General features: G+C 47.2%; 2 protein-coding genes and 1 pseudogene across 2 annotated transcripts; 1 reads left to right on the top strand and 2 right to left on the bottom strand.

Moving 5' to 3' along the window:
- Nucleotides 1-45,951: 45,951 nt before the first annotated feature.
- LOC125629481 (uncharacterized) lies at nt 45,952-47,699 on the bottom strand. Its single transcript, XM_048834880.2, has 2 exons — nt 47,100-47,699; nt 45,952-46,510 (listed from the first exon to the last, which is right to left on the bottom strand). Exons 1-2 carry the CDS (start codon nt 47,680-47,682, stop codon nt 45,969-45,971), a joined length of 1,125 nt encoding a protein of 374 aa, XP_048690837.2. The 5' UTR covers nt 47,683-47,699; the 3' UTR covers nt 45,952-45,968.
- A 1,011-nt stretch (nt 47,700-48,710) lies between these two features.
- On the top strand, nt 48,711-49,679 carry LOC125629474 (olfactory receptor 5AP2-like). Its single transcript, XM_048834874.1, has 2 exons — nt 48,711-48,998; nt 49,278-49,679. The coding sequence occupies exons 1-2, from the start codon at nt 48,711-48,713 to the stop codon at nt 49,677-49,679; spliced, it is 690 nt and encodes a 229-aa protein (XP_048690831.1).
- Nucleotides 49,680-55,799: 6,120 nt separating this feature from the next.
- On the bottom strand, nt 55,800-59,136 carry LOC125629473 (olfactory receptor 5BS1-like; annotated as a pseudogene).
- Between the last annotated feature and the right edge of the window lie 12,642 nt (nt 59,137-71,778).

Below are 71,778 nucleotides of genomic sequence, written 5' to 3'. Positions count from 1 at the left end.
CAGACTTTATATATACACAGAGAATATGAAACAATACCTCCTCCCACTGCACTGTCCTGCTGGTAATAGCTTATCAGGACAGTGGGGTGGGAGGAGGTATTGTTTCATATTCTCTGTGTATATATAAAGTCTGCTGCAGTTTCCACGGTATGCATCCGATGAAGTGAGCTGTAGCTCACGAAAGCTCATGCTCAAATAAATTGGTTAGTCTCTAAGGTGCCACAAGTACTCCTTTTCTTTTTTCATGGGAGAGTGCATCAGCCACTTTGTTAGAAGTTCCTGAGATTTGTTGGATGTCGAAATCAAAATCTTGGAGAGCTAAAACTCCACCGAAGAAGTTTTTTGTTATTTCCCATGGCGGTATGAAGCCACTGTAGCGCAGCATGGTCGGTTTGCAGGTGGAAACGCCGTCCCCAAACATATGGGCGTAGCTTTTCCAGAGCATAGACAACGGTGTAACATTCTTTTTCACTGACTGAGCAGTTGCTTTCCCTCTCAGACAGTTTTTTGCTGAGAAACACTACAGGGTAGAATTCTTGATCAGGTCCTTTCTGAATTAAAACTGCTCCCACACCACGCTCGGGTGCATCTGTGGTTACTAGGAGCGGTTTGTCAAAGTCTGGGGCCCTTAGTACAGGGTCAGACATGAGTGTCGCTTTAAGCTGGTTAAAGGCCTTCTGACACTCTTCGGTCCACTGAATGGCATTTGGCTGGTTCTTTTTGGTTAGGTTTGTCAGTGGGGCGGCGATTTGGCTGTATTGCAGTACAAATCGTCTGTAATAATCGGCCAAGCCGAAGAAGGATTGAACCTGTTTCTTTGACTTTGGGACAGGCCACTTTTGGATAGCATCCACTTTGGCCTGTAGGGGGCTGTTAGTTCCTTGACCCACCTGGTGTCCAAGGTAAGTCACTCTGTTGAGGCCTATTTGACACTTCTTAGCCTTAACAGTTAGTCCTGCCTCCCTTACGCGCTCAAGGACTTTTTGTAGATGTTCCAGGTGTTCTGCCCAGGAATCCGAAAATATAGCCACATCATCAAGGTAGGCGACTGCATATTCTCCTAATCCCGCTAGGAGACCATCTACCAATCTTTGGAAGGTGGCGGGTGCATTACGCAGCCTGAATGGGAGTACGTTAAATTCATACAGCCTGAGATGTGTGGTGAAGGCTGACCTTTCCTTGGCGGATTCATCTAGCGGTACCTGCCAGTACCCCTTGGTTAAGTCCAAGGTAGAGATGAACTGGGCCTGTCCCAGTTTCTCTAATAGTTCATCTGTGCGTGGCATGGGATAGTTGTCTGGGCGAGTTACAGCATTTAGCTTATGGTAGTCCACGCAAAAACGTATCTCCCCATCTGGTTTGGGAACTAGAACCACTGGAGATACCCATGCACTTCCAGAGGGGCGGATTACCCCCATCTGTAACATATCCTGGATCTCCCAGTCTATAGCAGTTTTAGCTTGAGGATACACCCAGTAAGGTTGGACTTTAATTGGGTGAGCATTACCTGTGTCAATGGAGTGGTATGCCCGTTCAGTCAGTCCTGGGGTGGCTGAGAACGTTGGCGCGTAGCTAGTGCACAGCTCCTTGATCTGCTGTCGCTGCATACGCCCAAGGGTCATGGAGAGGTTCACCTCTTCCACACCACCAGCACTTTTCCCTTCGTAGTAGACACCTTCAGGCCACTCAGCATCGTCTCCTCCCTGGGCTGTAAACTGACAAACCTTTAATTCTCTGGAATAAAAGGGCTTTAGAGAATTAATATGGTACACCTTAGTCTTTCGGTTGGAGGTGGGGATTGCTAGGAGATAATTAACAGCTCCCAGGCGCTCCTGGACTGTGAATGGCCACCATGCCATTTGTTTGATGGTGGTAAGGAGTGGCAACTAAGTGATTTACCCCATGAGCTTCCCAGAGGTTTTCCATACTTCCTGCCAGGAAATTAGTCCCTGCATCTGTGAGGATGTCGGAGGGCCAACCTACTCTGGCAAAAATGTCTGCTAGTGCTTGGCACACACTTTTATCCCTGGTGTTGCTTAGAGCTATTGCTTCCGGCCATTGGGTGGCAAAATCCATGAAAGTCAGTATGTACTGTTTTCCTCTGGGTGTCTTTTTCGGAAAAGGACCCAGAATATCCACAGCTACTCGCTGAAATGGAACTTCAATGATGGGGAGTGGCTGGAGAGGGGCTTTGACCTGGTCTTGGGGTTTTCCCACTCTTTGGCATACTTCACAAGACCGGACATAGGTAGAAACATCCTTGCCCATTCCCTCCCAGTTGAATGACCCCCCCAAATGGTCTTTGGTCCTGTTCAACCCAGCGTGACCACTAGGATGATCGTGGGCTAAGCTCAAGAGCTTGGTCTGGTATTTAGTTGGAACTACCAACTGTCTCTGAGGATGCCAGTCTTCCTGGTCTCCACCAGAAAGAGTTTCCTTGTATAAAAGTCCTTTTTCTACAACCAACCTGGATCGATTAGAAGAGCTGAGAGGCGGTGGGTTGCTCCGTGCCACCGTCCAAGCTCTCTGGAGGCTTTCATCTGCTTCCTGTTTGGTCTGGAACTGTTCCCTTGATGCTGGAGGCATCAGTTCCTCATTGGATTGTGGACCTATGCTTGGTCCCTCTGGAAGCGATGTAGGGGATGGGGCTGTTTCCGTTGACTGTGAACCGCTCTCCGCTGGGACACTATGTTGGGGTTCATGCTCCGGCTGAGCCTCTTGTGTAGGGTTATCGGCTGCTGCCGGTTCAGGTTCGGTGGGGCCCTCTGGTGTTGAGGTTGCAAGTACTGGATTCAGTGCTGGCAATTGGTCTGGTACTGGTTGTTTCGCTGGTTCTGGTTCTGGGACTGGTTCCGTCTGGGTCTCTGGGAGTGGATCCACTACTGCTGTTGCAGATATTGGGCTGGGGTTCGGGTCCATCACCTCTGACTGGGTCCTGATAGAAGTTTCCGGAACAGAGCTAGGCGTCACGGCTTGTTTAGCCTTGGCTGTGGGTGACCATTCCCACCCTCTTGGCCCGCTTCACATGATTGGCCAAGTCTTCCCCCAACAGCATGGGGATGGGATAATCATCATAGACTGCAAAAGTCCACGTTCCTGACCAGCCCTGGTACTGGACAGGCAACTTGGCTGTAGGCAAATTGAAGGAGTTGGACTTGAAGGGTTGAATCGTCACTTGGATCTCTGGGTTGATTAAATTGGGGTCCACTAAGGAAGCATGGATAGCTGACACTTGTGCTTCGGTGTCTCTCCACGTGGTGACCTTCTTCCCCCCCACACTCACAGTTACCCTCCGCTCCAAGGGTATCTGGGAGGTATCTGGGCCTGCGGATCTCTGGTGTGATTCCGGTGCAATGAACTGTAATCTGTTGGGGTTCTTGGGGCAGTTGGCCTTTACATGCCCCAGCTCGTTACATTGAAAACATCGTCCAGCTGACGGGTCACTGGGGCGAGGCGGGTTGCTGGAGAATGGGGTGGTGGGATGATAAGGGGTCTGGAGGGTTCTTTGGGAGGTAGGTGAGGCCTTGGGTGGCCCCCGGTAATAGGGCGTGGTCTGGGGTTGTCCCTTCTGCTCTCCACTCCAACTGCGACCAGTTTTCTTCTTCTCTGCCACCTCTACCCATCTGGCTCCAATCTCTCCTGCTTCGATTACAGTTTTGGGCTTCCCATCTAGGATGTATCTTTTTATTTCCTCAGGAACAGCCTCTAAGAATTGTTCCATTTGCATTAGGAAGGGCAAATTTACTGGAGATTCAACACTTGCTCCTGATATCCAGGCATCCCAATGTTTCACAAGGTGGTAGGCAAGGTCAGGTAAATGGCACATCTGGTTTCCACCTTAGGGCTCTGAACCTCCGACAAGACTGCTCAGGTGTTATCCCCATTCTGACTCTCGCCTTGGATTTAAACAGTTCATACTTGTTCATGTGTTCTTTAGGCATTTCAGCCTCCACCTCAGCTAAGGGTCCACTGAGCTGCGGCCTCAGCTCTACCTCAGCTCTATGTATTGGTTGGTAGAGATGCTGTACCCAAGGCAGGCCCTTTTGAAGTTTTCTATGAAGGCCTCAGGATCATCTCCTGCCTTGTAGGTGAGGAACTTTCTGGGATGGGAAGTGGTACCTGGAGAAGGATTGCTAGGGTTTGTTGGTATATTCTGCTGAGCCTTTACCTTCTCCATCTCCAGTTCATGCTGCCTCTCTTTTTCCTTCTCTTCCTCCACGCTTCCTCTCTTTTTTCTTCTCCTCCTCCACATGCTTCCTTGCCTCCATTTCTCTCCTGTGGGCAGCCTCCTGTACCTCCTTCTCCAGCCGCATGAGTTCTATCTGTCTTTCATGTTCCTTTTGTTTTTCAGCAGCCTCAAATCTGGCTAATTCCAGCTTTTGTTGAGCCGTGGAGTCTGTTATCCTAACCTCTCTGTTTTTAACTAACTTTACACCCGAGGTTTAGAAATAAAACAAACAAAACTTGGCTTGTAAAATTTTGCTGTGCTGGAATAGGATACCTATTCTCTGATAGTGATTGTCAGCCTATAGAAAAAGACAATTCCCTTTGTCTCTCTGGCCCCAAAGAAAGCAAAAAAAAAAAAAAAATCACCATCCAACTATTGCCAGTTGGAGACACAAAGCAGCACAAAGATTTATGAATCTAGGTTTAATTGGTCCTGCCTAAGCACAACGGGTGGACTTGATCTCTTGAGGTCCCTTCCTGCCCAACATTTGTATGAATCTATGAAAAGGCTAGTAGGAACCACTGTGATCTCGTCTGACCTCCTGTGTCACACATTCCACAGGGCTTTCCTGAATTCATGTCTATAAAACAGCATATTTTTAAGATAGATGTCCAATCTTGTTTTAAAAAAATGTCCAGTGATGGAGAATCCACCACGACCCTTGATAAAGTGTTCCAATGGTTAATTACCTTCTCTGATAAAAATGTATTCCTTTAGTCTGTCACTGTAAGGCAGGTTTTCCAATCCCTTAAACATTCTTGTGGTGCTTCTCTGAACACTCTCCAATTTATTAACATCCTTCTTGAATTGTCGCCAACAGAATGAGACAAGTTATTCCAGTAGTGGTTACACCAGTGACAAATACAGAGGCAGTATATCCTACTTACTCTTACTCGAGATTCCCCTGTTTATACAGCCAAGGATCATATTATCCTTTTGGTCCCAGCACCACGCTGGGAGCTCATGTTTAGCTAATCCTCCAAGTCTTTTTCTGAGTCACTGCTTCCCAGGATGAAATCCCTCATGCTGTAAGTATGGCCTATGTTTTTGCTCCTAGATGTACCACTTTACATTTGACCTTATTTAAATGTATTTTTTAAAATTGTGCCTAGTTTACCAAGAGATACCAATTTCTCTGCATAGGTGATCTGTCCTTTTCATTATTTACCCACTCACCCAACCTTTGAGTTATCTGAAAACTTTACCAGTGAAGATTTTATGGGTTTTTCAAAAAAGGTTAAGGCTTGCAGGGCACCACTAGAAACACATGCACTAAGTGATGATTTCCCATTTACAATTACATTTTGAGACTTGTCAGTTAGCCAGTTTTTAATCCATTTAATGTGTGCCAGGTTAATTTTGTATCAGTCTCGGTTTTTAATTAAAACTGAGCTGCGAAGATATTATTTACAGGGGATCCTGCTCATTTATATGGCTCTTCTGCCAAGACTGGGAAAAGACAGATCAAAAGGACAGAAACAGTTTAAAAAAAAAAAGAGAGAGAGTTGTCAGGGGCCCTTTGCAGGGAAACAGACTGACACATAGGGCTTGTCTATACTTATGGATAAATCAGCACTGTTGCGATCGATGCAGTAGTGTCGATTTAGTGGGTCTGGTGAAGACAAGCTAAGTTGATGGCAGAGTGCTCTCCTGTGGATGTCTTTACTCCACCTCCCAGAGAGTTGGAAGGTAAGTGAGCAGGAGAGTGTCTCCCATCAACACAGTGTGGTGTAGTCATCGCTTTAAGTCGACCTAAGTTACGTCAACATCAGTTACATAATTTACATAACTGAGGTAGCGTAACTTAGGCCAATTTACAGCTTTAGTGTAGAACAGCCCATAGACAGGCCATTACAGATGGGGCTGTGTCATATATATAAAGGGAAGGGTAAACCCCTTTAAAATCCCTCCTGGCCAGAGGAAAAATCCTCTCATCTGTAAAGGGTTAAGAAGCTAGGATAACCTCACTGGCACCTGACCAAAATGACCAATGAGGAGACAAGATACTTTCAAAAGCTGGGAGGAGGGAGAAAAACAAAGGGCCTGTGTCTGTCTGTATGCTGCTTTTGCCGGGGATAGAACAGCAGTGGAGTCTTAGAACTTAGTAAGTAATCTAGCTAGGTATGTGTTAGATTATGGTTTCTTTAAATGGCTGAGAAAATAGCTGCGCTGAATAGAATGAATATTCCTGTTTGTGTGTCTTTTTTGTAACTTAAGGTTTTGCCTAGAGGGATTCTCTATGTTTTGAATCTAATTACCCTGTAATTATCTACCATCCTGATTTTACAGAGGTGATTCCTTTTCTACTTCTATTAAAAAAGTCTTCTTGTAAGAAAACTGAATGCTTTTTCATTGTTCTAAGATCCAAGGGTTTGGGTCTGTGGTCACCTATGCAAATTGGTGAGGATTTTTACCTAACCTTCCCCAGGAAGTGGGGTGCAAGGGTTCGGAGGATTTTGGGGGGAAAGACGTGTCCAAACTCCATTTTTTCAGGAACCCAGATAAAGTTTGGGGGTGGCAGTGGAAGTCCAAGGGCAAAGGGTAAAACAGTCTGTACCCTGGGGCAGTTTTAACCTAAGCTGGTAAAAGTAAGCTTAGGAGGTTTTTATGCAGGTCCCCACATATGTACCCTACAGTTCAGAGTGGGGAAGGAACCTTGACATGGTGGCAGAGTGGTGGGATTAACGTGAAATCCTTTTGAGATCAATTTGACATTTTTTGAACCAGAAAAACAGATTTTAAAAAGGAATTTTTTTTTTCCTTTGGAGCTGCTGGAAAGGAGGTCCAACCGAAAGCAGCTAGTTTTTTCTCTGCTTTGGGGCCAGAGCACAGACAAAAGGGGATTATCTTTGTGAGTTGCAGGTTTTCTTTGCCTGGAGGCAGAGTAGTTAACCTCCTGCAGGGAAATTCAGTCTTCACAAACCTGAGGTTTTTTTCCCCTAAAAGTAAATAGGAGAGTGTTCTACCCATTTGCCTGGAGACAAAAGTGGTAGGGTTTTTTTTTTTAGGAGAAGGAGGTACAGGAGGCTGCCCACAGGAGGGAGAAGGAGGTACAGGAGGCTGCCCACAGGAGGGAAATGGAGGCAAGGAAGCATGTGGAGGAGGAGAAGGAAAAAGAGAGGAAGCATGAACTGGAGATGGAGAAGGTAAAGGCTCAGCAGAATATACCAACAAACCCTAGCAATCCTTCTCCAGGTACCACTTCCCATCCCAGAAAGTTCCCCACCTACAAGGCAGGAGATGATACTGAGGCCTTCTTAGAAAACTTCAAAAGGGCCTGCCTTGGGTACAGCATCTCTACCAACCAATACATGGTAGAGCTGAGGCCGCAGCTCAGTGGACCCTTAGCTGAGGTGGAGGCTGAAATGCCTAAAGAACACATGAACAAGTATGAACTGTTTAAATCCAAGGTGAGAGTCAGAATGGGGATAACACCTGAGCAGTCTCGTCGGAGGTTCAGAGCCCTAAGGAGGAAACCAGACATGTCATTTACCTGACCTTGCCTACCACCTTGTGAAACATTGGGATGCCTGGATATCAGGAGCAAGTGTTGAATCTCCAGTAAATTTCCCTTCCTAATGCAAATGGAACAATTCTTAGAGGCTGTTCCTGAAGAAATAGAAAGATACATCCTAGATGGGAAGCCCAAAACTGTAATCGAAGCAGGAGAGATTGGAGCCAGATGGGTAGAGGTGGCAGAGAAGAAGAAAACTGGTCGCAGTTGGAGTGGAGAGCAGAAGGGACAACCCCAGACCACGCCCTATTACCGGGGGCCACCCAAGGCCTCACCTACCTCCCAAAAAATCCTCCAGACCCCTTATCATCCCACCACCCCGTTCTCCAGCAACCCGCCTCGCCCCAGTGACCCGTCAGCTGGACGATGTTTTCAATATAATGAGCTGGGGCATGTAAAGGCCAACTGCCCCAAGAACCCCAACAGATTACAGTTCATTGCACCGGAATCACACCAGAGATCCGCAGGCCCAGATACCTCCCAGATACCCTTGGAGCGGAGGGTAACTGTGAGTGTGGGGGGGAAGAAGGTCACCACGTGGAGGGACACCGAAGCACAAGTGTCAGCTATCCATGCTTCCTTAGTGGACCCCAATTTAATCAACCCAGAGATCCAAGTGACGATTCAACCCTTCAAGTCCAACTCCTTCAATTTGCCTACAGCCAAGTTGCCTGTCCAGTACCAGGGCTGGTCAGGAACGTGGACTTTTGCAGTCTATGATGATTATCCCATCCCCATGCTGTTGGGGGAAGACTTGGCCAATCATGTGAAGCGGGCCAAGAGGGTGGGAATGGTCACCCACAGCCGGGCTAAACAAGCCGTGACACCTAGCTCTGTTCCGGAGACTTCTATCAGGACCCAGTCAGAGGTGATGGACCAGGACCCCAGCCCAATGTCTGCAACAGCAGTAGTGGATCCAGTCCCAGAGACCCAGACGGAATCAGTCCCAGAACTGGAACCAGCGGAACAACCAGCACCAGACCCATTGCCAGCACTGAATCCAGTACTTGCAACCTCAACACCAGAGGGCCCCACCGAACCTGAACCGGCAGCAGCCGATAACCCTACACAAGAGGCTCAGCCGGAGCCTGAACCCCAACATAGTGTTCCAGTGGAGAGCGGTTCACAGTCAACGGAAACAGCCCCATCCCCTACATCGCTTCCAGAGGGACCAAGCATAGGTCCACAATCCAATGAGGAACTGATGCCTCCAGCATCAAGGGAACAGTTCCAGACCAAACAGGAAGCAGATGAAAGCCTCCAGAGAGCTTGGATGGTGGCACGGAGCAACCCACCGCCTCTCAGCTCTTCTAATCGATCCAGGTTGGTTGTAGAAAAAGGACTTTTATACAAGGAAACTCTTTCTGGTGGAGACCAGGAAGACTGGCATCCTCAGAGACAGTTGGTAGTTCCAACTAAATACCAGGCCAAGCTCTTGAGCTTAGCCCACGATCATCCTAGTGGCCATGCTGGGTTGAACAGGACCAAAGACCATTTAGGGGGGTCATTCAACTGGGAGGGAATGGGCAAGGATGTTTCTACCTATGTCCGGTCTTGTGAAGTATGCCAAAGAGTGGGAAAACCCCAAGACCAGGTCAAAGCCCCTCTCCAGCCACTCCCCATCATTGAAGTTCCATTTCAGCGAGTAGCTGTGGATATTCTGGGTCCTTTTCCGAAAAAGACACCCAGAGGAAAGCAGTACATACTGACTTTCATGGATTTTGCCGCCCAATGGCCGGAAGCAGTAGCTCTAAACAACACTAGGGCTAAAAGTGTGTGCCAGGCACTAGCAGACATTTTTTGCCAGGGTAGGTTGGCCCTCCGACATCCTCACAGATGCAGGGACTAATTTCCTGGCAGGAAGTATGGAAAACCTCTGGGAAGCTCATGGGGTAAATCACTTGGTTGCCACTCCTTACCACCATCAAACAAATGGCCTGGTGGAGAAGTTTAATGGAACTTTGGTGGCCATGATAAGTAAATTCGTAAATGAGCACTCCAATGATTGGGACCTAGTGTTGCAGCAGTTGCTCTTTGCCTACAGAGCTGTACCACATCCCAGTTTAGGGTTTTCCCCTTTTGAACTTGTACATGGCCGTGAGGTTAAGGGGCTATTACAGTTGGTGAAGCAGCAATGGGAGGGATTTACACCTTCTCCAGGAACTAACCTTCTGGACTTTGTAACCAACCTACAAAACACCCTCCGAACCTCTTTAGCCCTTGCTAAAGAAAACTTACAGGATGCTCAAAAAGAGCCAAGATGTAGGATAAACATGCCAGAGAGCGTTCCTTCAAAGTAGGGGACCAGGTCATGGTCTTAAAGGCGCTCCAGGCCCATAAAATGGAAGCCTCGTGGGAAGGGCCATTCACGGTCCAGGAGCACCTGGGAGCTGTTAATTATCTCCTAGCATTCCCCACCTCCAACCGAAAGCCTAAGGTGTACCATATTAATTCTCTAAAGCTCTTTTATTCCAGAGAATTAAAGGTTTGTCAGTTTACAGCCCAGGGAGGAGACGACGCTGAGTGGCCTGAAGGTGTCTACTACAAAGGGAAAAGTGCTGGTGGTGTGGAAGAGGTGAACCTCTCCATGACCCTTGGGCGTATGCAGTGACAGCAGATCAAGGAGCTGTGCACTAGCTATGCGCCGACGTTCTCAGCCACCCCAGGGCTGACTGAATGGGCATACCACTCCATTGACACAGGTAATGCTCACCCAATTAAAGTCCAACCTTACTGGGTGTCTCCTCAAGCTAAAACTGCTATAGGCCGGAAGATCCAGGATATGTTACAGATGGGTGTAATCCGCCCCTCTGGCAGTGCATGGTTATCTCCAGTGGTTCTAGTTCCCAAACCAGATGGGGAGATACGTTTTTGCGTGGACTACCGTAAGGTAAATGCTGTAACTCGCCCAGACAACTATCCAATGCCACGCACAGATGAACTATTAGAGAAACTGGGACGGGCCCAGTTCATCTCTACCTTGGACTTAACCAAGGGGTAGTGGCAGGTTGTAGCCAGACAGCCAGCCCCCCCCCCCCCCCTCAGACCAGCATTGCTGGAAACACAGGAGGAAGCCGGAACAGGGCACTTAACATATATTCCAGCACAGCCTTTGAAGCTGTGAAAAGCACAGGTGTGCTGCTACAATGTGCCTCTGGGAACAGATACAATGATTAAGCTCACAGCAGGCAGAGGCCCTGTGACAGACATGGCTATAAAGCCCCTACTAAATAGCGTGATGCACACACACCAACATCCTAGGTGGGAAAATATTTACCCTGATAAAAGAAATGTCCAGTAGTCGACACTTATTGTTTCTCTCCCTTGCAAGTGTAAACTACTCTTGCGAAAGCTGGCGTCACCCAGACAGACCAGCCTCCATTTGGCAGAAGAAAGGAGAAAGAGAATAAAGGAGTACAGAGGTATAAGTAGGGGACCTACAGCACCATGATTTTTGAGTGCTTTTCACTATCTATCTGCTGGTCAGATAAGTGACAGCCTCCCAAGGCTTCTGCAGCTAAGAGGGTCCCTACGCCTTGTCCCTTATTCGTCTTTCCGCGGAATTGAGTGACCGATTCTGGCTTGGCACCGCTGGAATCGAGAGATGCAAGGAGGGTAAGAAGCACCCACACCTGATCTCCTACCTTTAGTGTACACATATTTTGAAATAGAGCTTTATACTTTGTTTTCTTTCTTTGGGATTGTGGCTTCAGTTTTGTAACTTGTTTGTGTGTGTAACATCTCTACATTTAAATAAGTAGGCACTAGCAATTTGGTAACCACATGATTAGAATCTAGCTTAATACATTTTGGTAACCATTTGTGCATAAGCCTGACTTGTTTTCTCTGGTTTACTGTAAAGCAGCCAACACAATTAAAGAACCTCAGCTGTTTTGGCTCTAAAGCCTGGCCATTAGGTGAGAGTACTAAGAGCCTAGCGTTGAGTTGTGCCGCCTCCACGGGCAAACTCTTGGGGCACCTGTCCGTCAATCCTGGCTGCCCGCTGCGAAGGAGCTCTGAGCTCTAGCAGTTAAAGTCACGGGTGTGGAGAGGCTCTTAGTGCTGCCATTGGGGCACCTGTCAGTCAGTATTGACTGCCCGCTGCGAAGGAGCTCTGAGCTCTAGCAGTTAAAGTCACGGGTGGTTAGGACCTTGGGGCATCCGTCAGCCTAGCCCGGGCTGCCCGCTGCGAAGGGACAGTGCGTCCTAGCGGTTAAAGTCACGGATGGTATAAACGGGCATAGCTGGCACCTCACCAAACATCCTTGGCCGTCGGCTAACAGAAATTGGCGTCACGAACAGGATTGTGATATAGGCTGCACTACAGTAACACAATGAAACCAGTCATGATAAACACCACAGAATTCCCTGAGCTAGAGAAAAGTTTGACCCAAGAGGGATGGGGAAATCCTCTGTGGAGCAAAGAAGTGCTGGAGAAATATTGGGGAAAACCAGCAGAGATCTGGCAGCATTTCTGTAACTGGAGAACTGCCTGCAAGATGAAGAAAGGGAAAGGGAAAAGTGCTTGTATATGGCTGCTTACTAACATTTGGCAAGCTGCCTGTAAGGATTGTCATAGTCTGGCAATAGAATTTAATAGGCTACAACAGGAAAGGGACACACTGCGCAAGGAATGCCAGAATTTAGATACCAGAGTAAGAACACTGAACAGGGATATGGAACATCTTCAGAAAAGATTACTTCCCTTAATTGAGAAAGAAGGGATAGAACGAAGGGAAAAGCTGGAGACTAAAACACGCAGTATCAACCGGGCTAAAGTTGAGACTGCTCTCTGGCTAGACCCTGAGGAATGGGATGGAGACATTTGGGATTCAGCAGATGAGTCCCCCTCCTCTGAGGAGGAAGGTCCCTCTGTAAAATTAAGACCAGCTATTACACATCACAAATCAGAAGAACATGAGGAAAATTTGAGTGGGGCAGAGCTGGATGAAGAAGGGGATGACAATTATCCATCCACCTCTTCAAAAACAAAGAAGGGAGATAAAAAGGGAAAAGGGAGTAAAGCTCCAACACACTTTACCAAAATTACCACCTGCCAATATACTCCCATGGAGTTAAAAACAATCCAGGGAGATTTTGCTAAAAAGCCTGAGGAAGGTATAATAGAGTGGCTGGTCCGCCTCTGGGACACTGGGGGTGGATATATACGCCTGACAGCCCAATAAACTGAGCGCCTTAACTTAGGTGCAGGAATATTCCTGGAACATTCAGAGGGGAAGACCCCTAAAACACTTTGGTCTCTGGCTTGTCGATGGGTAAGAGGAATTTACCCAGCAGACCGAGATGAACCCACAGTAATGCACTGGACCAACATAGATGAAGTAAAAACAGCTCTATTAACTGTAAAAAGAAAAGGAGTACTTGTGGCACCTTAGAGACTAACCAATTTATTTGAGCATGAGCTTTCGTGAGCTATAGCTCACTTCATCGGATGCATACCGTGGAAACTGCAGCAGACTTTATATACACACAGAGAATATGAAACAATACCTCCTCCCACCCCACTGTCCTGCTGGTAATAGCTTATCTAAAGTGATCATCAGGTTGGGCCATTTCCAGCACAAATCCAGGTTTTCTCACCCTCCACCCCCCCCCCCCCCACAAATTCACTCTCCTGCTGGTGATAGCCCATCCAAAGTGACAACTCTTTACACAATGTGCATGATAATCAAGTTGGGCCATTTCCTGCACAAATCCAAGTTCTCTCACCCCCTCACCCCCCTCCCAAAAACCACACACACAAACTCACTATCCTGCTGGCAATAGCTCATCCAAAGTGACCATTCTCCCTACAATGTGCATGATAATCAAGGTGGGCCATTTCCAGCACAAATCCAGGTTTTCTCACACACCCCCCACCCCCATACACACACAAACTCACTCTCCTGCTGGTAATAGGAAAAAACAAGAGGAAATAGGCTACCTTGCCCACTCTCCAAGTTTAAATCCAAGTTAAACCAGAACATCTGGGGGGGGGGGTAGGAAAAAACAAGAGGAAATAGGCTACCTTGCCTAATGACTTAGCCACTCCCAGTCTCTATTTAAGCCTAAATTAATAGTATCCAATTTGCAAATGAATTCCAATTCAGCAGTTTCTCGCTGGAGTCTGGATTTGAAGTTTTTTTGTTTTAAGATAGTGACCTTCATGTCTGTGATTGCGTGACCAGAGAGATTGAAGTGTTCTCCGACTGGTTTATGAATGTTATAATTCTTGACATCATGATTGTTGTCATCATGAATAGGTCGGAATATGAACAAGAGGCTGCTCGGCAGCTCTCCAACACGAGTTTCTACAAGCCATTACCCTATGATCCCACTGAGAGTTACCAAAAGCAACTACAGCATTTGCTCAAGAAACTTCCTGAAAAAGCACAAGATCAAATCTGCACAGACACACCCCTGGAACCCCGACCTGGGATATTCTATCTACTACCCAAGATCCATAAACCTGGAAATCCTGGGCGCCCCATCATCTCAGGCATTGGCACCCTGACAGCAGGATTGTCTGGCTATGTAGACTCCCTCCTCAGGCCCTACGCTACCAGCACTCCCAGCTACCTTCGAGACACCACTGACTTCCTGAGGAAACTTCAATCCATCGGTGATCTTCCTGATAACACCATCCTGGCCACTATGGATGTAGAAGCCCTCTGCACCAACATTCCACACAAAGATGGACTACAAGCCGTCAGGAACACTATCCCCGATAATGTCACGGCTAACCTGGTGGCTGAACTTTGTGACTTTGTCCTTACCCATAACTATTTCACATTTGGGGACAATGTATACCTTCAGATCAGCGGCACTGCTATGGGTACCCGCATGGCCCCACAGTATGCCAACATTTTTATGGCTGATTTAGAACAACGCTTCCTCAGCTCTCGTCCCCTAAAGCCCCTACTCTACTTACGCTATATTGATGACATCTTCATCATCTGGACCCATGGAAAAGAAGCCCTTGAGGAATTCCACCATGATTTCAACAATTTCCATCCCACCACCAACCTCAGCCTGGTCCAGATCCACTTCCTGGACACTACAGTGCTAATAAACAATGGTCACATAAACACCACCCTATACCGGAAACCTACTGACCGCTATTCCTACCTGCATGCCTCCAGCTTTCACCCTGACCACACCACACGATCCATCGTCTACAGCCAAGCTCTGCGATACAACCGCATTTGCTCCAACCCCTCAGACAGAGACAAACACCTACAAGATCTCTGTCAAGCTTTCTTACAACTACAATACCCACCTGCAGGAGTAAAGAAACAGATTGATAGAGCCAGAAGAGTTCCCAGAAGTTACCTACTACAGGACAGGCCTAACAAAGAAAATAACAGAACGCCACTAGCCGTCACCTTCAGCCCCCAACTAAAACCCCTCCAACGCATTATTAAGGATCTACAACCTATCCTAAAGGATGACCCAACACTCTCACAAATCTTGGGAGACAGGCCAGTCCTTGCCTACAGACAGCCCCGCAACCTGAAGCAAATACTCACCAACAACCACATACCACACAACAGAACCACTAACCCAGGAACTTATCCTTGCAACAAAGCCCGTTGCCAATTGTGCCCACATATCTATTCAGGGGACACCATCACAGGGCCTAATAACATCAGCCACACTATCAGAGGCTCGTTCACCTGCACATCCACCAATGTGATATATGCCATCATGTGCCAGCAATGCCCCTCTGCCATGTACATTGGTCAAACTGGACAGTCTCTACGTAAAAGAATAAATGGACACAAATCAGATGTCAAGAATTATAACATTCATAAACCAGTCGGAGAACACTTCAATCTCTCTGGTCACGCAATCACAGACATGAAGGTCGCTATCTTATAACAAAAAAACTTCAAATCCAGACTCCAGCGAGAAACTGCTGAATTGGAATTCATTTGCAAATTGGATACTATTAATTTAGGCTTAAATAGAGACTGGGAGTGGCTAAGTCATTATGCAAGGTAGCCTGTTTCCTCTTGTTTTTTCCTACCCCCCCCCCCCCGATGTTCTGGTTGAACTTGGATTTAAACTTGGAGAGTGGTCAGTTTGGATGAGCTATTACCAGCAGGAGAGTGAGTTTGTGTGTGTATGGGGGTGGGGGGTGTGTGAGAAAACCTGGATTTGTGCTGGAAATGGCCCACCTTGATTATCATGCACATTGTAGGGAGAATGGTCACTTTGGATGAGCTATTGCCAGCAGGATAGTGAGTTTGTGTGTGTGGTTTTTGGGAGGGGGGTGAGGGGGTGAGAGAACCTGGATTTGTGCAGGAAATGGCCCAACTTGATTATCATGCACATTGTGTAAAGAGTTGTCACTTTAGGAGAGTGAGTTTGTGTGTGTATGGGGGTGGGGGGGAAGTGAGAAAACCTGGATCTATGCAGGAAATAGCCCGTCTTGATTATGTAAAGAGTTGTCACTTTGGATGGGCTATCACCAGCAGGAGAGTGAATTTGTGTGGGGGGGTGGAGGGTGAGAAAACCTGGATTTGTGCTGGAAATGGTCCACCTGTTGATCACTTTAGATAAGCTATTACCAGCAGGACAGTGGGGTGGGAGGAGGTATTGTTTCATATTCTCTGTGTGTATATAAAGTCTGCTGCAGTTTCCACGGTACACATCTGATGAAGTGAGCTGTGGCTCACGAAAGCTCATGCTCAAATAAATTGGTTAGTCTCTAAGGTGCCACAAGTACTCCTTTTCTTTCTATTAACTGTGGCTGTCATTAGCATGCTTGGCCAAAACCCTCAAGAGTTAGCCTATGAAAGCCCATGGGAGGGTCAGGTAGATGTAGATGATCTCAGACCCCTGCTTAAGGGAGTTCCGAGTAACCACAGGGCTATGGCACTGTCCCTTAGATCAGAAGCTGCAGCACATAACAGTACCTTTCGGGCACTGCTAAACCTTCTGGTGTCATACTTTAGAGAATTCGGAGACATCAGAGCACTGACAGGCAAAGCTAAGATGCGTTCCCTTCAGGGAAACAAGGAGGCACCATCTAAAGGACATAAAAACAAGCGAGAGCCAACCCAGGAGGAAAAGGAGCTTAGAGCCAAGTTGTGGAGACAATGTCTGGCTTTAGGTTATCCCAGAGATGTGATAAATGGACCTCCCACAGAGCGGCTAAAATTATTCACCACCTTTAAAAGAGCTGACTGGGAGACAACTAATGCTACTCCCAGTGCACCTCTGCAGTTCTCTCCGCTTTCCCCACCTGCAGACACCCGGTATACTCCATTGCTGCAGCAACTGCAAGAGTTACCAGAGCAGGGAAACTAGCTTGCGGGGGTCAATCTCCTCTCCTAATAAACCAGCTTAAATCCAAAGAGGAGAAAACAACAGCAAAAGACCCCCGGATACATGTAACTGTAAATGACAAACACATTATTCCTTTCTTAATGGACACAGGGGCTCAAATGTCCATGATTAAGCGAGAAAGTTTTCCGGGCTCGCCACCTACTGGCGGAAAGCAGGTACTTGTTACAGGAGTAAATGGCAGTACCATAACTTACCCATTAGTTAAGATAAAACTGGATATCCCCTTGCAACCCCACCATCAGCCCCGAAAATATGAGGTGATTTTGGGCAATGCCAACATACTGGGCATGGACGTTTTAAGAGGAAAGAAGGGAAGGATTAATGGGGAAAGATGGGCTTTTGGAGTCACTTCTGTTCCTCATGCCACCCACCTGGAAGAGGAAAGCCCTCCCCACTATTCTGTAAACTTACTTAGCAGCGCGCCTGCTCTCCCGCTCTCAACAGTAACAAACATAAAGCAGTATAATGTCCCAGCTGAGGCCATAAGCCCTGTTACTGACCTGATCAAAGATTTGGAACAGTGAGGAATTTTAATTCGTACCCACTCTCGCTTTAATTCTCCTGTGTGGCCCATCAAGAAACCAAATGGCAAATGGAGACTCACTATAGACTATAGGAAGCTAAACAGTAACACTGGACCATTAATTGCAGCAGTCCCTAGCATAACAGATATTGTAAACACCATACAAACCTGGGATAAACCCTGGCTAGCAGTATTAGATGTAAAGGACATGTTCTTCATGGTCCCTTTGCAACCAGCTGACCAGGAAAGATTTGCTTTTACTTGGAAAGGTGTACAATACACTTTTACCCGAATGCCACAAGGGTTTAAACACTCACCCACTATTTGCCCTGGGGCACTGGCAAAGGTCCTAGATGACCTTATACTGCCACCCAATGTACAAACTGTGCAATACATTGATGACATCTTAATAGGTGGGAAAACCTCAGAAGAGGTACAGGAGGCTATGAATCAAATCAAAGGAGCACTAGAAGCCCTTAATTTAGAGTTACCAGCTGAGAAATGCCAAGGTCCCTCCCAAGCGATAAAATTCTTAGGTACTGTATGGATGGGAGGTAGGAGGTCTGTGCCTAATGACACTGTGCAAGAGCTAAATCAGGCACCCTTCCCTGAAAGTAAAGATCAATTGAGACAGATTTTGGGAACCCTGGGGTTTTGAAGAAAACATGTACCTGGCTTTGCCACTATAGCCAGACCATTGTACAATTTGTTAAAGAAAAGTGCTGCCTGGGAATGGGCTCCTGCCCATGAGAAAGCCCTCAGGCAACTGATAGGGGAGATACACACCTATCAGGCTCTGGGTCCCATACATCCTGAAGCCCCATTCCATTTGTACCTAACTGTGGGAGCCACTGGAATGTCTTATGCTCTCTGGCAAGACAGTGACACTGCTCCCAGACGACCAATTCAGTTTGGTTCCAAGTCATGGCAAGGGTCACAGGCTAACTACACACCTTATGAGAAGGTGCTTCTGGCAGCTTACACAGCCTTGAGAGAAACTGAGGAATTAACTCAGGATAAGGACATCACAATTCACACTCCTCTTCCAATCATTAAACCTATATTGGAAGGGAAAGAGTTACCACCTGGTGTAGCACAAAAGATGACTATCCAAAGATGGGCACTTTACATACACCACAGGGTAGGTAGTGCAGACACTGCACAAAACCCCACTATGATTCAGGAATCCCTATGGAAAGTAGGAAAGCCTGATGAATACCGCCTACCTCCACAGCAGTCTCCCATTAAGGATGCTGCCCCATTTGATCCTTCTAAGCCTGAGGGAGTATGGTTCACTGATGGCAGTGCCAGGCTGGTAAAAGGAAAATGGAAGGGAAAAGCTGCAGCAGTGCCTGCAGACACCTCTGCAGCACCCCTAACTGCTGAAATTGATGGGTCAGCACAACTTGCAGAATTGGCTGCAATTAAACTGGCCTGTGAAGCAGGAGCCACCGCAGTATATACGGACTCCTATGCGGTATGGGCAGGTGCCACTCAGTGGATCACTAACTGGAAAAATAACCACTGGGAAATAGGAGGTAAACCAGTCTGGGGACTGGAATACTGGAAGTGGTTATATCAGCATGCTCTGCAACAACCCCTGTCTATAGGACATGTCTCAGCTCATCAGAGGAATAATACCCCAGCTGCACAGTTAAACAATTTAGCCGATGCAGCTGCCCAGCTCTTTACCACACAAGTAGAATGGGAACGCTTATATTCATGGTTACATGATAATTTAGGACACACAGGAAGTGATGAGTTAGTGCGGCAAGCACATATCAGGGGGTGGCCTATCACCCACAGACAGGCTAGAGACCTGGTGCAAGCCTGCACTATTTGTGCTGAGACTAGAAAACATATAGCAGAAGGACAAAGGTTTGCCAGGCTAAGAGATGGAAAAACACTATGGGCAACCTGGCAGGTCGACTATGTCGGACCACTGCCCACTACAAGGCAGAGGTGGAAATACATCTTGACTGGGGTAGAAATTGTTTCAGGGATTAGTTTTGCATATCCAACCCGATTGGCAACAGGGTTGTCCACAGTTATGGGACTAAACCGCTTAACAGCAATTGTCCCAATGCCTCAAGAAATCCAATCAGATAATGGTTCGCATTTTAAGAATAAACTTGTAAGGGAATGGACCCTTAACCATGGAGTCCAATGGACCTTCCACCTTCCATATCGACCTCAATCTAATGGCATGGTCGAGCGCTGGAATGGGTTGCTAAAGAATCACTTGAAGCCTACTGATGGCACATGGGGAGACAGACTGGACGAAGTGATGCAGAGATTAAACAACAGACAGACTCCTACAGGAAGTCCAATCAGCAGGGGATTCTTCCCTACAGGGAAAGCTATCTCCCCTGCCAGAACACCACTGCACAGTTCCAAGTATGCTCACGGAGACACAGTTGTGATTAAACACCCAGCGCTGGGAACCTTTACCTGTGTTTTGCACGCCTATAAAGAGAAAGGTGTATGGAGTGCCTTAAATGCTGATAAAAGGCTAATAACCATTACAGAGGCTTGGATCGCATCCAAGACCGGCTGACCATGTGATTTATTGCAGGAATGGTCCCATGGTTCCGAGCAACCTGCCAGCTAACCTGTCAGCAAAATGGATCATGCAGCAGACCTGTTTGATCACTAGAGACTACTATGGACTGTTGATATATTTGCCATTACTTATAACAGCAGGTGTAATTTTTGCTTTTAGTGTTAAAATAAGTTTTTTAGCTAGAACACGACCCACCAGAGATATGTTCCTGCAAGCCCTCATGATCCTTCTGTTGGCTCCAGTCACCTTGGCAATACCAGAACATCCTCTTCGGGGAGCAATCCAAACCATCGCCTCAGCTGCTGGTGCTACAAATTGCTGGATGTGCACCTTGCTAGATTCAACCAATGGACTGGGAATTGAATTTGTACCACTCAGCCTAAATGATTGGTGGAACAAAAGCGACATCTTTCAGTGGGGACCAGCATGGTACACCAACAACCCTCGCAATGACGGGGGAGGTGGGACAATGGCATCGCACTGTTTGGGGACGGCCTGTGGAATATGTAACGGGATCATCTAAAGAAGTATACCGTATTTGTTTTGAAACTCAGGGTGACATACAAATGGGTAGTCTAGATAAGCAGCAATGTGCCCATACAATTGTATTTGATCAGAAAAGTGGGGGTTGGACTACCTACCCACCCATGAACGACAAAAGGACTTTAAAATGTTGGAAAGGTCCCATCAATGGCACACTTGAACATAGACCCCTTTTTAGCATATATAATGCCACAATTGTTCCCCTGAATATGAGTAGATACCCTGAAAGCAGAGATTGGTATGACCAATCACTGTTCTTTATTCCCAGTTCCGGACACATTTATAATCCATTGCTAATCAAATCTATTAACTCCTTATTAGATCAGTGTAATGAAAATGGACTTTTTCGCTCAGATCAAATTTTAGAAGATTTGTTAATAGTTTTGCTCTGTACTAACATTAAGATGGGATATTGTGTTCCATATCACCAACCCATACCTAAACCTGAGGGGGGCAGGTGGCACAGAGGACCTTATTCACCTATTCTTAGTAAAGAACCTGGCTTGTTCTTTATTTGTGGGGACAAGGCATATAAATATCTACCTGTAGGTTGGACTGGAAGGTGTTCACTGGGACATGCAGTACCCGAGGGACTAACAGTACACCCTCATGTTGATGCCCCCAGAATAACAAATCTGGGAAGTTTTATACACCGATCCAAACGAAAGTTCACCTACAACCCCCTGATTGAACGGCCCTCTGGTTTTCACCGATTTACACGTGCACTTATACCTTGGTTAGGTATAACTGAGCTCGAGATGGCAATAGCAAACGTTTCTGGACAATTGGAAATTGCTCTGAATCATACTGCTGATGCATTAGGGCTTTTAAATGAACAACTTCAGTCTGTGGCCCGATATGCTCTGCAGAACAGAATAGCACTGGACGCTACCCTAGCCCAGCAAGGAGGAGTGTGTGCTGTCATCAACCAATCTTGTTGTTTTTATGTAAATCATTCAGGGCAAATAGAGCAAGATGTGGTTGCTATTAAAGGTGCAGTTAAAATTTTACATGCAGTGGCTGAGAATGGACAAACCTCATGGATGCAATGGTTAGCTCAACACTTGGGATTTTCCCTCTCCCCGTTTTTACATTTGGTTGTGAATACTGTTTTAACCATTTTAATTATTGTAATTGTTTTTTGTGTAACTTTATGTATTATGAAGCGTTTGATTCAAACTGCTCTTTCCTCCACGCAACTCAGATACCTAGAGCTAAAAAGGGATCCTAACCAATTCCGCAAACCCTCATCCTCTAATTTGGTTGTTGGGTATTTCTAGATTTCCCCAAGGAGGGCAAGAGGTGCTGGCATCACCGCCACCTTGCAATCTGGGATGTAGTGTGGTGCATCAGGGGGTGGAATGTAGCCAGACAGCCAGCCCCCCCCACCCCCCCCTCAGACCAGCATTGCTGGAAACACAGGAGGAAGCCGGAACAGGGCACTTAACATATATTCCAGCACAGCCTTTGAAGCTGTGAAAAGCACAGGTGTGCTGCTACAATGTGCCTCTGGGAACAGATACAACGATTAAGCTCACAGCAGGCAGAGGCCCTGTGACAGACATGGCTATAAAGCCCCTACTAAATAGCGTGATGCACACACACCAACATCCTAGGTGGGAAAATATTTACCCTGATAAAAGAAATGTCCAGTAGTCGACACTTATTGTTTCTCTCCCTTGCAAGTGTAAACTACTCTTGCGAAAGCTGGCGTCACCCAGACAGACCAGCCTCAATTTGGCAGAAGAAAGGAGAAAGAGAATAAAGGAGTACAGAGGTATAAGTAGGGGACCTACAGCACCATGATTTTTGAGTGCTTTTCACTATCTATCTGCTGGTCAGATAAGTGACAGCCTCCCAAGGCTTCTGCAGCTAAGAGGGTCCCTACGCCTTGTCCCTTATTCGTCTTTCTGCGGAATTGAGTGACCGATCCTGGCTTGGCACCGCTGGAATCGAGAGATGCAAGGAGGGTAAGAAGCACCCACACCTGATCTCCTACCTTTAGTGTACACATATTTTGAAATAGAGCTCTATACTTTGTTTTCTTTCTTTGGGATTGTGGCTTCAGTTTTGTAACTTGTTTGTGTGTGTAACATCTCTACATTTAAATAAGTAGGCACTAGCAATTTGGTAACCACATGATTAGAATCTAGCTTAATAAATTTTGGTAACCATTTATGTATAAGCCTGACTTGTTTTCTCTGGTTTACTGTAACGCAGCCAACACAATTAAAGAACCTCAGCCGTTTTGGCTCTAAAGCCTGGCCATTAGGTGAGAGTACTAAGAGCCTAGCGTTGAGTTGTGCCGCCTCCACGGGCAAACTCTTGGGGCACCTGTCCGTCAATCCTGGCTGCCCGCTGCGAAGGAGCTCTGAGCTCTAGCAGTTAAAGTCACGGGTGTGGAGAGGCTCTTAGTGCTGCCATTGGGGCACCTGTCAGTCAGTACTGGCTGCCCGCTGCGAAGGAGCTCTGAGCTCTAGCAGTTAAAGTCACGGGTGGTTAGGACCTTGGGGCATCCGTCAGCCTAGCCCGGGCTGCCCGCCGCGAAGGGACAGTGTGTCCTAGCGGTTAAAGTCACGGATGGTAAAAACGGGCATAGCTGGCACCTCACCAAACATCCTTGGCCGTCGGCTAACACAGGTACCGCTAGATGAATCCGCCAAGGAAAGATCAGCCTTCACCACACATCTCGGGCTGTATGAATTTAATGTACTCTCTTTCGGGCTGCAAAATGCACCCGCCACCTTCCAAAGACTTGTAGATGGTCTCCTAGCGGGATTAGGAGAATATGCAGTCGCCTATCTTGACGATGTGGCCATATTTTCGGATTCCTGGGCAGAACACCTGGAACATCTACAAAAAGTCCTTGAGCGTATAAGGGAGGCAGGACTAACTGTTAAGACTAAGAAGTGTCAAATAGGCCTCAACAGAGTGACTTACCTTGGACACCAGATGGGTCAAGGAACTAACAGCCCCCTACAGGCCAAAGTGGATGCTATCCAAAAGTGGCCTGTCCCAAAGTCAAAGAAACAGGTTCAATCCTTCTTCGGCTTGGCCGATTATTACAGACGATTTGTACCGCAATACAGCCAAATCGCCACTGTTCAGTGGACCGAAGAGTGTCAGAAGGTCTTTAACCAGCTTAAAGCGACACTCATGTCTGACCGTGTATTAAGGGCTCCAGACTTTGACAAACCGTTCCTAGTAACCACAGATGCGTCTGAGCGTGGTGTGGGAGCAGTTTCAATGCAGAAAGGACCTGATCAAGAATTCCACTCTGTAGTGTTTCTCAGCAAAAAAACTGTCTGAGAGGGAAAGCAACTGCTCAGTCTGTGAAAAAGAATGTTACGCCATTGTCTACGCCCTGGAAAAGCTATGCCCATATGTTTGGGGATGGCGTTTCCACCTGCAAACCGACCATGCTGCGCTACAGTGGCTTCATACTGCCATGGGAAATAACAAAAAACTTATTCGGTGGAGTTTAGGTCTCCAAGATTTTGATTTCAACATCCAACACATCTCAGGAGCTTCTAACAAAGTGGCTGATGCACTCTCCCGTGAAAGTTTCCCAGAATCAACTGATTAAAATCGTCCTTGAGATGTGGAAAATATTGTTAGTTTTTATGTACTTGGTAGTATATTTAGAGGTTCATGTGTCTTATTAACTCTGTTTTTTCCTAGAGCTCCAGGAAGAAATCCCAGCCAGCGTTTTACCCTAGCTGAGATTTGGGGGCGTGTCATAAATATAAAGGGAAGGGTAAAGCCCTCTAAAATCCCTCCTGGCCAGAGGAAAAATCCTCTTATCTGTAAAGGGTTAAGAAACTAAAGGTAACCTCGCTGGCACCTGACCAAAATGACCAATGAGGAGACAAGATACTTTCAAAAACTGGGAGGGGGGAGAAAAACAAAGGGTATGTGTCTGTCTGTATGACGCTTTTGCCAGGGACAGAACAGGAATGGAGTCTTAGAATTTAGTAAGTAATCTAGCTAGGTATGTGTTAGATTATGATTTCTTTAAATGGCTGAGAAAATAGCTGTGCTGAATAGAATGAATATTCCTGTCTGTGTGTCTTTTTTGTAACTTAAGGTTTTGCTTAGTGGGATTCTCTATGTTTTGAATCTAATTACCCTGTAAGGTATCTACCATCCTGATTTTACAGAGGTGATTCCTTTTTACTTCTATTAAAATTCTTCTTGTAAGAAAACTGAATGGTTTTTCATTGTTCTAAGATCCAAGGGTTTGGGTCTGTGGTCACCTATGCAAATTGGTGAGGATTTTTACCAAACCTTCCCCAGGAAGTGGGATGCAAGGGTTAGGAGGATTTTGGGGGGAAAGACGTTTCCAAACTACGTTTTTTCATCCTCATCATTGCTCTAGTTGTGCCTGTCAGCACCTGCACACCCCCATGTACTTCTTTCTCAGGAACTTGTCCTGCATGGAGACCTGCTACAGCTCCACCATTCTGCCCAGGATGCTGGCCAGTCTCCTGACTGGGGACAGATACATTTCTGTCTGTGGCTGCATCATGCAATTTTATTGTTTTGGTTTCTTGGCCTGTACAGAGTGTTATCTTCTAGCAGCAATGTCTTGTGACCGGTATTTAGCTATATGTAAACCTCTGCATTATGCAGCCCTTATGAATGGCAGAACCTGGGTTCTAGCAGCTGGGTCATGGCTATGGGCGTTTGTGGCTAGTACCATAACTGTATATTTGATGTCACAATTAACATTCTGTGGCCCTAGTGAAATTGACCATTTCTTCTGTGATCTCATCCCATTGATTAAACATTCCTGTCATGACACCAACCTGATCACACTGCTGAGTTTCATACTCACCTCCATAGGTGTCCCTTTCCCATTTCTATTAACCGTGGCATCCTACAGTTTTATCATCACCACCATTTTAAGAATCCCTTCCACCACCAGAAAGAAAAAGGCATTTTCTACCTGCTCCTCTCACCTCATGGTGGTGACAATTTTCTATGGAACTATAATCATTGTCTATATTTTACCAGACACTGACACTCTTAGAGACCTCAGCAAAGTGTTCTCTGTCTTCTACACTGTACTGACTCCCCTGGTCAATCCCCTCATATACAGCCTGAGGAACAAAGGGGTCAAGTTCGCCCTGAGAAAGATCATTCATAAGTTGATGGTGCTCACAGGAATTCAGAAGGAGTGACGGCTGTGGGAACAAATCCATCTGGCTGAACTAGCAGTGGAGGTAGCATCTAGGTGGCCTGTAGCTCATGCCCATTGGAGCTTCAGTGGGGAATGTGAGGACATACTAACTTTGGGATGGCTGCATTCCCATTAAATACTAGAGCTCCTATTTACTACTGCCCTCACTGCAAACATAACTGTGATATACTCTGCACTCCACACAGCAAAATTCAAGATTCCAGTTCCGTTCTGCTCTTCTGCTCTCAGTTGGGAAAACACATTTTGCATAGCCCTGGTTTTGGATTCCAGTGGGTGGGTCTTGATTGTTATACTAGTTGGTCTCTCCTTTGTGTCCTGGATTCCTAAATGCTCCCTAATTTTGTATCTGGGAAGACTGTATTTTTGTAATTATGGGTTCTCTTGCAAAGATTAGTAAGTTTAGAAGACCGTAAATAGTTTCCTATCAATCAATAATTAGTCAATAAATGATAAAAATGTTTTTGTTGAAACATTTCTTTATAACAACAACAAGTCATTGTTAAGTAAAAAATTCTAAGTACATGTGGAGAAAATGCTACTCAATTCTGTATTTGAAAAATGCCAGGATCTATTCTCCTGAAGCACATTGGGTAAAATTATCAAAGTGCCTAAATTCCTTAAAAGCACAAATCCCACTGACTTTCACTGAAACGTAGATTTCTAAGGACCTTGTTCACTTTTGAAAATGGAACTTAGGCTTCTAAATCACTTAGAGGCTTGGCAAATTCTACCCATTGAGTAGTACCTTGTGCCTTAGACTGCCATTCAAAGTAATATACAGGATCAAGGCTTAACAGTAGAGGGAGCCACTAAGCAGCTGTGCCCACAGTATAATTAGGTTTCAGAGTAGCAGCCGTGTTAGTCTGTATCCGCAAAAAGAAAAGGAGTACTTGTGGCACCTTAGAGACTAACAAATTTATTTGAGCATAAGCTTTCGTGAGCTACAGCTCACTTCATTGGATGCATTCAGTGGAAAATAAAGTGGGAAGATTTTATATACACAGAGAACATGAAACAATGGGTGTTGCCATACACACTGTAACAAGAGTGATCAGGTAAGGTGAGCTATTACCAGCAGGAGAGCCAGGGCGGGGGGAACCTTTTGTAATCAAGAGACTCCATTTCCATGGAGTTGACCATTTCCAGCAGTTGACAAGAATGTGTGAGGAACAGTGAGGCGGGGGGATAAACATGGGGAAATAGTTTTACTTTGTGTAATGACACATCCACTCCCAGTCTTTATTGAAGCCTAAGTTAACTGTATCCAGTTTGCAAATTAATTCCAATTCAGCAGTCTCTCATTGGAGTCTGTTTCTGAAGTTTTTTTGTTGAAGAATTGCCACTTTTAGGTCTGTAATCGAGTGACCAGCGAGATTGAAGTGTTCTCTGACTGGTTTTTGAATGTTATAATTCTTGACGTCTGATTTGTGTCCATTTATTCTTTTACGTAGAGACTGTCCGGTTTGGCCAATGTACATAGCAGAGGGGCATTGCTGGCACATGATGGCATACATCACATTGGTAGATGTGCAGGTGAATGAGCCTCTGATAGTGTGGCTGATGTGATTAGGCCCTATGATGGTGTCCCCTGAATAGGTATGTTGGCAATGGGCTTTGTTGCAAGGATAGATTCCTGGGTTAGTGGTTTTGTTGTGTGGTGTGTAGTTGCTGTGAGTATTTGCTTCAGGTTGGGGGGCTGTCTGTAAGCAAGGACTGGCCGGTCTCCCAAGATCTGTGAGAGTGATGGGTCATCCTTCAGGATAGGTTGTAGATCCCTGATGATGCATTGGAGAGGTTTTAGTTGGGGGCTGAAGGTGATGGCTAGTGGTGTTCTGTTATTTTCTTTGTTGGGCCTGTCCTGTAGTAGGTAACTTCTGGGTACTCTTCTGGCTCTGTCAATCTGTTTCTTCATTTCAGCAGGTGGACATTGTAGTTGTAAGAACGCTTGATAGAGATCTTGTAGGTGTTTGTCTCTGTCTGAGGGGCTGGAGCAAATGCAGTTGTATCGTAGAGCTTGGCTGTAGACAATGGTGTGGTCTGGATGAAAGCTGGACGCATGTAGGTAGGAATAGCGGTCAGTAGGTTTCCGGTATAGGGTGGTGTTTATGTGACCATTGCTTATTAGCACCGTAGTGTCCAGGAAGTGGATCTCTTTTGTGGACTGGTCCAGGCAGAGGTTGATGGTGGGATGGAAATTGTTGAAATCATGGTGGAGTTCCTCAAGGGCTTCTTTTCCATGGGTCCAGATGATGAGGATGTCATCAATGTAGCGCGAGGAGGGGCATTAGGGGAGAAGAGCTGAGGAAGTGTTGTTCTAAGTCAGCCATAAAAATGTTGGCATACTGTGGGGCCATGTGGGTACCCATAGCAGTGCCGCTGATTTGAAGGTATACATTGTCCCCAGATGTGAAATATTTATGGGTGAGGACAAAGTCACAAAGTTCAGCCACCAGGTTTGCCGTGACATTATCGGGGATAGTGTTCCTGATGGCTTGTAGTCCATCTTTGTGTAGAATGTTGGTGTAGAGAGCTTCTACATCCATAGTGGCCAGGATGGTGTTATCAGGAAGATCACCGATGGATTGTAGTTTCCTCAGGAAGTCAGTGGTGTCTCGAAGGTAGCTGGGAGTGCTGGTAGCGTAGGGCCTGAGGAGGGAGTCTCCATAGCCAGACAATCGTGCTGTCAGGGTGCCAATGCCTGAGATGATGGGGCTTCCAGGATTTCCAGGTTTATGGATCTTGGGTAGCAGATAGAATATCTCTGGTCAGGGTTCTAGGGGTGTTTCTGTGAGGATTTAATTATATATAATTAGGTTCAACATCCTAGGGGCAGGTAAGGTACCAAATAATGATAGTTTTGTTTTCATGGTTGAATGTTATCTGCTAGCAGCAATGTCTTATGATTGGTATTTATCAATATATAAACCACCCTATTATGCAGCCCTGGTGAATGGCTGTAGCATAAGTGCCTTTCTGACTATTACCATAGTAACGTCTCTGCTGTAACGAATAATGTTCTGTGGACACCAAGAAATTGACCATTTCTTCTGTGACTTCACCCCATTGATCAATCTCTCCTGCCATGGCAACACCTGGATGTCTGGTGACCTTCAGATTCTCTTCCATAGACACCCTGCTCCATTTCTATTGACCCCGGCATCCTATGCTTGTGTCATCACCACCATCCTGTGAATCCCTTCCATGACCACAGGCAAAAGGCATTTCCCACCTGCTCCTCTCACCTCATTGGGGTTACAATTTTCTATGGGACCTAATAGCTGGTTTGCTACCAAACGCTGTTGCACTAAGAGACCTGAACAAAGAGTTCTCCACCTTCTTGTCTCCACCCCTCAATCCCTTCATGAAGGCAAAGGAAACCTGGAGAAAAAGCTGTCAGGAAACTGTGGAGTTCAGCACAATTTAGGCCAGTTCAAGAAAATAAAACAGTTTAAGGAGCAGTTAAGGTCACCCCTTGGCCACAGCAGAGTCTTGTGACCTCAGCTGGGATTTTCAGAGGCCTAAGTGAGCTTGGCATTGAACTGCCACTGAATTTTACGGTAGGGTTTTCTAAAGCACCTCAGTGATTTAATTGAGTGAACAGAGATAGGAAAATAAGGAAGGTGTCTATAATGGAATTTTTAATAATGACAAAGGGCCAGATTTTTAAAGGTATTTAGACACTTAAGGATGCAGATGGGGCCAAATGGGATTTCAAAAGCACCTAGGCACCTAATTTCTTTTTAGTTCAATGGGAGTTAGCCACCGAGTGCATTTTAAGTGCTTATTCACCTATCTGCCACTTTAGGCAACTAAATACCTTTAAAAAAATCTGGCCTAAGTGACTTAGGTGCACAAGTCCCATTGACTTTCAGTGAGGAGTAGGACACCTAACTCATTTTGGCCTCTAGGAATAACAGAATGGCATTTGTTATGGGGATTTAGAAACTACAGACTTTCCCTCTTCTCCCCTCTTCTGGATGGTTATACAGGGCCTGGGCCAATTATGTCTCTCATTAAGTTATTGGGTTGGTTCTGACCACTGCATTTGGGGCTATGGGTTTAAGAGTCTGAGCATTCAGGGCTGCGGAGGGGGGACCCCAGTAAATGAGTAGCGCAAAGTTGAGCAATACACCTGAAACCATGTAGACAAATCAGATGGATGGTGCAATAGGTAAGAGCTAGCCCAGGGATGATGGCATTTCAAATACACAATTCAATTACTGATTAATTGCAGCATGATAGTCTCATAGCAATTTTCAATTTAAATAATAAGTAAATAAAATCTTTCCTCAAGCCATGACAATAAAATCAACGCTCTAGCACAACTCAATCGGTGATGCTGTTGCACATCATCTAGACGTTCCTCTCCTTAGTGTGTGGACAATGGACAGTCTTTGAAGAAATGGTGTATTGTCCTTGGTTTAGTGATGGAATTTCTGTTGTGGAGAGTTGTTGCAAACAACAAAAGAGTTTGCTTTCTGCCTGAATCTCTCTAACTAGAGTCAATGCTTGGGGGAGAGTTGTTCTCCGGAAACCAGACATTTGTATCTGGACTGCTATTTCTGAAAGATGTGTTTGCCTTCATGCTATTTATGACCACCTCTGTTCCAGGACTGGCATAAATAAACTTCAGTAAGAATGCACCCAGGAAACTCCACATCACTGAGTTTTCCTCCAACAGGAAATGAAATGCAACTACCCAACATCTGCTACTGCTCAGCAGAGGGACAGACAATAAAGTCAGTCTCACTTAGTTCTTTATGCCACTTTTCTTTCTATCCACTGAATAGTCTATTCCTAATTCCCTAAAAAGGGCTTTGAGTTCCAGCACAGAAGTGATTCAGGCTAGCGGTCTCCTTGTCTCTTGAACCTGCCTCTGATTTCTGTCCTAGTCCCTGGCTCTTGGCTCTTTCCCCTCACAACCCGCTTTTAACACTGTCAGGAAAGGCTGTTTAGAACACGGCCTGACTCACCATTGTGCTGCTCCAGGTTTATACTGGACATATCCACTGGGCATCAGACAGTGTCAGAGCTCCCTTGTATGGCCTACTACTCCCTTGCATCATCAGAGATTTCAGTGGGTGATCTGAACTGGGAACTGTGGGCTTGCATCGTCTTGACATTATTTAGTAAGAAATAATCAAGGATTGGATTTTCAAAAGAGGGGGATTATGGTGCCTGAAGCCCATTAAACATTAATGGCAGTAGGCACATAACTCCCCTGGAGTCATTTGAAAATCCCAGCCTAATAAATAATAATAATAATAATAATAATAATAATAATAATAATTAATAATATAATAAATCCTCAAGAGATTTGAACAAGGATCTATTATCTCTGTGGTGACTGCCCTGACCAATGTGGGGGTGTCTCTCAGATTATCCATTGAGGCAGGTCCATTTTGTATTAAATAATTCAATATGCATCGGGCTAGAGAAAGCACGAGACCCACTCTACAGTCCACTGCTTAGGGCACTCACCTGAGGGGCTCTACCCTGGCTGCCTAGATATCAGTGTGGGATTCCAGGTGCCAGGCTTGACCTATTAGGCTTTAAATAGCTTGGTACCAAGCTACATCAGAAATCACCTTTGTTTCTGAACAATACTGCCAGAGCTGTAACCAGCCGAGGAATTCAAGCTGGGCCGTTCTTGCAATGAAGGAAAGGGGGCTGCTTGTAGAGCATTCTTCATAAGCAGCCCTTCATTTTGGTTAAGATTTTCAGAAGTCCCTATGGGATATTTTTAAGGTGTTTTAGGTATTTTAGGAAATGGGACTTGCTCCTAAATTATTCAGATCAGATTTTTAAAGGTATTTTAGGCATTTAGTGGGATTTTCAAAAGCATTTAGGCACCTAAAACTCACTGATTTCAGTGGTTGTTAGGTGCCCGGGTGCTTCTGAAAATCCCACTGGATGCCTAAAATACCTTTAAAAATCTGGGCCTGAATAATTTAGGAGCAAGTCCCATGTCCTAAAAGTGACTTCAGGCCAGATTTTCCAAGGTATTTAGGCATCTAAAGATGCAGATAGGGGCATGCTGGGATTTACTAAAATGCCTAAGTGAGCTACACTCCTAAAATTTAGGCAGGTTTGAAAATGTTACTGCTGAATACGAGCATCTAAACTGCAGCTTGGTGCCTAATGGGATTTTCAAAAGCATTAACGTGCCTAACTCTGATTGATTTAAATGGGAGTTAGTCACCTTTGTCACACTTAGGATCTCTGAGAATGTCACCAGGACATATTTGTATCTTTAGGCACCTAAATACCTTGGAAAATCTGGCTCTGAGTCACCTTTGACAATGGGATGGAGGCACTTTTGAAATTTTTGTGCTAGGGAACTTGCCCAGGATCACATGTGGAGCTTGGCACAGAGCCAGGAACTGATGCCCTGTGTCCTGAAACCTAGGGCAAGGTCCTGGCTCCTGGATAACCCTTACTAATCACAAAATCTTTGACCACTTGAGCCAAAGAACAATTTCAATGGTAATGAATAAAAGGGGGAACTCCTCACAGAGGATGCTGGATACAAAGAGACCTATTGGCCTAACCAGTAGTCCATCCCTCCAACCATAAACATTAAAGATGTGGAAAGGCTGTGATAGTGTTGTCTTGTTATTAGAGTACTGGACGGGAACTCAGGAGGTCTGGGTCCTATTCTGGTTTTGCTTCTTGCCTGATGAGGAATCTTGGGCAAGTCACTCTGTGCCTCAGTTTCCCTACCTGTGAAATGGGGATAATGACACTGCCTTAGGGACCTGTTGAAGGATTGGCCTTTTTGGAGCCTACAACGTGCCTGCACATCTGATACATCACATAAACATGCACTGAATAAGTGAATGAAAAAGAGCTTGTTTGCACATCAAAACCCGTTGTAGAGGGGCCTCTCTCTATGGCCATCTATCAGCTAAGATATATTGAAGGCACCTATCAAAATGTATGCAACCAGTGGTTGAACATGACCTTGGGCGACATTCTCATTTATACTGAGGACAAGGGACACTAAAGTGGGAGCAAATCCTATTTATGGCATAAAGAGGCCTTTGTGTGAATGACAGTCAGGCCCCTTATGCATTGACTTCACCTCTCAGCTTCATGTCTTGGTGTCTTGCACATTTCATTTCTGAAATATCTCTGTTTGTCTCTTGTTTCCCTTCATATCACCTAACAAGAAAAGTTAACATTCTGCATTGGCCAGTGGATTTCCCACATGCCTTGAGACCAGGAGACCTGTCTTCTGTTGCTGTCTCCGCCACTGATCTGCTGGCTGACCTTGGGCAAGTCACTTCCCCTTCCCAGGCCTCAGTTTCCCCATCTGTGAAACTGGCATTCACAGACATAGAATCAGTACATTGAAAATGTATGGAATAAAATTATTGTACACTGTTTAAGTACAACTAGTAAAGTGATGGATGTTTATTTTTCAGTCACCCGGGCTCCTGACACACACAGGGCATGACAAAGAGGGAGGTTTCCCATGAGGTTGCACTGGCCTCCACATTCACACTGTTTTAACAAGCGACATGGGGTTAATTCCCCCAGGAGGTCCATTTAAAAGTGATCACAATCAGCAGTCTGGGAGGAGACCCGTCTAGCAGCAGAAGACTGTGTGAGGCTGCATTCCCTTACAAACTGTAAGAATCTACCCCAGGAAGCGCTGAGGTTCTGTGTAATCCGCACAAGCAAGAGCATCAAGCAAGAGCAGCCCAGGCCAGCAGCAAAATTAAGGTGTCTTTGCTGAGCGAAGGAGAGTGTGTGAGACAGTGAGGACAGCGGGTGCCCTTGAGGGAGAGGTTGCCACTGGATGCTGAGAATTAAAGGTAAATCAGATCATTCCGATTGACCTCCTGAGGTCTCCTCCAACCCTAATCTTCTGTGATTCTACAATTCTGTTGTTGCCGGCACCTAATGCTGAGATGCAAAACAACAGCAGGGGTTTGTTACCCGGTGTGTTTTACTTAATAATTACAACGGGGTGGAGAAGCAGAAAAATTTATTTGCAGCTGCAAACAAGGTACAAGGAGAATAGAATTTTAAATTCTGCACACCAGAGCAGGTTATTATACACACTTTTATATTTGTAATGCTATTGTACTACATATTAGCCAATTAAAACTTTGTATAAATATTTTGTTTTTTTATATGGGTTATAACAATGTTTATTTTTTGTAATTTTTAACAAGCATTTTTAGTAACTTAAATAACTAGCACATTTTGTTTGGCCTTGTAACTATTTTTTATTATTTTTAACTTGGCGTTAGCAAACTTTATATTATAAGGCATTATTTGCGGCTGCAACATTGTTTTAAGAGCAAAAGAGCTTATTTAAACCAGCCAGGCCTGAATTTTGTTAAGGGGGGTTAAGAAGAAGCCCTTAGGCTTTTAGCAGGGAGACCTTTTTGACCCTTATGGCCTTTTATTTCCTCGACTTAACTAGTGGCCATGCCCTGGGGTTTTTAACAATTTTTTTTGAGAATATTTATTTTTATTGCTTGAGTTTTTTTATTTTTATTTATTTATTAGCGGGCTATGCATAAAATTAAAATTTTTAAAACTATGTAAAATAAGCATTTTTATACAGGACTACATAGAACACAGTAAACATAACATGATTAATACAGGGAAAAAAACTTAAATAATAGGCTAAACAACCCACTTAGCCATGGGGAAAGGCCCCAACCAGAAAATAAAGAGCTTAGCTAATTTTTTTTAGTTTGCTGATGAATGCTTTTTACCAACTGCTTTAGGCGTTGTAAATTAGCTTTTATGGATGGCCCTGCATTTGTTATATTAAGGCAACACATGCCTGCAAACTTTTGGCATAGGTGACTATGGCGTAGAAGCAAATAGTTTACAGCTAGCTTGTTTTGTAGCATACTTTGACGTACTTTTTTTAACTTATGTGAGAGTTGGGCCAGGACTAAATTAATGGCTTTTGCCACCGTGCAGGCAAGGTGCTCTACTGCGTGATAATTATGCACTACAAGCCTAGGGATACCAACTAAGGAAAAGGCCAGAGCTGCTGCCTTACTTTTTGGTTACTTTAACTTTGGTTAACCTTACTTTAAGGTTACTTTTGACCTACAGGTGGAATCAAGGGGAATAGCATCCCTTTTATGATGGGCATACAACTGCGGAGGGTATGGAAAAATCAATGGAGCCATGCGACCAAGAGAGCAGGGACCCCCAGAACTATTGGCTGGGACATAGGAATACGCATGTCTGCCACATGTAAGGAACCACCCTGCTGGCAATTTTATGCTCCCGTAGGCAAAGGAGATTTTTACACTGTTATTATATTTAAGTTTTTTATTGGTGAGGTTTTTTTTTAATGTGAGTAGCATTTACAAACCTCATACAAGAGGGGGCAAGGGTTGTATTGACTAGGTAATAAGAAAACATGGAGGCATTTAACTTATACTGGGCAGATTTAACGGTATATAAATCAGTATAAGTAAATGTTTTATTTATGGTTTTTAACAGGGAATAATGCTGAACCAGGGTTGGGGCTGCACATATACCAATAAAACAAGTTTTTATGATTGCACCCACTGAAAATGTATGTGGCAAACAAAACAACGTTGCGTTTACTGCACTCTGGGCCAGTGCCAGCCAGGTATTTATGGGTACAATGCCTGAAACAGCAGTACAGTTAGGCACATGGCCAAGAGGGGGAATAAAATATACTTTTTTATTTATTTTTTTGCTTTTTTGGCGGGCTGCCATTTAAATAGTAATTTTAGTTTAAGACTTTTAGTGGAGGGGGCTGAATGCATGGTCTACCTTTTAGCCGGGGGGGGGGGGGCGGGGGGTTGACACTGCTTTCAGCCAGGTATAATGAATTTAATTTTTGTGTCTCTCGACCTTTGCTGCCGTGTGGGACACCAGCAGGACGGTATAGGGTCCCTTCCACCTTTTTTGGAGGGGCTTGTCTTTCCAGGTACGTACGAGCACTGAATTACCAGGCTGCAGGGAGTGGATGGGCGAATCTAAGGGTAGAGGCTGGGAATTTTTAGTATACCTGTGAAGAGACAAAAGAACAGCAGACAGGGAACACATATACTGAGACAAAAACCCATTCCCCAATTCCCACTCTCCCCCTGACACAACCGGTGAACCATTTATAGGCCATGCCCTTTTAAACATAATTTTAAAGGGACTGAGCCCTAATCTACCCTTTGGGAGAGCACGGATGCGGAGCAGAACTGGGGGCAGGGCATCAGGCCACCGTAGGGAGGCCTCCTGGCATACTTTTGAGAGATGTTGCTTAAGGGTCTGATTGGTTTGCTTTACTACTCTACTGGCTTGAGGTCTCCAGGGTGTATGGAGTTTTTAGGGACTCTGTAAGGCGTCTGAGATGCTTTGGACGATTTTTGACGTGAAAAGTGTGTTTTATTGTCAGATTCCATCCACTGGGGAAGTTCAAAGCGAGTAATAATCTCCTTAACAAACACTGTCCTGGCAGTGCAATTGCGACATGGAAAGGCTTCTGGCCATCCGCTGAATCTATCCACTATGACAAGGAGATACTTGAACCCTTGGGTCCGGGGAAACTTAGTAAAGTTTATTTGCCACACCCGTCCGGGGCCTGGAGTGGGTTCCAGGGCTGCTGGTGGTACTGGGTGTTTTGGTCGGGGGTTATTTTTTTGACAAACTAAGCAGTCTGCTTGTACCTGGGCAGCCAGGGGTCGGAGTCTAGATGTTATGAAGTACTTTTTCATTAGTTGGATAAGTGCCTCCCTGCCAGCATGAGTGGTTTGATGTAATTTTTGTAATACTTGCAGAATTAGGCTCTTTGGTAAGAGGACGAAACTGTAGAAAAACCTGAGTGTCTCTGGATTAAGTTTAGAAGTGTGTGCAACAAGAGTGATGTAGTGGTGGGAGTCTGCTATAGACCACCGGACCAGGGGGATGAGGTAGATGAGGCTTTCTTCCGGCAGCTCGCGGAAGCTACTAGATCGCATGCCCTGATTCTCATGGGTGACTTTAATTTTCCTGATATCTGCTGGGAGAGCAATACAGCGGTGCATAGACAATCCAGGAAGTTTTTGGAAAGCATAGGGGACAATTTCCTGACGCAAGTTCTAGAGGAGCCAACTAGGGGGGGCGCTTTTCTTGACCTGCTGCTCACAAACCGGGTAGAATTAGTGGGGGAAGCAAAAGTGGATGGGAATCTGGGAGGCAGTGACCATGAGTTGGTTGAGTTCAGGATCCTGACGCAGGGAAGAAAGGTAAGCAGCAGGATACGGACCCTGGACTTCAGGAAAGCAGACTTCGACTCCCTCAGGGAACGGATGGCCAGGATCCCCTGGGGGACTAACTTGAAGGGGAAAGGAGTCCAGGAGAGCTGGCTGTATTTCAAGGAATCCCTGTTGAGGTTACAGGGACAAACCATCCCGATGAGTCGAAAGAATAGTAAATATGGCAGGCGACCAGCTTGGCTTAATGGTGAAATCCTAGCGGATCTTAAACATAAAAAAGAAGCTTACAAGAAGTGGAAGGTTGGACATATGACCAGGGAAGAGTATAAAAATATTGCTCGGGCATGTAGGAATGATATCAGGAGGGCCAAATCGCACCTGGAGCTGCAGCTAGCCAGAGATGTCAAGAGTAACAAGAAGGGTTTCTTCAGGTATGTTGGCAACAAGAAGAAAGCCAAGGAAAGTGTGGGCCCCTTACTGAATGAGGGAGGCAACCTAGTGACAGAGGATGTGGAAAAAGCTAATGTACTCAATGCTTTTTTTGCCTCTGTTTTCACTAACAAGGTCAGCTCCCAGACTGCTGCACTGGGCATCACAAAATGGGGAAGAGATGGACAGCCCTCTGTGGAGATAGAGGTGGTTAGGGACTATTTAGAAAAGCTGGACGTGCACAAGTCCATGGGGCCGGACGAGTTGCATCCGAGAGTGCTGAAGGAATTGGCGGCTGTGATTGCAGAGCCATTGGCCATTATCTTTGAAAACTCGTGGCGAACGGGGGAAGTCCCGGATGACTGGAAAAAGGCTAATGTAGTGCCAATCTTTAAAAAAGGGAAGAAGGAGGATCCTGGGAACTACAGGCCAGTCAGCCTCACCTCAGTCCCTGGAAAAATCATGGAGCAGGTCCTCAAAGAATCAATCCTGAAGCACTTGCATGAGAGGAAAGTGATCAGGAACAGCCAGCATGGATTCACCAAGGGAAGGTCATGCCTGACTAATCTAATTGCCTTCTATGATGAGATTACTGGTTCTGTGGATGAAGGGAAAGCAGTGGATGTATTGTTTCTGGACTTTAGCAAAGCTTTTGACACGGTCTCCCACAGTATTCTTGTCAGCAAGTTAAGGAAGTATGGGCTGGACGAATGCACTATAAGGTGGGTAGAAAGCTGGCTAGATTGTCGGGCTCAACGGGTAGTGATCAATGGCTCCATGTCTAGTTGGCAGCCGGTATCAAGTGGAGTGCCCCAAGGGTCGGTCCTGGGGCCGGTTTTGTTCAATATCTTCATAAATGATCTGGAGGATGGTGTGGATTGCACTCTCAGCAAATTTGTGGATGATACTAAACTGGGAGGAGTGGTAGATACGCTGGAGGGGAGGGATAGGATACAGAAGGACCTAGACAAATTGGAGGATTGGGCCAAAAGAAATCTGATGAGGTTCAATAAGGATAAGTGCAGGGTCCTGCACTTAGGATGGAAGAATCCAATGCACCGCTACAGACTAGGGACCGAATGGCTAGGCAGCAGTTCTGCGGAAAAGGACCTAGGGGTGACAGTGGACGAGAAGCTGGATATGAGTCAGCAGTGTGCCCTTGTTGCCAAGAAGGCCAATGGCATTTTGGGATGTATAAGTAGGGGCATAGCGAGCAGATCGAGGGACGTGATCGTTCCCCTCTATTCGACATTGGTGAGGCCTCATCTGGAGTACTGTGTCCAGTTTTGGGCCCCACACTTCAAGAAGGATGTGGATAAATTGGAGAGAGTCCAGCGAAGGGCAACAAAAATGATTAGGGGTCTAGAACACATGACTTATGAGGAGAGGCTGAGGGAGCTGGGATTGTTTAGCCTGCAGAAGAGAAGAATGAGGGGGGATTTGATAGCTGCTTTCAACTACCTGAAAGGGGGTTCCAAAGAGGATGGCTCTAGACTGTTCTCAATGGTAGCAGATGACAGAACGAGGAGTAATGGTCTCAAGTTGCAGTGGGGGAGGTTTAGATTGGATATTAGGAAAAACTTTTTCACTAAGAGGGTGGTGAAACACTGGAATGAGTTACCTAGGGAGGTGGTAGAATCTCCTTCCTTAGAGGTTTTTAAGGTCAGGCTTGACAAAGCCCTGGCTGGGATGATTTAACTGGGAATTGGTCCTGCTTCGAGCAGGGGGTTGGACTAGATGACCTTCAGGGGTCCCTTCCAATCCTGATATTCTATGATTCTATGATTCTATGACTTTCCCTTCCAGGGAATGAAGCCATCCCTCCTTTTCCTGGAGACCAAGTTTGTCAGCTAGCTAGTTTTTTTTTTTAGAATACTGAGGGGTTGGGAGCTCCCCCACTGATGGGATAAGGGCATGCGTATAGGTGTTTTTAGTGTGAGGGGACATTAGGGTGGCAGCATGCTTTGCTTCTTTATCTGCCCTGGCATTACCCCTGGTTACATTTTGACCCTCCCTCTGATGGGCCTTACAGTGTACCACTGCCACTTCCAAAGGGAGTTGCACTGCTTCCAGAAGCTGGAGAATTTGGGGCCCGTACTTGACTGGGGAGCCTTGGGCTGTCAGCATTCCCCTCTGGTTCCACAGGCCAGCATGAGCATGCAGCACCCCAAAAGCATATTTGGAATCAGTGAAAATATTGACCCGTTTTCCTTTGGACAGTTTGAGTGCATGGGTCAGGGCCACTAGCTCAGCCAACTGGGCAGAGGTCCCAGCGGACAAACTTTTAGCTTCTACGGTGTCATTGAGGGTCACAATAGCATAACCCGCTCTTTTTTGTTTATTTATTACTATGCTGCTACTATTAGTGTACTACTTATAATCTGCATTTGGGAGGGGCACATTTCTTAAATTTGGGCGGCTAGAATATTGGGCATTCATGATTTTTAAACAGTTATGTTTTTGTTTCTCAGTTTCTGGTAAGAGGGTGGCAGGGTTAAGAGATGAACAAGGCTGCAGCGTGACCTCAGGGTTTTTTAAGAGCTTTGCTTGGTATCTTGCTATACGTGCTTGTGTGAGCCAGAGGCCGCCCTTAACATCTAGTAAAGCGCGTACCATGTGTGGTGTAAAAACCTGTATTGTTCCCCCTAGTGTCAGTTTTTTTGCTTTCGCCAGGGTCAGGGCGGTGGCTGCCACTGCCCGCAGGCACGATGGCCAGCCCTTGGCTACTTGGTCCAGTTGTTTAGAAAAATATGCCACCGGTCGTTTTTATGCTTTTAGCAGCTGTGTGAGTTCTTTTAGGGCCACCCCCTTTTGTTTATATACATACAACTGAAATGGCTTGGAGAGATCTGGCAGACCGAGAGCCGGGGCTTTTATTAACCCCTTCAGTTGCCAGTAGCAGACTCCCTCACTGTGACAAGAGCCACAGGCAAAGATACCAAGTGCCTAGTGTATGCCCCAGCAAAATGTGCTTTGGGAAACAGAACCATACCCCATAAGCTAATATACCTCCCTGAATGCCCAACACCGTTGCTGGGATGGGACCTGCTGTGTTGCCTAGGTGCCACCCTGCATTTTACTCAAGATGAAATAACCCTTACCTTACCCCCTGAAAATGCATGGATTATGGCCCTTGCAGTTGAACCCTTGGCTATGCAAGCCCCAAAATGGGACCAGTAAAAAGTCCAAGTGTATCCCCTTGTTCCTGGGACAAGTGCTGGGGGGTTCAGTTAGGAAGGAAAAGTCGGCATGTTGGGGAGCAGAGTGGCTGGAGCGCTCACTCAGGCCCGCCCTGTAACCATGCACCTACTGCTCTGTGGCACTGCCTGTTCCCTTCTTGACACGTCTCATCACAGCTCCTAATGCCGCTGAGCTGAGACGCCGCAGAGCGCGGCTGGGGAGATGGCGTTGCGGCTGCTGTACTGCAGCAGGGACACAGCACCGACGTCCCCTTCAGTCCCCCCATCCCTAACAGACACAAACGCATCTGCTGGGCTGCTGGGTGGAGCTGGAGGCAGAATTGTCCTGATTTTCGGTTTCCCTTCCCCTCCCCTCAGACAGGCCTGATGATCCCTCTGACATCTCCTCCACCTTCATCCCTCCTGGCCCAGCCCTTTCACATATGCCTCCCCAGATGTTTCCAAATGGAGGAGTGGAGATTTTTCATCCGCTCCTGGGCCCAATCCTTAAGGTCTAGGTGGCCTCCTATGCCAAGCCCTTGGAGAGCTCCGGGCTCTTCCCACCCTACACAGGAGCAGAGCACTGGGGTGACGATAAGTGGAAAGCTTTTCAGATCAGGGAACAGGGCAGCCCCCTGTATGCCTGACACCCACTGTGAGTCTTCCCTGCCCGGTTCCATTTCTCATTCTCCCCCTGATATGTCTCCTCATGGCTCCTAACATGGCTGAGCTGAGACAGTGGCTGGGAGGACCGAGTTACAGATGCTCTATTGCTGCCCAGAATCCGCCTGTAATTGCACACCAACAGGTGTGCACACGTTAGCTGGGCTGCAGGGTGCAGCTGGGGACAGAATGTGTGTGAGGGTTTCTAGCTGTCTCGCGGGGTTCCTAAGAGTGTGAGGGATCTGTGTCCGTGTCTTCTTGGGGTGTCCCTTGTGCATGAGGTACAGTGTGTAGGAGATAGATAAATAGATAGATAGATAGATTTATTTGCCCAGGGCAATAACTTATAACTTCCTCAATTCATAGATTCCAAGGCCAGAAGGGACCATTGTGATCAGTTACGCTGAATATCTTTGCCAGTGGTTTTCAATCTGCGGTCCATGGACCCCAGAGGGGTCAGCCGACTATGTCTAAGGGGTCTCTGAAAGGTTGTTGTTACCACAGAAAGTGGCTTTTAACCTGTGTTCTGCAGATCCCTGGGGGGTCCACAGATTATGGCTAAAATTTCCAAAGGGGTCTGCACCTCCATTCAAAATTTTTAGGGCTTCACAAATTAAAACCACTGCTCTAGGCCATAGAACTCCCCCAAAGTAATTCCTGTGTGACCCTGGGGGACCGGGGATCATTTCCCTGCTCCATTACAAATGCCTGTGTAACCTTAGCAACTCACTTATGGCCACAGTTTCAAAGGTATTTAGCCACCTAAAGCAGCAGATACACAGCTAATGGGATTTTCAAAATAATCTAAGGGTATGTCTACACTACGGAATAAGGTCGAATTTATAGAAGTCGGTTTTTTAGAAATCGGTTTTATATATTCGAGTGTGTGTATCCCCACAGAAAATGCTCTAAGTGCATTAAGTGCATTAACTCGGCGGAGGGCTTCCACAGTACCGAGGCTAGAGTCGACTTCCGGAGTGTTGCACTGTGGGTAGCTATCCCACAGTTCCCGCAGTCTCCGCTGCCCATTGGAATTCTGGGTTGAGATCCCAATGCCTGATGGGGCTAAAACATTGTTGCGGGTGGTTCTGGGTACATATCGTCAGGCCCCCGTTCCCTCCCTCCCTCCGTGAAAGCAAGGGCAGACAATCATTTCGCGCCTTTTTTCCTGAGTTACCTGTGCAGATGCCATACCACTGCAAGCATGGAGCCCGCTCAGGTAACTGTCACCCTATGTCTCCTGGGTGCTGGCAGACGCGGTACGGCATTGCTACACAGTAGCAGAAACCCCTTGCCTTGTGGCAGCAGACGGTACAGTACGACTGGTAGCCGTCATCATCATGTCCGAGGTGCTCCTGGCCACGTCGGCTGGGAGCGCCTGGGCAGACATGGGTGCAGGGACTAAATTTGGAGTGACTTGACCAGGTCATTCTCTTTAGTCCTGCCTGCAGTCAGTCCTATTGAACCGTCTTATGGTGAGCGGGCAGGCGATACGGACTGCTAGCAGTCGTACTGTACCATCTTCTGCCGAGCAGCCATGAGATGTGGATGGCATGCAGTCCTTCTGCACCGTCTGCTGCCAGCCAAAGATGTAAAAGATAGATGGAGTGGATCAAAACAAGAAATAGACCAGATTTGTTTTGTACTCATTTGCTTCCCCCCCTCCCCTGTCTAGGGGACTCATTCTTCTAGATCACACTGCAGTCACTCACAGAGAAGGTGCAGCGAGGTAAATCTAGCCATGTATCAATCAGAGGCCAGGCTAACCTTCTTGTTCCAATAAGGACAATAACTTAGGTGCACCATTTCTTATTGGAACCCTCCGTGAAGTCCTGCCTGAAATACTCCTAGATGTAAAGCCACCCCCTTTGTTGATTTTAGCTCCCTGAAGCCAACCCTGTAAGCGCCCCTCCCGGCGTCAGAGCAACGGCAAACAATCGGGCATCTGAGAGTGCTGTCCAGAGCAGTCACAATGGAGCACTCTGATGGGGCTAAAACATTGTCGCGGGTGGTTCTGGGTACGTATCGTCAGGCCCCCGTTCCCTCCCTCCCTCCGTGAAAGCAAGGGCAGACAATCATTTCGCGCCTTTTTTCCTGAGTTACCTTTGCATACGCCATACCATGGCAAGCATGGAGCCCGCTCAGGTAACCGTCACCCTATGTCTCCTGGGTGCTGGCAGAGGTGGTACGGCTTTGCTGCACAGTAGCAGCAACCCATTGCCTTCTGGCAGCAGACGGTGCAATACGATTGGTAGTCGTCCTCATCGTGTCCGAGGTGCTCCTGGCCACGTCGGCTGGGAGCGCCTGGGCAGACATGGGCGCAGGGACTAAATTCGGAGTGACTTGACCAGTTCATTCTCTTTAGTCCTGCAGTCAGTCCTATTGAACCGTCTTATGGTGAGCGGGCAGGCGATATGGACTGCTAGCAGTCGTACTGTACCATCTTCTGCCAGGCAGGCAAGAGATGAGGATTGCTAGCAGTCGTATTGTACCATCTTCTGCCAGGCAGGCAAGAGATGGGGATGGCTAGCAGTCGTACTGTACCATCTTCTGCCGAGCCGCCATGAGATGTGGATGGCATGCAGTCCTTCTGCACCGTCTGCTGCCAGCCAAAGATGTAAAAGATAGATGGAGTGGGTCAAAACAAGAAATAGACCAGATTTGTTTTGTACTCATTTGCCTCCTCCCCTGTCTAGGGGACTCATTCCTCTAGGTCACACTGCAGTCACTCACAGAGAAGGTGCAGCGAGGTAAATCTAGGCATGTATCAGTCAGAGGCCAGGCTAACCTCCTTGTTCCAATAAGAACAATAACTTAGGTGCACCATTTCTTATTGGAACCCTCCGTGAAGTCCTGCCTGAAATACTCCTTGATGTACAGGCACCCCCTTTGTTGATTTTAGCTCCCTGAAGCCAACCCTGTAAGCCGTGTCGTCAGTCGCCCCTCCCTCCGTCAGAGCAACGGCAGACAATCGTTCCGCGCCTTTTTTCTGAGCGGACGCCATACCAAGGCAAGCATGGAGGCCGCTCAGCTCACTTTGGCAATTAGGAGCACATTAAACACCTCACGCATTATCCAGCAGTATATGCAGCACCAGAACCAGGCAAAGCGATACCGGGCGAGGAGGCGACGTCAGCGCGGTCACGTGAGTGATCAGGACATGGACACAGATTTCTCTGAAAGCATGGGCCCTGCCAATGCATGCATCATGGTGCTAATGGGGCAGGTTCATGCTGTGGAACGCCGATTCTGGGCTCGGGAAACAAGCACAGACTGGTGGGACCGCATAGTGTTGCAGGTCTGGGACGATTCCCAGTGGCTGCGAAACTTTCGCATGCGTAAGGGCACTTTCATGGAACTTTGTGACTTGCTTTCCCCTGCCCTGAGGCGCATGAATACCAAGATGAGAGCAGCCCTCACGGTTGAGAAGCGAGTGGCGATAGCCCTGTGGAAGCTTGCAACGCCAGACAGCTACCGGTCAGTTGGGAATCAATTTGGAGTGGGCAAATCTACTGTGGGGGCTGCTGTGATGCAAGTAGCCCACACAATCAAAGATCTGCTGATATCAAGGGTAGTGACCCTGGGAAATGTGCAGGTCATAGTGGATGGCTTTGCTGCAATGGGATTCCCTAACTGTGGTGGGGCTATAGACGGAACCCACATCCCTATCTTGGCACCGGAGCACCAAGCCGCCGAGTACATAAACCGCAAGGGGTACTTTTCGATAGTGCTGCAAGCTCTGGTGGATCACAAGGGACGTTTCACCAACATTAACGTGGGATGGCCGGGAAAGGTGCATGATGCTCGCATCTTCAGGAACTCTAGTCTGTTTCAAAAGCTGCAGGAAGGGACTTTATTCCCAGACCAGAAAATAACTGTTGGGGATGTTGAAATGCCTATATGTATCCTTGGGGACCCAGCCTACCCCTTAATGCCATGGCTCATGAAGCCGTACACAGGCAGCCTGGACAGTAGTCAGGAGCTCTTCAACTACAGGCTGAGCAAGTGCAGAATGATGGTAGAATGTGCATTTGGACGTTTAAAGGCGCGCTGGCACAGTTTACTGACTCGCTTAGACCTCAGCGAAACCAATATTCCCACTGTTATTACTGCTTGCTGTGTGCTCCACAATATCTGTGAAAGTAAGGGGGAGACGTTTATGGCGGGGTGGGAGGTTGAGGCAAATCGCCTGGCTGCTGGTTACGCGCAGCCAGACACCAGGGCGGTTAGAAGAGCACAGGAGGGCGCGGTACGCATCAGAGAAGCTTTGAAAACCAGTTTCATGACTGGCCAGGCTACGGTGTGAAAGTTCTGTTTGTTTCTCCTTGATGAAACCCCCCGCCCCTTGGTTCACTCTACTTCCCTGTAAGCTAACCACCCGCCCCTCCTCCCTTCAATCACCACTTGCAGAGGCAATAAAGTCATTGTTGCTTCACATTCATGCATTCTTTATTCATTCATCACACAAATAGGGGGATGACTACCAAGGTAGCCCAGGAGGGGTGGTGGAGGAGGGAAGGAAAATGCCACACAGCACTTTAAGCACAGCACTTTAAAAGTTTACAACTTTAAAATTTATTGAATGACAGCCTTCTTTTTTTTGGGCAATCCTCTGTGGCGGAGTGGCTGGTTGGCCGGTGGCCCCCCCACCGCGTTCTTGGGCGTCTGGGTGTGGAGGCTATGGAACTTGGGGAGGAGGGCGGTTGGTTACAGAGGGGCAGCAGTGGCAGTCTGTGCTCCAGCTGCCTTTGCTGCAGCTCAACCATACACTGGAGCATACTGGTTTGGTCCTGCAGCAGCCTCAGCATTGAATCCTGCCTCCTCTCATCACGCTGCCGCCACATTTGAGCTTCAGCCCTGTCTTCAGCCTGCCACTTACTCTCTTCAGCCCTCCACTTACTCTCTTCAGCCCGCCACCTCTCCTCCCGGTCATTTTGTGCTTTCCTGCACTCTGACATTATTTGCCTCCACGCATTCATCTGTGCTCTGTCAGTGTGGGAGGACAGCATGAGCTCGGAGAACATTTCATCGCGAGTGCGTTTTTTTTTCTTTCTAAGCTTCACTAGCCTCTGGGAAGGAGAAGATCCTGTGATCCTTGAAACACATGCAGCTGGTGGAGAAAAAAAAAAGGGACAGCGGTATTTAAAAAGACACATTTTATAAAACAGTGGCTACACTCTTTCAGGGTAAACCTTGCTGTTAACATTACATACATAGCACATGTGCTTTCGTTACAAGGTCGCATTTTGCCTCCTCCCACCGCGTGACTACCCCCTCAACCTTCCCCCCTCCCTGTGGCTAACAGTGGGGAACATTTCTGTTTAGCCACAGGCAAACAGCCCAGCAGGAATGGGCTCCTCTGAGTGTCCCCTGAAGAAAAGCACTCTATTTCAACCAGGTGACCATGAATGATATCTCACTCTCCTGAGGATAACACAGAGAGATAAAGAACGGATGTTGTTTGAATGCCAGCAAACATACACTGCAATGCTTTGTTCTACAATGATTCCCGAGTACGTGTTACTGGCCTGGAGTGGTAAAGTGTCCTACCATGAAGGACGCAATAAGGCTGCCCTCCCCAGAAACCTTTTGCAAAGGCTTTAGGACTACATCTAGGAGAACCGCAAATGCCAGGGCAAAGTAATCCTTTCACATGCTTGCTTTTAAACCATGTATAGTATTTTAAAAGGTACACTCACCAGAGGTCCCTTCTCCGCCTGCTGGGTCCAGGAGGCAGCCTTGGGTGGGTTCGGGGGGTACTGGCTCCAGGTCTAGGGTGAGAAACAGTTCCTGGCTGTCGGGAAAACCGGTTTCTCCGCTTGCTTGCTGTGAGCTATCTACAACCTCCTCCTCATCATCATCTTCTTCGTCCCCAAAACCTGCTTCCGTATTGCCTCCATCTCCATTGAAGGAGTCAAACAACACGGCTGGGGTAGTGGTGGCTGAACCCCCTAAAATGGCATGCAGCTCATCATAGAAGCGGCATGTTTGGGGCTCTGACCCAGAGCGGCTGTTCGCCTCTCTGGTTTTCTGGTAGGCTTGCCTCAGCTCCTTCAGTTTCACACGGCACTGCTTCGGGTCCCTGTTATGGACTCTGTCCTTCATGCCCTGGGAGATTTTCACAAAGGTTTTGGCATTTCGAAAACTGGAACGGAGTTCTGATAGCACGGATTCCTCTCCCCAAACAGCGATCAGATCCCGTACCTCCCGTTCGGTCCATGCTGGAGCTCTTTTGCGATTCTGGGACTCCATCATGGTCACCTGTGCTGATGAGCTCTGCATGGTCACCTGCAGCTTGCCACGCTGGCCAAACAGGAAATGAGATTCTAAAGTTCGCGGTTCTTTTCCTGTCTACCTGGCCAGTGCATCTGAGTTGAGAGTGCAGTCCAGAGCGGTCACAATGGAGCACTCTGGGATAGCTCCCGGAGGCCAATACCATCAAATTGTGTCCACAGTACCCCAAATTCGAGCCAGCAACGTCGATTTAAGCGCTAATCCACTTGTCAGGGGTGGAGTAAGGAAATCGATTTTAAGAGCCCTTTAAGTCGAAATAAAGGGCTTCATTGTGTGGACGGGTGCAGGTTTACATCAATTTAACGCTGCTAAATTCGACCTAAAGTCCTAGTGTAGACCAGGGCTAAGGTGTTTAGGCACCTAATCCCATTGACTTCAATGCAACTCTGGTACCTAAACTGGTCGTAGGCTTTTTTGAAACTCCAGTAAGCAACTACCTGCATCTTTAGTGCCTATATGCCTTTGAACATCTGGCCCTTTGTGTAAAACAGGCATAATGGCATGTTCCTACTTCCCAGGAGGTGCTGTGAGGGTAAGTACATTATAGAACATGAGGTGATCAGATACTTTGGTTCTGGGGGCCATATGAGGACCTAAGAATAAATGCATACACATAATTGCACCAGCTCAATTAAAAATGTACAAGATATACAAGCTTTCATAGTACTGGGCAGGAGGCCAACAATAAATTGCCTGGCCAAATAATTCGCCATGTAGATGCTGTTGCATCAATATCCATTATGGGATCTTACAGCTCCTCTGTAGAATCCGAGACTGCCTACTAATAAAGGCATATTATTAAAGAAACCAGATTAGATGGATTGTTCTGGTGTGGCAATGCCCATGTTCCTTACCAAGTTTCAAAGGTTTCAGCCTTAGAAGACAGTAAATGACCTTCTCGGAGTCCCATTGGTACTTTTCTGTAATCATATGGATGCTGCTTTATCAAGTTTAACAGGAGACAGAGAAAAAAACTCCAGTGTTTCTTGTTTCCTTCCTCCTACTAGATATGTCCCATGGGGAAAGGAGAAGGGGAAAATCAAACGTCGATCACTGAGTTCATCCTCTTAGGATTTGGGAATGTCCCAGAACTGCAGGTTCTTCTCCTCCTGCTGCTTCCAGTGATCTACGTGGTGACCGTGGCTGGGAACATCCTCATCATTGTGCTAGTTGCCTCTGATCAGCACCTTCACACCCCCATGTACTTCTTCCTGGGGAACTTGTCCTGCTTAGAGACCTGCTACATCTCCATCATCCTGCCCAGGCTGCTGGCCAGTCTCCTGACGGGGAACAGAACCATCTCAGTCAATGGCTGCTTCATACAATTACATTTTTTTGGTTCTCTAGTAGGTGCAGAATGTTACCTCCTAGCTGCGATGTCCTATGATCGGTATTTAGCAATATGTAAACCTCTGCATTATGCAGCCCGTATGAAAGGGAGGTTCTGCCTCAAGCTAGCAGCTGGGTCATGGCTATGGCCATTTGTGGCTAGTACCCTACTTGTATGTTTAGTTTCACAATTAATATTCTGTGGCCCTAATGAAATTGACCATTTCTTTTGTGATTTCACCCCAATGACTAAGCTTTCTTGTAATGATACTAACTTGGTCATACTGGTGAGTTTCATACTCTGCTCCATAGAGGTGCTTTCCACATTTATATTAACAGTAACATCCTATATTTCAATCATCACCACCATCCTGAGAATCCCTTCCACCACCGGGAGGAAAAAAGCATTTTCCACCTGCTCCTCTCACCTCATGGTGGTGACAATTTTCTTTGGGACCCTGATCATTGTCTATATGCTCCCAGACGTTGCTGTACTGAGAGACCTGAACAAAGTGCTTTCTGTCTTCTACACTGTCCTGACTCCCCTGGCCAACCCCCTCATCTACAGCCTGAGAAACAGAGAGGTCAAGGAAGCCATGAGGAAAGTCATCCAAACTATGCGGCACTCACAAAAATTCAGATGGATTGACCGATAGGGGAGTCAACCTGTGTGGTTTAGCCAGCAAGTGAGGTAGCATTGAGGTTGCCCCTAGATCATGTTAATCACATGATCTGTGAGTAATGAGGGGATAATACTAACAGCTACATATTTCCTCTGCTTCTGTGTTCTGACTCTCCACATTTTACAAGGCACCTGGAATTCTGCACACCTCTGTATCTGGGAAGATAATGATAGTTTAGATAATTTAGTCAAGATTGGACTATTTCTTAGTATCTCAAGACTTGATCAATTCTGTCACTGATTGTGTCATTATTCATTAATTATTAATTAATATTAATTATTATTATATCTGACCATGTTCTATAAGTATGTCTTGTATGTGCCCCCAACTAAAATGTGGAAGTTAAATACCTCTCTGCTGTTTGACACATCATTCGTTAACTCTTTCCAGCAGGAGTTAGAACTTTAAAAATAAAAAGATGTCTCCCCTCCTCCACTTCATCAGCTACCCCACTTCGGGGAACCTTTCAAGCCTTCATCAGAGGCCTCATAAGTGCTGACCACTGTTGTAAATATAACTCCTTTCATGCTACATTAACTCACATGGTTTGAGAATACCCCTATGTCAAAAATTTCTGGTCTGAGGTTGGTCAAGGGACCAATTTGATACTGGATGCTAAGCCTTCCCCCTTAAGTTTTATTCCTTCACCTGTTCCTGATACCTGGAGATTACCTGGCAACAAGGCAGTGTGGTTCCACAATGAAGCTTTAGTCCCTAAAAAGTTAATCCTGCAAAACTGGAAAAGTTTCTCCCCACTTGAGCACTGCCTGGCTCAGTGAGTTGGGAGAGGTAGCGAACGAGTGGTGTTCTGCAGAAAGGGAATGGCCGGAAAATTCAAAGCAGTTTGGGCTGACTTTTTAAAGGTCTGTGATTAACCTAGACCCTGAAGATAAATATGTTGCTTCCCCTCCCTTTATCCTAACCCTCTTGATTTACATTATGTGTTATGATGAATCTGGTATTTTGGAATATTTCTTGTATTGGGAAAAGTTAATAAAAAAATGATAAATACAAAGGAGGAAATTTTGAAATGAACAATTAATAGTTTTTGTTCTGAAAATTTCAGACTATCCCATTCTGACATTCTTGAAATGTTTTTTTTAGTTTTCTTACATGAAATGGATATGATGTTTTAAAAACGGTTTAATCAACATGGCATTGTCTGATGGAAAGCATTAGTTTTCCACGCGGCTCTAGTGTTAGGCCATGTAGAGACAAATGATGAAAAGACAGTCTGTGCCTTGAAATGCTCACAGTCTAAGTAAGACAAGAGACAATAGGTGGTACAACAGACAGACCACAGAGGGAGGACAAGGTAAAATGAGACAGGACAGTTCAGCATGAAAAGAAGTGACCACAGCACATCATCTGCCTCATTAGTGACCTCAGGGCCGGATCCTGCCATGGGCTGAGCATTGATAACCCTGAGGGCATCAGCACTGTGCCAGAGGAGACATTTAGAAAGCCCTCCTAAAGTCCTTTCTTACATCCTGAAAACACCTCCTTGTGCAGGTAGCCTGGGATTGCCAAAAAAGCTTAAAGGAGTTGGGCACCCATCTTCCTCTGAAAGTCAGTGGTACTTGGCATCTAAACCCCTTAGGCTCCTTTGAATATCTTAGATGCAGCTGTTACTTATCCCACCGAAGCCAGTGAGCATGCTCACATGAATCAAGGCTAGTAGGACTCGAAGATTCATAAATTTCAAGGCCAGGAGGGACTGTCAGACCATCTAGCCTGACCTGCAGAACACTATCCAGAGAGCTCCACCCACTGATTCCTGTAGCCAGTCCTATCATTTGGGTTTCACCTACAGCATATCATTTAGCACGTCACTCAACAAGACATTAAGGAATGGAGAATCCACCACATCACTTGGGGATCTGTGGATGAGGCCCTTAGTCCTTTAAAAGCCCACTAAGTTTGTGGTGTACATTGCTGTGTAACCAAAGTTGGGTTAACAGAAGCTCCATGGGGCCTGGGTTCAGAGGGGTTTCATTGACGCAGCTATCTGGGATCCAGTGATCTATGGAGGGTCCCTACTGGGGTCTGCTAAGGGGCGATGGGGGCACCACATGCAGGGAATGGAAGCAGAAGTGATGTGAAGCATGGGATTTAGAATCATTAGAATCATTAGAATACCAGGGTTGGAAGGGACCTCAAGAGGTCATCTAGTCCAACTCCCTGCTCAAAGCAGGACCAATCCCCAATTTTTGCCCCAAATCCCAAATGGCCCCCTCAAGGATTGAACTCACAACCCTGGGTTTAGCAGGCCAATGCTCAAACCACTGAGCTATCTCTCCCTCCCAAAGTGTCCCAAAGTGTGGACTTTGTTTGAGTTAGCCCGTATCTGTCTTACTCCACCAGCATCACCATTATTCTTTTGTTCTCCATGTGCTGCACCTTTACATGTCAAGAAGTCCATCATTCTGTGAGTGGCAGCTGCCATTTTCTCTTCGGTTCTGACATACACCCTGTGCTCTCCTCTCCTAGACATTCTCGGTGGCACTTTCCAAACCTGCTAAAGGATTTTGGTACCGTCTCCAAGGCAGCATTAACATTTCTTCCCAATAGTGCATCAGAGACTGGGATTTTCAAAGGGCGCAAGGGATTTAGGTGCCCAACTCCTATAGAAATTTAATTCACCCTCCTTAGTGGTTGGGGCACTAGCCTAGGGGGAACCTAGGTTCAAGTCTCTGTTCCACCACAGACTTCCTATGTACTGGGCAAATCACTTAGGCCCAGACCCACAAAAGGATTTAGACACCTAACTGCCATGTGAGACCCCTAAGCCTGACCTTTAGAAGCCACTGAGATCCTCAGAACCCCTGCTCATCTGACACCGAACTCTGGAGGCACCTAAAAGTCCCTAGACACCTAAATTTTGCCCACTAATGTCCCCAAGGTGCCTAAGTTTCTGTCACGGGGCTTGTGCCTTGTTACGTGAGCCCCAATGGCTGGTGCCTATCTCACAGCAAAGCCATAGCTGGATACCCCAGCTCGGCATTGTCCTGTCTTCCTCATCTGGGGGGCATACCCAGAGCATACCCACGGCCACACAAGACAGCTGGGGAGGGAAAGGGAATTAAACTGGGGTATCCTATGTCACATGACACAGGGAAGCACCCTAGCCATTGGGATAAGGGTGCGCTTCCCCCTTCATTCCGCCCCCCCCTCCCAGAATTCCTTGCAAAATGGCATTGGCACCCAACTCCAGGAGAGGGGTCACAGCTGAGAACAACAAGCAGAGGGATGTGCCTCCCTCTGGCCGAACCTCTGAGAGGGGAGGGACTTAGGCCCCACCCTCCTCCTCCGCATCTCCCATTGCCTCACTTACGCGGCTCCCTGCCTAGTGTGCTTTCTTTGTGGATCCCATTCTTAGGTGCCCAAACTCTTACCATGCATTTTACAGGGCACCTAACCTGGGACTGGAGATGCCACTGGGTGGTCAGGTATCTAAAACACTCGCCATTGCCCAAGTCCCTTGGTGGATCTGTGCCCAAGTCTCTCTGTGCCTCAGTTTCTCATCGGTGCAATGGGAATAATACCTCTCTGTGGCATTATGAGCATAAACACTGCAGACTCGGAGATGTTCCAATGCTACAGTAATGTGGCCCATAAAAGTAATTTAGAGTGCTAGATTAGTAAAATTGAAAATTTTATCCTTAATGTAGGGTTTTAAATGGCATTTCCTAGGGATTTCTAAAAAGAATACACATATATCAATTGTTACATGTAACAGAAACAATTCCCCACATCTAACACCAGCAGGTTTTGAACCCAGGACTGTCCAATCCACTACACAGCCCTCTGCCACTTGAGCTAGTAGAGGAAGTTAGCACCTTATTGGTAGCCGTTAAACTCTAGTACGTCACTTGCTACTCATAGTAGTAGCTTATTATACCCATTGGCCCAGCCCCTAGAGGGGAATGGGTTTGATGTGCAGGAATTTCCATCTGAGAGGCAGGAGTCTCCCTTACTAAAGATCTGTTTTCTTTCCCAGCTCTGTCCGATGTGACTTTGTGAAACCTCAGCTGTGCAAGGTCTGTAAAAGGGCTAACTATTCACAGAAGTCGGCGGAGACCTGGCTGCATGCAATTGGGAATGTTGAGTGACAAGTTTTGGACATGTTCTTCTGGGCATGTCCAAACGGTGATGCTCTGTGGCTGATCTGACCTGGATGGATTTTGACTGGGACCATGGGCAACGGGTATAAGAGGCCAGGGGAGGCTAAGCCTCCCCAAACAGCCAGTCCACCACCTTTGGAGTGTCCCGTCGCTGAAAGGGCACCCTGGCTGTGGCCCCATCCACGCTCTGCCCCAAGGCCCTGTTCCTATTCATTCTCCTCCCCCACGAGGTACCACCCTCCTTCTGCCTCTTCCCATCCCTGCTCCGCCCACATTAGAGCCTGGGGATAGGGGAGAAGAGGCACGCAGGAGCAGTGAGTGGCTGGCGGGTGGGCAGGCGGGCGTTGCTGGGGGATGGGGCAAAGGGGTGTGCATGCGGTGGGCAGGAGGGGCTTCAGGGGAAGAGGTGGATGTGGGGACTGAGCGGAGCCGGGGGTGGAGCACAGGTGGGGGTGGGGCTTCAGGGGGAGGAGACCGAGAGGAGCTGGGCATTAGGGCGGGGCCACATTCCGGATGTGCCCAGTCTCCCCAAATGGACAAGTCACGCGCCACCTATGACTGAGAGCATTACAGACCTCATGCTGACCTCAGGACTGCCCATCTGCCAAGCTTCAACTTCCCAGAGCCAGAGCTGTTCAGAAAAGGGCAGAGGAAAGTGGCCCCACGCCCTGTTCTTGGGAAGGGCAGAATTGGTTTTGCTCAAACTTGGAAAAAACAAATTGAATTTGAGGCAAAGGGCAAACAGGGACAATTCCAACCCCAGCAGTTAACATTATACCACTACAACAATTGTAACCACAGGCGTTGCTGTACTCCACACATGGCCTAGCTCTTCTCTGTGCGCATGGGAGCTACGCTCCCTGTGCCCCAACTTCACATAACTGAGGGAGAATCAGGGGTAGGAGGGTCTCCCTCCACCACACTCGCTGCCATCCCTTTCCCGCCCTGATCCACCTGCTCCACGCCGTCCCCTTCCTGGTGGGCAGCACAGCACTGTCAGAGGAGGAAGCAGCAGATGCGGCATATCCACCTCCTTACCCCTGCCAGAGATTTCCCTGCTTCAGAAGGAGTTCTCCAGCCAGCTCACACTCTCTTTGCTCTGTGTGAACTTTGCCTACGGGAGGATCGAGTCCCCCAAGCAGGGGCCCCACTGTATTAGGCACTGTACAAACACAGATGGTCCCAGCCCCAGAGAGCTGGCAGTCTGCATAGCCCAGACAGATGCGGGTGGGGGAAGGGGGAGAACACACTAGCAGCAAACCATGTCACAGCAGCAAGCAGCAGGTCAGAGACTTGATGTATTTTTTAAAGATGGCTTTAGCTAGGAGGCGATCAGCTAAGTGGAAAGAAAAGTGAAGGCAGAAGGGACATTCCAGGGAGAGGGGGACCATATGAGGAGAGATTAATAAGACTGGGACTTTTCAGCTTGGAAAAGAGATGACTAAGAGTGATATGACAGAGGTCTATAAAATCAGGTGTGGTGTGGAGAAATTAAATAAGGAAGTGTTATTTACTCCTTCTCATAACAAAAGACCTTGGCATCACCCAATGAAATTAATAGGCAGCAGGTTTAAAACGAACACACAACAAACATTCAACCTGTGGAACTCTTTGCCAGAGGACATTGTGAAGGCCAAGACTATAAAAGGGTTCCAAAAAGAATTAGATAAGTTCATGGCCATTCTTACATTCTTATGTTGGAGCCAACAGACCATCAGAGTGGGGAAAGTCCAGTCAAAACTGTGGAAAGTTCTCCAAATGGCCAGAGGTCCTGGCTTTTGAGGGCTTTGAGAACCCCACCCTACTTGTCCCTGAAGATGACTGAGATGCCCTCAGAACCTAACCCCAATTGGTTACGAACACATAGATTCAAAGTCTCACCAAACTATACACTAGCAGAAAATCTGAGCAGTCAACTATCGACACGTCTCTGCTTCTTTATTACACGTTCAACATCATGGTGTTTGGGTTACCTGGGAGCCCGGTGGTTCTTTCCCCCCAGTAGTCTCCTCAGAGCTGCCTTCACCTCCTTTCAGAGTAACAGCCGTGTTAGTCTGTATTCGCAAAAAGAAAAGGAGTACTTGTGGCACCTTAGAAACTAACCATTTTATTTGAGCATGAGCTTTCGTGAGCTACAGCTCACTTCATCGGATGCATACTGTGGAAACTGCAGAAGACATTATATATACACAGAGACCATGAAACAATACCTCCTCCCACCCCACTCTCCTGCTGGTAATAGCTTATCTAAAATGATCATTGATCATTGATGATCACTTTAGATAAGCTATTAACAGCAGGAGAGTGGGGTGGGAGGAGGTATTGTTTCATGGTCTCTGTGTATATATACAGGTTTCAGAGGAACAGCCGTGTTAGTCTGTATTCGCAAAAAGAAAAGGAGTACTTGTGGCACCTTAGAGACTAACCAATTTATATGATTCATCAATAAATTGGTTAGTCTCTAAGGTGCCACAAGTACTCCTTTTCTTTTTGTGTATATATAATGTCTTCTGCAGTTTCCACAGTATGCATCCGATGAAGTGAGCTGTAGCTCACGAAAGCTCATGCTCAAATAAAATGGTTAGTCTCTAAGGTGCCACAAGTACTCCTTTTCTCTTCACCTCCTTGTTTTTCAGGCTGTAGATGAGGGGCTTTAACATGGGCATTAAGGTGCTGTACTGGATGGACACTGGATGGACCCAGAAACAAGGGTTTCTTCAGGTATGTTGGCAATAAGAAGAAAGCCAAGGAAAGTGTTGGCCCCTTACTAAATGAGGGAGGCAACCTAGTGACAGAGGATGTGGAAAAAGCTAATGTACTCAATGCTTTTTTTGCCTCTGTCTTCACGAACAAGGTCAGCTCTCAGACTACTGCACTGGGCAGCACAGCATGGGGAGGAGGTGGCCAGCCCTCTGTGAAGAAAGAAGTGGTTTGGGACTATTTAGAAAAACTGGACGTGCACAAGTCCATGGGGCCAGATGCGTTGCATCCGAGAGTGCTAAAGGAATTGGCAGATGTGATTGCAGAGCCATTGGCCATTATCTTTGAAAACTCATGGTGATCGGGAGAAGTCCCGGAAGATTGGAAAAAGGCTAATGTAGTGCCCATCTTTAAAAAAGGGAAGAAGGACGATCCTGGGAACTACAGGCCGGTCAGCCTCACCTCAGTCCCTGGAAAAATCATGGAGCAGGTCCTCAAGGAATCAATCCTGAAGCACTTAGACGAGAGGAAAGTGATCAGGAACAGTCAGCATGGATTCACCAAGGGCAAGTCATGCCTGACTAATCTAATTGCCTTCTATGATGAGATAACTAGTTCTGTGGATGAAGGAAAAGCAGTGGACATGTTATTCCTCGACTTTAGCAAAGCTTTTCACACGGTCTCCCACAGTATTCTTGTCAGCAAGTTAAAGAAGTATGGGCTGGATGGATGCACTACAAGGTGGGTAGAAAGTTGGCTAGATTGTCGGGCTCAACGGGTAGTGATCAATGGCTCCATGTCTAGTTGGCAGCTGGTATCAAACGGAGTGCCCCTCGGGGCTGTCATGGGGCCGGTTTTGTTCAGCATCTTCATTAATGATCTGGAGGATGGTGTGGATTGCACCCTCAGCAAGTTTGCGGATGACACTAAACTGGGAGGAGTGGTAGATACGCTGGAGGGTAGGGATAGGATACAGAGGGACCTAGACAAATTGGAGGATTGGTCCAAAAGAAATCTGATGAGGTTCAACAAGGACAAGTGCAGAGTCCTGCACTTAGGACGGAAGAATCCAATGCACCGCTACAGACTAGGGACCGAATGGCTAGGCAGCACTTCTGCAGAGAAGGACCTAGGGGTGACAGTGGACGAGAAGCTGGATATGAGTCAGCAGTGTGCCCTTGTTGCCAAGAAGGCCAATGGCATTTTGGGCTGTATAAGTAGGGGCATTGCCAGCAGATCGAGGGACGTGATCGTTCCCCTCTATTCGACATTGGTGAGGCCTTATCTGGAGTACTGTGTCCAGTTTTGTGCCCCACACTTCAAGAAGGATGTGGAGAAATTGGAGAGAGTCCAGCGAAGGGCAACAAAAATTATTAGGGGACTGGAACACATGACTTATGAGGAGAGGCTGAGGGAACTGGGAGAGAAGAATGAGGGGGGATTTGATAGCTGCTTTCAACTACCTGAAAGGTGGATCCAAAGAGGATGGATCTAGACTATTCTCAGTGATAGCAGATGACAGGACAAGGAGTAATGGTCTCAAGTTGCAGTGGGGGAGGTTTAGATTGGATATTAGGAAAATCTTTTTCACTAGGAGGGTGGTTAAACACTGGAATGCATTACCTAGGGAGGTGGTGGAATCCCCTTCCTTAGAAGTTTTTAAGGTCAGGCTTGACAAAGCCCTGGCTGGGATGATTTATTTGGGATTGGTCCTGCTCTGGGCAGGGGGTTGGACTAGATGGCCTCCAGAGGTCCCTTCCAACTCTGTTATTCTATGATTCTATGATCCTATGATCCAGCACCACAGAAGAGGCCAAATTGGGTCTGAAATACCTAAACAAGCCTGTCCCACAGCATAAACCCACCAAAATGAGGTGGGAGCTGCAGGTGGAGAAGGCTTTACTCCTGCCCTCTGCAGAGCATATCCTCAGGATGGTGGTGAGGATATGAATGTAGGAGCCCAGGGTAAGGGAGAATGAAACCAGACCTATTGTCAGAGCAGAGGTGAGAAACACCTTATCGCTAGTGAAAGTCTCAGAGCAGGACAGGGCCACCAGGGAGGGGAGCTCACAACTGAAATGGTTGATTGCGTTAGGCCCACAGAAATGTAAGGCCGACAGAGGGAGCATGTTGATGAGGGCATACAAAGATCCGATCAGCCATGCATCGGCCACCAGCTGACTGCAGACGTGTTTGCTCATTGTCCTCATATAACTCAACGGGTTGCAGATGGCAGCGTATCAGTCATAAGCCATCGCTGAGAGAATGAAAACCTCAATGCACCCCAACAAGAGGAGGAAGAACATCTGGGCAAAGCAGCTGCTGACAGAAATGATTTTCTGCTCTTATAGGAGGGTCTCCAGCATCTTAGCCACTGTTACTGAGGAGAAGCAGATATCTGAGAAGGATAAATGGAAGAGGAGGAAATACATGGGGGTGCCCAGGAGGGGATCAACCCGTCTCACCAACATGATGGCTACATTGCCCCCTAGGGTGGTTAGGTAAATAACTAGGAACACCAGGAAGAGGAAAGTCTGGAGCTGCAGGTCACTGGAAAATCCCAGGAGAATAAACTTGGTCACCGTTGTCTGGTTTGCCACGGACATTTATTCAGCCAAAACTGTGACCTGTAAGAACAGAAAGAAATCATAGAATCATAGGACTGGAAGGGACCTCAAGGGGTCATTGGAGAACATAAATTTACACCATGTAGAGTTCAAGCATAAGAGTTTATTACGTACAGCGCTGACGGAGTGTCACCTCGTTTATTAGGCTCAGAGACACTGTCAATCGATTACAATGGAATATATGGATTTTTCATGGGCGGGGAAAGTGACAGGCTAGGCATTCCCACACCCCCGGATAGGTTTAGCTGCAAGACATGATAGCACAGTAACCAATGGTCAAAAGGTTACATAATGTCTCCGCCCATGGTCTTAAGTTAACAAATTAACATTTAGCATTTACTTAGTACTTTAATAAATGTATGTGTAGAATATATGTTGGATTCAATCTGGGGTCCATAGGAATGAAGTAGCTCCTTTGATTGTTCAACAGATACATATCTAGGGGTAAAAGCAAAGAAACAGTGAAAGTATATGGCAATAAAGATTGTCTTTTAAGTTGCTTATTTGTGTTTTAAGGCAGGCATTGGTTCTTGGGAAAGGGAGGTGGGAGGAGGCCATATCGTATACTGACATGCTTGAACTTTTCATAAACTCAAGGTTGGATGTGTGGGAAGAACATCTCCCTACATAAGAAAATAACACAACAGAAACAGGGCTTCTTTGTTCCATTTGCAACTTTTAATAAGACACAATTATTGCCCCCAGCATTTGGCGTTTTGCTGACCAGGAATATCTTAGCAAAAGCAAGGTTATCTTTGGTTAATTTGCTTTCTCTCAGCTATTGCTAGGCCTCTGACCTCTTGACCAAACTCTGGACTTTGGGCCTGTACACAAATCCATATACCAGGTTATTACATCAGTGTGACGAAGTTCTTAATGTTTCCTCTGAATATTGTGGGAGTGCCTCAGTTTCCTCTATGCAGTTTTAAGTATCTAGGTGGTGGGATAAGGGTGTATGATTGTTGCAGAGCCCTAGAGGGCAGGTGTGTGTAGGGGTCTGGACACAGAGAATGGCCAATACCCTGTTTCTTGGCACCTGATGGCCTGGCCCTTCCCCCCTGCAAGGTGAGAGCTAAAGGGTTGGAGAACAAAGGAATCAGGTGACCTCCTGGCCCGGGAAAAGGACAAAACCAGAGGAGGAGGGACTGGAGAGAGTTTCAGTTTGGGGCTGGCTGGGGACGAGGAGTGAAGTGCAGACGTGGTTGTCTGGTTCACTGCCCCCCCAAAATGGACCCAGCTGAGGGGTCCTGTTCTCTGTACCTACAAGCTCTGTTTTAGACCATGTTCCTGTCGTCTAATAAACCTTCTGTTTTACTGGCTGGCTGAGAGTCACGTCTGACTGTGAAGTTGGGGTGCAGGACCCTCTGGCTTCCCCAGGAGCCCGCCTGGACGGACTCGCTGTGGGAAGCGCACGGAGGGGCGGAGGATGCTGAATGCTCCGAGGTCAGACCCAGGAAGGTGGAAGCTGTGTGAGCTGTGTGTCCTGAAGACAGTCTGATCATGGAAAGGAGACTTCCCCAGAGTCCTGCCTGGCTTCGTAGGGAGCAGCTCCAGAGCATCACCCGGGGACTCTGTGATAATCAGCAATGGATTTTAACCCTTCAGTCATCTAGTCCATTCCCCTGCACTCATGGCAGGACTAAGTATTATCTAGACCATCCCTGACAGGTATTTGTCTAACCTGCTCTTAAAAATCTTCAATGATGGAGATTCCACAACCTCCCTCGGCAATTTATTCCAGTGCTTAACCACCCTGACAGTTAGGAAGTTTTTTCTAATGTCCAACCTGAACCTCCCTTGCTGCAATTTAAGCCCATTGTTTCTTGTCCTGTCCTCAGAGGTTAAGAAGAACAATTCTTCTCCCCCCTCCTTGTACCAACCTTGTATGTACTTGAAAACTGTTATCATGTCCCCACTCAGTCTTCTCTTTTCCAGACTAAACAAACCCCTGATTTTTTCAATCATCCCTCATAGGTCATGTTTTCTAAACCTTTAATCATTTTTGTTGCTCTTCTATGCACTTTCTCCAATTTGTCCACATCTTTCCTGAAATGTGGCGCCCAGAACTGGACACAATACTCCAGTTGAGGCCTAATCAGCGAGGAGTAGAGTGGGAGAATTACTTCTCGTGTCTTGCTTACAAGACTCCTGCTAATACATCCCAGAATGACGTTTGCTTTTTTTGCAACAGTGTTACACTGTTGACTCATATTTAGCTTGTGGGAAGCGCTCTTTAATACCAACACTCTCTTTTCCACTCTTGTACCTCCTCAAGCCTGCATCATTTCCCCGTGGCAACATTGCCAAAGGGATTTAGCCACCTAAAGATGCAGATAGGTACCTAGGGCCACATTTTGAAAGCTCCTAGTGGGAGTTCTGTGGGAATTAGGCAATGAGACACTTTTGAAAATCCAATTAAGTGGCTGGACACCTCTAAAAAATGTGGCCCCCGGCTCCCATTGAAATCAGTGACTCCTATCCTGCAGGGCGGGGCCCAGCTCTGGGCATTGCTATCTGTCACTCAGGGTCACAGCACAGCTTGCTAAATGTTTGGCCAGCCTACTGCTCCACCGTGAAGATGGAGGGGCAGCTGGGCCAAACCTGAGCAGTTCTGTGAAAAAATGATAAAAGGCAGAAAGAATTTCATGCAGCTCTACCTATCTGTGTCTTTAGACACACCTCTGTCTAAATACTTTTGAAAATCTGGTGCCTGGTGTACTGAGGTCCCTGAATGGGGCATGGATGAGAATGGAACCCATGACCTCTGGCTATAAAAGCATGGGCTGCTAAATCTTTAGCTCTAGAAGCAGGTGTATGGGACATAGGCTAGTGGACAACCTCTGTCGAGTCATAGAATCATAGAAGATTAGGGCTGGAAGGGACCTCAGGAGCTCATCTAGTCCGACCCCCTGCTCAAAGCAGGACCAACCCTAAATAAAATAGTTTTTCCTGCAATCCAGGAAAAACTATTTTACTAGAAGGTTGATGAAGCACTGGAATGGGTTACCTAGGGAGGTGGTGGAATATCCATCCTTAGAGGTTTTTAAAGCCCGGCTCAACAAAGTCCTGGCTGTAATGATTTATTTAGGGTTGGTCCTGCTTTGAGCAGGGGGTCGGACTAGATGAGCTCCTGAGGTCCCTTCCAACGGCAGACAATCGTTTCACAGCTTTTTTCCTGGGTTAGCCATGCAGACGCCATAGCACTGCAAGCGGGAGCCCACTCAGCTCACCGTCACCGCAGCTGTTGTGGGCAAGTCTACTGTGGGGGCTGCTGTGATCCAAATAGCCAATGCAATCATTGATGTTCTGTTATCAAGGGTAGTGACTCTGGGAAATGTGCGGGCCTTTTTAGATTTTAGGTGCATCATATTCCTGTCCTTTGTCGCTAGTGAAGAAATCTTGCAGCTGTACATTCCACAAGTAACAGCTCCAGGGCTCCTGCTCTTTTGCCTTGGCCACACAGCAGCAGCTCCTGGCTGCCTTTGCATCAATGGTGGATCAGTGGAAGAACTTACCAAGTTCACGGATGACACTAAGCTGTGGGGAGAGGTAGATACTTAGGACAGAAGAATCCCATGCACTGCTACAGGCTGGGTACTGACTGGTTAAGCGACAGTTCTGCAGAAAAGGACCTGGGGATTACAGTGGACAAGAAGCTGGATATGAGTCAACAGTGTGCCCTTGTTGCCAAGAAGGCTAACCGCATATTCGGCTGCATTAGGAGGAGCATTGCCAGCAGATTGAGGGACGTGATTATTCCTCTCTATTTGGCATTGGTGAGGCCACATCTAGAGTATTGCATACAGGTTTGTATCCCCCCCACTACAGAAAAGATGTGGACAATACAAAACAATTTTGTTTCATCTGCAAATTTTCCCAGCTCACTTGTTTAACCCCATTTCCAATCACCCATCTGTTTCGCTATCCCTATATGTAAGCGGGGGAAGCTATTGTGGGGAACTTTCCTGGAGTATACATTACCCCAGTGAATTGGGCTGCAAAAGGATCTGAGTCCTCGCTCCCACTTCCTTTACCCAGAGCCCTGCTTGACCTAGAGGCCTCCCCTTCCACTCTCCTGTGTGGCAGAGTCCTAGTAACCCCAACAAGGCTGGGCCCAGGATTCCTGTGGGGCTCGACCCCCAATCTTGTTTTGGTCACTTAGGACAGGGGCTAGGGTGTCCCCATTCCGGGGTGCTCTCTCTGCACTGGATGCTTCCCTGACCCACTGATCATTACATACAGTTCAAAGAAAATACAATTTATTAAACAGCAATCAATTTTAAAAAATAAGGAAAACATGGGAAAGGTTAAAGGAAAACACTTCACCCCGCTCTGCGGCACGGGGGCATCACAACCAGCGTCTCTAGAACGTCAGGGCAGTTCAGTCTGTTCCTCACAAGTCCCAGGCCTCATGCCCAGGCCCTGGCTGTGCTGCAGGGATGCTGCGGGTCAGACCCTTGCTCTGGCGGTGGCCCCACGCTCTCAGGCTCTCGGTGGCAGGACCTTGCTTCCCAGCATCACCCCTGCCCCACTGGGGTTATGATCCCCTCCAAGTCTGACCTGCAAGGCCTCTTGGCTGGGGATGTCTCCCTGCACTGAGCCCGCTGCCCAGGATCCCCCTCGCTCTCCACAGCTGCTCACCACAACCAGCTCCGGACTGCTCCAGCTCCACCCTGCCTCAGCTCCAGCCCCAGCTGCAGCTCCATCTCTCGCCCTCAGCTCCAGCTCCACCCTGCTGCTCTGCCTCCAGCTTCCTGGGCTGCTTCTCTGGTCCTCTGGGGCTGCAGCTCTGCTCCCAACACAGCTCTGCTCTGAGGGCTGCTTCTGTGACTCTGCTTTGAGCCGGGGCTTGGGCTAGATGACTTCCTGAAGCCCCTTCCAACACTGATATTCTATGATTCTATGATTCTAAACTCTGCTCCCAACTCTGACCTGCTTCCTGGGCTGCTTCTCTGGCCCATCTGGCTGGCCCAGCTCTGCTCCCCAGCCCAGCTCGGGTCCCTGCTCTCTCTTCAGCTCGGTCCCACTCTGTCTGATCCAGGCAATTCTGGGTCACATGGAGGATGGGATCCCCCCTTCCCCCCGGCCTCCTGACTCCCTGATTAGCCGGCCCACCCGATCAATCAGGTAGACCTGGACCATTAGCCCCTCCCCATTGCTCCTGGGGACTGTCAGTCTCAGGGTCCTGATTTCCTATCGACCCTTCCCCTTCCTTTTAGTACTGGGTGCTAGCCAGCCAGAACACCCCCACTGAGTTTTAGTAAGGGGCCAACAGTCACCTTACACATACACACCCATCTCTCTGTCTAGCTCACTATCCGCAACACTGATCCAGTGGAACCTGAAAAGTCTTTGTAGTGGGCGTGCTGAGCTGCACCCCTCCTACCCCTCTCCATGCTCCCTCACCGCCCCCTAGAGCTGGGGCTGGGAGCAGGGCCATGGATCTGGGAGGGGGGATTCAGTCACAGGTAAGGCAGAGGAGGCTGGGGCCACAGCGAGGAGTGGGTGCGGAGACCCAGGCATGGGGCTGGCATGCAGGGCCGGCAACGGAGCCCCCGGGAGCAGGGCTGGTGGCCGGGTGTGTCAAGGTTCCTTCCCCACTCTGAACTCTAGGGTACAGATGTGGGGACCTGCATGAAAGACTCCCTAAGCTTATTCTTACCAGCTTAGGTTAAACGCTGCCATCACCAAAGTGTTATACAAAGAACAGGGGAAGTGCCCACTTGGAAACATCTGCCCCCCACAAATATCCCTCCAAGCACTACACCCCCTTTCCTGGGGAAGGCTTGATAAAAATCCTTACCAATTTGCATAGGTGAACACAGACCCAAACCCTTGGATCTTAAGAACAAGGAAAAAGCAATCAGGATCTTAAAAGAGAATTTTAAATGAAGAAAAAGTAAAAGAATCACCTCTGTAAAATCAGGATGGTAAATACCTTACAGGGTAATCAGATTCAAAACATAGAGAATCCCTCTAGGCAAAACCTTAAGTTACGAAAAGACACAAAAACAGGAATATACATTCCATTCAGCACAACTTATTTTATCAGCCATTTAAACAAAAGAGAATCTAACGCATATCTAACTAGATTGCTTACTAACTCTTTACAGGAGTTCTGACCTGCATTACTGCTCTGGTCCCGGCAAAAACCACACACACAGACAGAGAGAACCCTTTGTTTCCCCCCCACCAGCTCTGAAAGTATCTTGTCTCTTCATTGGTCATTTTGGTCAGGTGCCTGCAAGGTTATCCTAGCTTCTTAACCCTTTACAGGTGAAAGGGTTTTTCCTCTGGCCAGGAGGGATTTAAAGGTGTTTACCCTTCCCTTTATATTTATGACAAGGCAGTACCCCTGGGACTGGTTGTGGAGCTTTCAGGGCCCCGGCTGGGCTGGACCCCGAGCCGGCGGCCAGGACACCACATCGAGCCAGCAGCCAGGACCCTGGAGCTAGCTGCTGGGTGGGACCCCATTTATGGACCAGCAGCCAGGAACCTGGGGCCGGCAGCGGAGTCCCTGGGCAGCAACAAGGGCAGCAGCTGGGATCCCATGCAGCAGGGGCCAGTGGCTGGGACCCAGGGCGCAGGGCCAGTGCCAGGGATGCCGGGCACAAAACCTGAGGGTGCTGCAGCACGCCCTGCATGCCTACTTCCCGCACCTATGCACTGGTCTGTGGCACATTGCTGGAATCTAATAAAATGCTTTATAGAATCGTAGAAGACTAGGGTTGGAAGAGACCTCAGGTGGTCATCTAGTCCAATCCCCTGATCAAAGCAGGACCAACCCCAACTAAATCTTCCCAGCCAGGGCTTTGTCAAGCCGGGTCTTAAAAACCTCTAAGGATGGAGATTCCACCACCTCCCTGGGTAACCCATTCCAGTGCTTCACCACCCTCCTAGTGAAATAGTTTTTCCTAATATCTAACCTAGACCTCCAACCTGCTACTCTGCTGGTTCAGAATGTAATGACCAATGCTGGATTATTTATTTATAAATTAATTTAGTAGTAGTGGTCATACATTTGATTTAACTTCATGTACCAAAGGATGGCTATCCAAAGTTTGTAAACCTTTGAAAAACCTTAAAACACACACACACACAAAGAATTCACGTAAAAATGCCATTCCTCTACAGTTTGTTTTTAATACATATTTTTCTGTATTTCATAACAATTTGAAGAATTCATAAAACAGAGATTTTTATTTTAATTTGGTGTACTCCTGTTTTGAAATTCAGTGCTATGGATGGGGAATTGTGAGTCACTTATCCTGTAATTTTTTTTAAATTAATTTTACTTTTTTTAGCTCACCCCTAAAAATCAACACTTCAAACTAAATCTGAAAATGATTGTTGGGGCAGAGTTTTTATGCTCCACTTAATATGTGGGCTGTAAATTTCTGCAATACTGATAGGGCCAGATTTTCAAAAAAACTCAGGGCCAGATTTTTAAAGGTATTTAGTTAGCAAAAGATGTAGATACATGCCTAACTCCTATTGATTTCAATGGGTGTTAGGTGCTTTATTGCTCTTTGAAAATCTCGCTATGTGTCTAAGCCCTGGTCTACACTAGGACTTTAGGTTGAATTTAGCAGCGTTAAATCGATGTAAACCTGCACCCGTCCACACGATGAAGCCCTTTATTTCGACTTAAAGGGCTCTTAAAATCGATTTCCTTACTCCACCCCTGACAAGTGGATTAGCACTTAAATCGGCCTTGCCGGGTCGAATTTGGGGTACTGTGGACACAATTTGACGGTATTGGCCTCCGGGAGCTATCCCAGAGTGCTCCATTGTGACCGCTCTGTACAGCACTCTCAACTCAGATGCACTGGCCAGGTAGACAGGAAAAGAACTGCGAACTTTTGAATCTCCTTTCCTGTTTGTCCAGCGTGGCAAGCTGCAGGTGACCATACAGAGCTCATCAGCAGAGGTGACCATGATGGAGTCCCAGAATCGCAAAGAGCTCCAGCATGGACTGAACGGGAGGTACGGGATCTGATCACTGTATGGGGAGAGGAATCTGTGCTATCAGAACTCCGTTCCAGTTTTCGAAATGCCAAAACCTTTGTCAAAATCTCCCAGGGCATAAAGGACAGAGGCCAAAACAGGGACCTGAAGCAGTGCCGCGTGAAACTTAAGGAGCTGAGGCAAGCCTACCAGAAAACCAGAGGGGCGAATGGCCACTCCGGGTCAGAGCCCCAAACATGCCGCTTCTATGATGAGCTGCATGCCATTTTAGGGGGTTCAGCCACCACTACCCCACCCGTGTTGTTTGACTCCCTCAATGGAGATGGAGGCAACACGGAAGCAGGTTTTGGGGATGAAGAAGATGATGATGATGATGATGATGATGAGGTTGTAGATAGCTCACAGCAAGCAAGCGGAGAAACTGGTTTTCCCGACAGCCAGGAACTGTTTCTCACCCTGGACCTGGAGCCAGTACCCCCCCGAACCTACCCAAGGCTGCCTCCTGGACCCAGCAGGTGGAGAAGGGATCTCCGGTGAGTGTACCTTTTAAAATGCTATACATGGTTTAAAAGCAAGCATGTGAAAAAATTAATTTGCCCTGGCATTCGTGGCTCTCCTGGATGTAATCCCAAAGCCTTTGCAAAAGGTTTCTGGGGAGGGCAGCCTTATTGCATCCTTCATGGTAGGACACTTTACTATTCCTGGCCAGTAACACGTACTCGGGAATCATTGTAGAACAAAGCATTGCAGTGTATGTTTGCTGGCATTCAAACAACATCCGTTCTTTATCTCTCTGTGTTATCCTCAGGAGAGTGAGATATCATTCATGGTCACCTGATTGAAATAGGGCGCTTTTCTTCAGGGGACACTCAGAGGAGCCCGTTCCTGCTGGGCTGTTTGCCTGCGGCTGAACAGATATGTTCCCCGCTGTTAGCCACGGGGAGGGGGAGGGTTGAGGGGGTAGCCACACGGTGGGGGGAGGCAAAATGCGACCTTGTAACGAAAGCACATGTGCTATGTATGTAATGTTAACAGCAAGGTTTACCCTGAAAGACCGTAGCCACTGTTTTATAAAATGTGTCTTTTTAAATACTGCTGTCCCTTTTTTTTTCTCCACCAGCTGCATGTGTTTCAAGGATCACAGGATCTTCTCCTTCCCAGAGGCTAGTGAAGATTAGAAAGAAAAAAAAACGCACTCGTGATGAAATGTTCTCTGAGCTCATGCTGTCCTCCCACACTGACAGAGCACAGATGAATGCGTGGAGGCAAATAATGTCAGAGTGCAGGAAAGCACAAAATGACTGGGAGGAGAGGTGGAGGGCTGAAGAGAGTAAGTGGCGGGCTGAAGACAGGGCTGAAGCTCAAATGTGGCGGCAGCGTGATGAGAGGAGGCAGGATTCAATGCTGAGGCTGCTGGAGGATCAAACCAGTATGCTTCAGTGTATGGTTGAGCTGCAGCAAAGGCAGCTGGAGCACAGACTGCCACTACAGCCCCTGTGTAACCAACCGCCCTCCTCCCCAAGTTCCATAGCCTCCACACCCAGACGCCCAAGAACGCGGTGGGGGGGCCACCGGCCAACCAGCCACTCCGCCACAGAGGATTGCCCAAAAAAAAGAAGGCTGGCATTCAATAAATTTTAAAGTTGTAAACTTTTAAAGTGCTGTGCTTAAAGTGCTGTGTGGCATTTTCCTTCCCTCCTCCACCACCCCTCCTGGGCTACCTTGGTAGTCATCCCCCTATTTGTGTGATGAATGAATAAAGAATGCATGAATGTGAAGCAACAATGACTTTATTGCCTCTGCAAGTGGTGATCGAAGGGAGGAGGGGAGGGTGGTTAGCTTACAGGGAAGTAGAGTGAACCAAGGGGCGGCGGGTTTCATCAAGGAGAAACAAACAGAACTTTCACACCGTAGCCTGGCCAGTCATGAAACTGGTTTTCAAAGCTTCTCTGATGCGTACCGCGCCCTTCTGTGCTCTTCTAACCGCCCTGGTGTCTGGCTGCGCGTAACCAGCAGCCAGGCGATTTGCCTCAACCTCCTACCCCGCCGTAAATGTCTCCCCCTTACTTTCACAGATATTGTGGAGCACACAGCAAGCAGTAATAACAGTGGGAATATTGGTTTCGCTGAGGTCTAACCGAGTCAGTAAACTGCGCCGGCGCGCTTTTAAACGTCCAAATGCACATTCTACCACCATTCTGCACTTGCTCAGCCTGTAGTTGAACAGCTCCTAACTACTGTCCAGGCTGCCTGTGTACGGCTTCATGAGCCATGGCATTAAGGGGTAGGCTGGGTCCCCAAGGATACATATAGGCATTTCAACATCCCCAACAGTTATTTTCTGGTCTGGGAATAAAGTCCCTTCCTGCAGCTTTTGAAACAGACCAGAGTTCCTAAAGATGCGAGCGTCATGTACCTTTTCCGGCCATCCCACGTTGATGTTGGTGAAACGTCCCTTGTGATCCACCAGAGCTTGCAGCACTATTGAGAAGTACCCCTTGAGGTTTATGTACTCGGCGGCTTGGTGCTCCGGTGCCAAGATAGGGATATGGGTTCCGTCTATGGCCCCACCACAGTTAGGGAATCCCATTGCAGCAAAGCCATCCACTATGACCTGCACATTTCCCAGGGTCACTACCCTTGATATCAGCAGATCTTTGATTGCGTGGGCTACTTGCATCACAGCAGCCCCCACAGTAGATTTGCCCACTCCAAACTGATTCCCAACTGACCGGTAGCTGTCTGGCGTTGCAAGCTTCCACAGGGCTATCGCCACTCGCTTCTCAACTGTGAGGGCTGCTCTCATCTTGGTATTCATGCACTTCAGGGCAGGGGAAAGCAAGTCACAAAGTTCCATGAAAGTGCGCTTACGCATGCGAAAGTTTCGCAGCCACTGGGAATCGTCCCAGACCTGCAACACTATGCAGTCCCACCAGTCTGTTCTTGTTTCCCAAGGCCAGAATCGGTGTTCCACAGCATGAACTTGCCCCATTAGCACCATGATGCATGCATTGTCAGGGCCCATGCTTTCAGAGAAATCTGTGTCCATGTCCTGATCACTCACGCGACCGCGCTGATGTCGCCTACTCGCCCGGTATCGCTCTGCCAGGTTCTGGTGCTGCATATACTGCTGGATAATGCGTGTGGTGTTTAATGTGCTCCTAATTGCCAAAGTGAGCTGAGCGGCCTCCATGCTTGCCTTGGTATGGCGTCCGCTCAGAAAAAAGGCGCGGAACGCTTGTCTGCCATTGCTCTGATGGAGGGAGGGGTGACTGACGATACGGCTTACAGGGTTGGCTTCAGGGAGCTAAAATCAACAAAGGGGGTGGCTTTACATCAAGGAGTATTTCAGGCAGGACTGCACGGAGGGTTCCAATAAGAAATGGTGCACCTAAGTTATTGTTCTTATTGGAACAAGGAGGTTAGTCTGGCCTTTGATTGATACATGGCTAGATTTACCTCACTGCACCTTCTCTGTGAGTGACTGCAGTGTGACCTAGAGGAATGAGTCCCCTAGTGGGGGAGAGGGGGAAGCAAATGAGTACAAAACAAATCTGGTCTATTTCTTGTTTTAATCCACTCCATCTATCTTTTACATCTTTGGCTGGCAGCAGACGGTGCAGAAGGACTGCATGCCATCCACATCTCAGGGCTGCTAGGCAGAAGATGGTACAATACGACTGCTAGCCATCCTCATCTCTTGCCTGCCTGGCAGAAGATGGTAAAATATGACTGCTAGCAATCCATATTGCCTGCCTGCTCACCATAAGATGGTTCAATAGGACTGACTGCAGGACTAAAGAGAATGACTTGATCAAGTCACTCCAAATTTAGTCCCTGCGCCCATGTCTGCCCAGGCGCTCCTGGCCGACGTGGCCAGGAGCACCTCGGACATGACGATGACGGCTACCAGTCGTATTGTACCGTCTGCTGCCACTGCTACTGGTTGCTGCTACTGTGTAGCAATGCAGTACTGCGTCTGCCAGCACCCAGGAGACATACGGTGACGGTTACCTGAGCGGGCTCCATGCTTGCCATGGTATGGCGTCTGCACAGGTAACTCAGGAAGAAAGGCGTGAAACGATTGTCTGCCCTTGCTTTCACGGAGGGAGGGAGGGAACGGGGGCCTGACGATATGTACCCAGAACCACTCGGAACAATGTTTTAGCCCCATCAGGCATTGGGATCTCAACCCAGAATTCCAATGGGCAGCGGAGACTGCGGGAACTGTGGGATAGCTATCCACAGTGCAACACTCCGGAAGTCGACTCTAGCCTCGGTACTGTGGGGAAGTGCTCCGCCAAGTTAATTCACTTAATGCACTTAGAGCATTTTCTGTGGGGACACACACACTTGAATATATAAAACCGATTTCTAAAAAACCGACTTCTATAAATTCGACCTAATTTCTTAGTGTAGACATACTCTAAATAACTTTAACAATGTGGCTCTTAGCTCCCACTTAGGCATCTACATGAAGTGATCAGATTTTCAAAAGAGCTTAACCTCCAGCAGGCCCCTTCTCCTGCCACTTCTTAGCAACAGGAAATGCTGGAAACTGTTTTTGAGCCTTGGAGAATCTAGACAAATCACTTAGGGGATCTGGGCTCATTTGAGCACCTGACCAGCAGTGATCTTGAGATTGGAACAGAC

The sequence above is a fragment of the Caretta caretta genome, chromosome 13 (genome assembly GCF_965140235.1).
Source record: "Caretta caretta isolate rCarCar2 chromosome 13, rCarCar1.hap1, whole genome shotgun sequence".
Lineage (NCBI taxonomy): Eukaryota > Metazoa > Chordata > Testudines > Cheloniidae > Caretta > Caretta caretta.
The sequence above is the reverse complement of the archived record's forward strand: the minus strand, read 5'-3'. Positions and strand labels throughout refer to the sequence as shown.

Excerpts from the sequence above, each read along its gene's own strand:
- LOC125629481 (XM_048834880.2), bottom strand. The coding sequence starts at position 47,682 with ATGCAGAGCTCATCAGCACAGGTGACCATGATGGAGTCCCAGAATCGC. Across the intron at positions 46,511-47,099 it reads AGGCGGAGAAGGGACCTCTG|CTGCATGTGTTTCAAGGATC; the intron begins GTGAGTGTACCT and ends TTTCTCCACCAG.
- LOC125629474 (XM_048834874.1), top strand. The coding sequence starts at position 48,711 with ATGGGGAAAGGAGAAGGGGAAAATCAAACGTCGATCACTGAGTTCATC. Across the intron at positions 48,999-49,277 it reads CGGGGAACAGAACCATCTCA|CTTTCTTGTAATGATACTAA; the intron begins GTCAATGGCTGC and ends CCAATGACTAAG.